Source organism: Clarias gariepinus, chromosome 1, assembly GCF_024256425.1.
Source record: "Clarias gariepinus isolate MV-2021 ecotype Netherlands chromosome 1, CGAR_prim_01v2, whole genome shotgun sequence".
Classification (NCBI taxonomy): domain Eukaryota; kingdom Metazoa; phylum Chordata; class Actinopteri; order Siluriformes; family Clariidae; genus Clarias; species Clarias gariepinus.
This window is the reverse complement of record NC_071100.1, coordinates 23,522,391-23,583,338: the sequence shown is the minus strand read 5'-3', so window position 1 is coordinate 23,583,338 and position 60,948 is coordinate 23,522,391. Positions and strand designations below refer to the sequence as shown.

The following is a 60,948-nucleotide window of genomic DNA, read 5'->3' as shown; positions in this document are numbered from 1 at the left end:
AGTCGCAATCACTTGAGTTCTCTTTGCATTGCACATGTGGAAATTAAACATAGCACTGAGTTCTACTGTATTTTTTTTATTTGATTTCACCGTTTAAGTGCTCTACGATCACGACCATTTTTTTCGACCACATTTCTTTCTCAAGGATGATGCTTTATACCATGATCTTTCAAAATTTTATTAATGCATTTTCAGTAATTAAACCAATTATTAGTAGTTTCAGTAATCTCCTTAATTGTGGATTGCACAAACGTTGGACATTACCATTCTTTCATTATTATTTATTCTAACACCATTCCACACAAAAATTACATAAATATATACCTACCCGTTCACCTGCTTTTGTTGTTTTATATTTCTTCATACATTCTTTAAATATTTTCTATATTGTGTATTTTTGTCGTACAGTTACTTATTTTTTTAACTTTAGTTTTTATATTTTATTTCTTCCTAGTTTTATTTACCCTATATTTTAATGTTCATATTTATTTCCTATTACTATTCATAGTCTTCTATTTTAGGTCACGAGCAGTTCTCTAAGCATTTCACTGCATATCGTACTGTGTATGTGACAAATAAAATTTGAATTTAATTGTTTTGCTTGCTTGATGCAGGCGAATAATTTGGCCCTTGTGGAGTTACATCTTTGTCTTGACCACAGGATATCTGTCTTCTGACATGGTTGTTTAAAAAATGAAATGCTACTCAATGCATCAGTTAGGGTTAAATAACTTGTTGCCAGCTGAACCATATTAATCACTACAGTAATTATTCAATGGAAGTGTCTTAACTATTTGCTTAGGTAAATCCAGGTGGTGACCATTTCTCATGTATTTTCATAAACATTTAAATGCTCATGAAAATCCTTCTTAGGCACAAAGCTGAAACCATGACAACTGAGTCTGAGTTGAAACAAAAAGCTTTTAATGACGCTGTAAACAGACTTCATTCCAGTACAAAAAAATAAAATAAAATCCAACACAGTCTTTAAAAACATCCAACATTAAATACTCTACATTAAATATCATTAGTAGCCCAGTCGGAGAGCTTTTTTTTATTAAACAAATTTATTTCAACCAGCCAGAGTAGTGCAAAAGTTAGCCAAAACACAATCTTAAAAGTACAAACATGCAAATAATAAAAATGGTCTTTAAATGAGTTGGAATGATAATGGTAAACATCAAAGAAAACAATACCCAGTGTCTAAAAAAAAAAGAAAAAAAAAAAAAAACAACTGCCATGACTTTTCATTTACTTTGCCAAACATAAAAAGTGTAAAGTAATGTAATTTTAATGAGTGGGTGTGTATCTGTGCATGCAGTTAAGGGGGTTGAGGGAGATAAAAGTTCTCCTTCACAGAGATATTTATACACTGATGTGTGTGATTGTGTGCGTGTGTGTGTGTAGGTAGTGATAAAGAAAAAGGGAGATATAAAAAGTTTTCATGCTAATTCCTGTAGAAAAGGAGGCCGAGACTATTCATATTGTGCAAGCCCTGTGTATGTGTACGTGTGTGTAGTGTATTTAAAAGAACAAAGAGAATCTACTTGTTTTTAGAATAAGAAGTAAGTGCTAAGCAAATGTGCATGTGCTGTGTGTGTATACAGTGTGTGTGTGTATACAGTGAGAACAGTGCTATCCTTTAAATGCCATCCACAGTAGCCTCATCACTGTGCTTTACAATCCTAATGTAACTACAGAAGCTTGCAGTCACTTATATCGAGCTACAGAATATTACCACTAAAGCTAGAAGACATGTAAAGAGTATGTGTTTAAAGAAAGAAAAAAAAAAAAACAGACAAAAATGTCCTGGATGAAACCATGCTGGATCATCTATGATATAATGATCTATGGCAGTTATTCGTTAACAATCTTTTAGCAGGTTTACAGACCAGGTTACACATTAGATAAGATTAGTGTGAACCAACATTCTCTAATTTTAAGGACTGGTGCAGGTCTAGGATATTGTTCCTACCAAACAGTAACAGACCTAGCATATAAAAATGTGTAGCCTGAGTTTCCAGGTCACGTTTACTGAACAAGCAGAGGCACAGAAATAGAATAAGTCCTCCCATCGGGGAAGGAGGGAGTTTACTACCAGGTCTGTGGTGTAGTCAAGGCCATATGCAATCTGTACACACAGTCTGCTTCCACCAGTGCGCTCATGTGTGCTTACTTCTAATGAAAATGTACCCACTTATGCAGTACATTTTTGTATTAAAGAAAAATACCATGCTGAATCAGTTGCATATTTATCTATAATAATTAACATGTGATCCTCAGTGGCATATATATAACTATTTTAACTTTATTTTTACTACGTTTTATTGACATGTCGGTCTAGGCTTTTTCACCTAGGCTAAAATTTTCCTACATTATCTGTTTAATAGAAGTACCAGTAGGATTTAGCCAGTGCTTCAGTGCCCTGCCTTAACAGCTCATCTTCTAAAGCTATAACTTTCATGCTAATACAGCCACCAAGGCCATCACACTCATTGTCTCATAAATCTTTTACCTCGTTTAGTGTAACGGGTTTGTATGAAGCTACATTGCATTCTGGAACTTTTCCAATGTCCAATATTTGGTCTCACCACTACACCTTTTTGGAATTTTGTCTTTGATGACATTGAGTATCACTGGAAAATCGTGAATGAAAAAAAAAAACATATTCTTACTTACTTTTACTCTCATCACTTACGTTTAAGATTAAAAACATATTTTCTTCCTTTAAACACCCTTATAACTTTGCTAGCAATATTCCTCTGTGACAGCAGAAAGCTGCTACAGTAACTACTCAATAAAATCAATGGCACCAACTAACAAATTAGCACCATAGTTGCTAAATACAATACAATCAGTTTTACATAAAGATAATTAAAGGTGGACGTCACTGGCAGGGTCAGACAAAAGCTGTCAGACAAAAGCTGTGCAATTGTCTAGACATATGGAACACAACATGATTGCTTCATTTCACTTAATGCTCTACGAAGAACATGGATGGGTTAGTTTTTCATTTTTATACAGATTCTGATTAAAACCTTGTCTAAATGCCGAAACAGTTACAAAATAGTGAAATGCTACTAATCTTATCATTCATGAGACTAGTCATGGTAAAATGACTACATTAGACTGGACTACACCACAGGACACATGTCATCTTCAGTGTTACTCATTAGTAGAGGCCTTAAAAAAAAATGTACCTTGTTTGGTCATATGAGGAAAAAATGATGTAGACCACTGCACAACTCTCTGACTGTAGGCAGGAATGAGCAAGAAAATGAGAGACCTCATACTTGCAACAGCTGACCTTAAGCTAAAATCCTCTTTGGAGAACTCTTTTGCTAAGTGCTGTGGCGACGCTTTAAACAAAGAGCTCTGGTAAAGATGTTAACAGGTACTAATCATTTAAGAAGAAGTTTCATTCATCGCTTTTAAGGAGTGCATCATCTTATGATGCTAATCATGTAAAGGCTAGTACAGAGCAGTTAGCATCATGCTAACCAGGCCTTGTTGGCCAGTTGGCTTTTATTCAACAGTATGTTTTGGGCAAAAATGCTTTCAGCCCCAGAAGAGCCCTGTATTCAAATCCTGCTTCAAACAGGCCCTCATCGATTTCCCCGTTACAGAGAAGTGTGTGCTATCTACATAACACAAGTGGCCACTTGCAGGAGTGATAGAAGGTGAAGTAGAGAGCAGAGTAGAGAGCAGGTTTACAAGACAGCTAGCTGAGTACAGTCATAAAGTTTTATCAGCTGTCAACTATAGATGAAGTAGCGGCTACATTTAAATCAAATTTAAATAGAGTAAATGTTATACATATCATTGAAATATATAATTGTTTTATTGCTATTTGGTAAACTGCAATGTACAATATTTTGTTCAATTTCTGCTCTCTACAAAGATGCATTTAACAATGTTCTCTTGAACGAATGCAGTATTATATTGGTAGTGAGGATTATATCTAAATGAGACAAAAGGGGAAGTCGAAGAAGACCTGTTTATATATATTAGAATTCAGGATATGTTCTTGACACCTTTACTTTAAACTGCGGAGCTGTTAAACATGAATTGCCCAAAAAGTCCAATTATATAATAAATGATTGTTCGAGTGCGGATTAAGGCTCTAGAGCAGCCTGCCCAGGATGAGTCCCTCTGTGGAGCGAGCCTCTCCCCTTACAATCTCCAGAAAGCCCAGCTTAGTGAGGAACTCCAGCCTTAGGCGGTCTGTGGGCTGCACCTCACAAAACACTCCCTGTGAACCTACAGAGAGAGAGAGAGAGAGAGAGAGAGAACAGGGACTATTTCTTCATTCTCTTTTCTCAAAACTTTTGTTTATTAGGGTTTTAGCCATCAAGCTGATTTTGAAATGTCACGATTTGGATGTGGGAGTCTTAAAAATATAAATTTTGGAGGAAGTTTTATTTCTGGCTTTCAGAAATCATTATGCAATCCCATCTTAAGTCATTTAGCATCGAGACTTCATAAAAAATGTCAATTATGACTGGTGCTAGACTAGTCATTCAGCGCCTACAGTATTTATTTGTTGTAGTTACCAGTTCATTTCAAGCCTCGTATTAACAAAGGTCTAGAAGATGCTGTATAATAGTAAGATGCTCTAGTTGTTGTCCTGGTGATAAAATTTTAAAGTGCTGGTGAGGTCAAAGGTTCTTGGTTCTGTTTCCTTGGCTAGCTAATTTGCAGTGAAAACACAATAAGCAGTTAAAATTGAGTCCCTAGCTTATGAGCTGTTTCTTACCATTAGCTTTGAGTGCTGTGAGCAGGGCTGTGAGAAGGCTTCTGCTGACACTGCAGTCGACCAGTTCAGGCAGCGCCTCAAGGCGGAGCTGAGACGGGAAGTGGTAGAGCAGGGAGTCAGGGTAATCCTGCTCTTCATGCAAACTCAGCAGCGCCTCCTGTGGTTACAGGGAGAAGTGAGAATATTGAATGTTTTGTATACGTATCGGTATGTCTGTATGTGACGAGTGACATTTTATAATAGAGAGTGTTTATCCATATTCTCTGGAATAAGTGTTCAATTAATTAATATATTAACTTAAAGAAAAAATGATTAAGCTATTATCGTATATGATGTTCATCTCCCTGGTTTGAACTCTAACCTTCTGGGCAGTGTGTCCATTAGCAACATGTGTACGTGTGGGGTATTTGTCTCTCATAGCGGGCAGCCAGCTTGCCTGGCACCTCTTGACAAATGACCTTACATCCAGAATTCCAGCAACACACCCACACACACCCAGCTCATCCTCCAGAACGAAGCTATACTCTGGGCACAGGGCCAAAGATGCACCCAAATACCTGAGCACGCAAACAAACAAACACATTCAGAAATATATATTTTTAAGTTCCTTAAGGTAACAATGTTAGGAATTATTTTTAGAACAGTATAATGAAAGAGAAATGTCTGTGAAGTTTGCATGTTTATTAATATTACCTGTCACCCATGAAATCTGGATGAAGCACAGTTACATCCTGAGCACCTCTGGTTTTCTGATAAAGTTGACGCACCATGCGGTATAGCTCCATCTAACAGTACACAGGATTAGAGCACACATACAGGTACAAATACAAATAACACAAATACAAATAACAACTGCAAGAGCAGTGCGCAGTTAACACTTTCCCTGTTTTTCAGTCTTTGTTGTTCTTGTAAAGATTATTACTATAGCAAATTTACGACAGAACTGTGTATCACCGTGCAGCGAGTCATGCTGTCGATCGGCCTTGACCTTACTCTGCGCATCTCACCTTGTCTTTGTGCTGGAAGGGCCGTATGTTGTACAGGCGAGAGGTGGGAAACAGAGGAGGGGGGTGGCTGAACAACTCACTGCTAGTGCCTACAGGAAGAAGCATCTTCAGCACACACCAGATAGAAAGAGAAAAAGAAGGAAATGATCACAACTATATTGCAGGAACCGCACTCATGCTCTGCTAAATGGTCATTTTCATTAGTACCTGCACTTCCCCTGACAGCCCTCCTTTAAACACCCAGGGCTCCGCCTCCATGCCAAGAAGCTCCGCCCCTGATGAGGCACCACACCCTGTTGAGCAGATGCCACTCAGTCTCACAGCACATGCAATCACAGGCAAGTGCTATATGAGAATGAGGATAAAAAGAGATACTCACAATGAAAACAGTTCTTCCAGGAGCCCAGTGAAGAACTTTCACTTATCACCCGACCCTCTGAAAGTGGTGAAAAAAAGAAATGAGGAAGATGCACGTATCAGAACAATTCAAATTATTTCTAGTAGAAAGCAACACTCCCATATACTCTCTCTCTCTCTCTGTGTCTCTTACCCAGCCAGCTGATAAAGGCTTTGGCTACAAGCAGTGTGTTTCTCAAGTCCCAGACATATGGATAAAGGTCATAGAGTACAGCTCTGTTCACACTGTTCACCACGCTGCCATGCAGAACCGCAATCTCATCACATGCAACCAGAAACTGGCCTGCTCGCACCCGCCACTCCTCCATCTAAGCAAAAAATAAGATTAATAGAAGTTAAGATGGAAAGATCTGGATCTATTACTCTATTATTTTATAAAAATTAAAAATTAAATTAATTAAATAATAAAGAGAGAGCAGCGGGAAAAGGATCAATTTAGATAACTTTTTCCGATAAAGGTATTGAAACATGGCGTATTAGCCAATACTGAATCAATATCTAATTTAATACTGTATTTTTTTTTTACTTACGTAAGCACTTTGCGGTTAAAGACTTTCAAAAAATGCATATACTGAAAAATAACAAAATAATACAAACAGTATCATAAAGTACAAAATATAAATATAATAATCTATCCTAACCAAGTAGGTGAGGTTTTCTAATTGCATAACAATAAACATGTAGGCACTTCTGTTATGTTGTCTTTTATCTAATTGTGTGTGTGTGTGTGTGTGTGTGTGTGCGCGCGCTCTTAGGGATCTGTCATTCAAATACTCATTTTCAGCAACTGATATATCCTTGCCAGAGTAGCTGGGCATACTGACAATATCCCTGAGACATATGATGACTTTAAATATAACAGAATGTTTAAAAGGCATGCACATGTCAAAACAATTTCCACACATATCTCTCTCATCCGTCATCTGTCCATCCTTCCCACACAGACCATTCTGGATCACCTTCTGTGGCTGCATCTTCTTGCTGCTGCCGTTGACACTGACATAATGGCAGTGGCTTTTGAGCCAGGTAAGTGCCTGCAGCAGGCTCTGGGCAGGTGGACCATGCTCATGTGGAAGGTAGTGCAGTCCCACCAGCAGTCGCACTTGGGCCTCGCTGAGTGGAGATTTCCCAGCACATGGGCACCTTCCTGAGGCCTTTTCCCAGCCTTGGTCTTCAGGGACCCGTTCCTCGAAATCAGTCTCAGCTGAGACCTTGACCACTGAGGTGGGAGAAGGAAGCAAAGCCCCAGCAGCAGATGGAGATTTAGACTTGGCTCCATGCAGATTGTCTAAGCTTTCCGGAGATTTAGGTTTGGAGGGGAGTGCAGACGGTTTGTGCTCTGTAGGCCTGTTCTGGCGTCCTGAAAAGAAGATTTGAAGAAATCAGAGTTGCTTAAATGTCTAATTTAATACAAATTTTCCAGGAATACTTTCCTGGCTGCAGAATACATACTTGGTTGGCATATGGCAGATCACTTTTATGACACATTGCTTAAAACATGTTTTTTCTGACATTTTTATACAAAACATGCATAATTCTATGTAACACACCTATTATGTACTGCATGACTTTTGTGCATTTATGCACGATTGCATAAATACTATAATACTATTGACCTGGTATTATTAAAAATGGCATTGAATATGTATGTGAATTATGTGTGTTTTGTTTATATAAGCAGGGGTCCCTGAAAAATCAATCATATGTAAGAATAAGTATCAGTGATATGTAACACAAACTTGAGCTGTGTTTTCGTCTTTAGTGGATGAGTGGTGTGTGTAGAATACCAGGCTGTAGAGGTTGGTTCAACTCAGTCATCCAGTCTTTCAGAGCAGCAGAAAGCGCTCGCTCAGGACAGTACTGATGCCCTTTACCTACACACACACATACACACAGCTAAGTTTATTATTATACTATTCATTTAATCCTTGTATATTTTAGTTAGCATAGCATTGATCTTGGTTTCTTTGTTCCTTGTCTGGATCGCTTCACCAACTTTATGAAAAACGCCCCTGCAGTGACTCAGTATTACATGATGAAGGAAACACTAAGGGGAACAAAACATTTTTATCACCCACTACGTTCTTTGTCTGTATGGCATTTACAGTACTGTGCAAAAATCTTGAGTCAACCCTCATTTCTTCACATTTTGCTTGCAAAGAGGCACATTTGCATTTTTAATGTCATCTTTAGTAACAGTTCTCCAGGGTTCGTGAAGGACTTTTTTTTTTTAGTCCAGTCCTTTTCACCAAATGTTTTTTGTTTGTTAAGCCACACAGTGATCTATGAATCATTTAAGCATAAAACCCTTCTGACTTAGTGAGAAATGATGATCAGGCCATATATTAGTATAGTGGTGATGCTGAATGGTGAGTGGTTGGAACAGATGAGAGAGAAAATGAGGTTGCTGCTGAGTTTGTCCCATAAACTAACTATTTGTAAAAAGTGTATCTTTAGGCACTTTGTAGGCTACCACAGCAAAACATTTATTCCCATTTCTTTAATTTCTTTAATCTACATTATTTAACTTCATTTAAAATGAAGTAATAATGGAACTCAAAACTGTTGCACAGGTGTAGTTTTAAGAGTTGTTTAGGCAGGAATGCGTGTGTATACAGCTCAAAACCTCCATCAGTTGTTAAAGATAGCGGCTATTTAGAAAAAATGCCCAGTGATTTCTGAGCTTCAGGAAATCTCCCGGCGCTCTGCGCATAACACCGGGCCAACTCATGTCGGAAATAATTTATAAACGGTTTCTAAACGTGGGCTATTTTTTTTTTTTTTACTTATAGTATTTGTTAATTTAATTTAAATGAGGTTTGGGCTCAGGACTTCAGAATCGTGATTCTACTCTTTAATTTACTCCATAGTTTTAATCAGCGCTCAGCCGCATGCATTAAGTTTTCCAGAGCGCACCGGCAGAAGTAGACTAATGATTATGAACGCGTCGGGAAAACAGCAAGCAGACTTAAAAAAAAAACGTTTGCGTTCATTTTTTGACGCGCTCAAGTTCACCAAAAACAATACAGAGCAGCACAGCTTACAACACTTACAAAATCACAACACTTACAAAATCGCAACGTTTTCGTTATTGTGAGTGCGCTTAAATAAAAGTTAAGTCTTATAAAGGCATGTAGTCTTATATAGTTTTATTATATAGTTTTTGCACATTAATCTGACAGCAGTTTTTTCAGCCTGTCACGGTGTGCGCCCAAATCAATATCGCTCCTCGCTCACTAGTTAGGCGGCCTCCCCTTCAGACATGCGAAGCAGCGGGACCGCAGAATTACACATGACTGGTGAGCTATCGTTACTATGGTTGCCCGGGCTTGCACCCCGCGCTATAAAATACTCGGGGTTTGTTGGGCTACAGTGGATTTTACTACGCGCTGTGTATGCAGCGCGCATGCAACAACGCGGAAGTGCGGCATGCAAGCAGGGCAAATGGAACGCGCCCCGGTGACTTCAAAGGAGCGAGAGGTGGGAGGGGGCCATCCGCGGAGAGCAGAGTCAGCGCGAGCAGACGGATGGCCATTGCACTCACACCGCGTAGTAAAATCCACTGTAACCCAACAAACCCCAATCATCACCAGCCGTGCCTTATTCCGTCATGTCATGTGGGCATTATAAGCTTTGTATTGAAAACTTCTAACTAAAAAGTGGCAGCTGGCACGCCTAAAAATAGACGCAGGTTATTTTTTTTATAGTCTAAATAAAAACCCTCCGATTTAATTTCCTATAGTCTAACCAGCGCTCAACCGCACGCATAGTTTTCCCGAGCGCGAGGAATTTTTTTGTGCTAAATAATGTTTATGCAGTATAAGAATTCCTATTAATCCTGGGTTGTTCTTTTAGTGTCACTATAGTGCTTTACAATGCCAGACAACATTCAAATACAAATGATTCACCCTCCCCAGGTGTGAATCGGCTGTTCTCACCTATACATTCAGAGGAACTGAAATGCACTTCTCCACACTTTAAAAACCACTTGAATCTGAGGCTCTTCTGGAGACTTTCAGTGATTTCAATTTGTGTAATTTTAATCTCCTGGATTCTAGATTCTAAAGTTGACATTGTTACCTTTTTTAATCATTGGAATGGAAGAACTTGTTATTTTCCTTATGATAGCATAAATTGCATTGTTTTTAATCAGTCTATACACAATAATATTATTTGGTATTTATTTTTTTATTTTTTTATTTTTTAAACGGGTATGGGGGCTATCTTGGTTCATTAATCTCCGTGCCTGGTTTAGGTTTAGTATTCAGTGCGCATCTGTTATATTACAACTATCATAACACTCAAATACCTTTTATTGGGGGTTAAGTGACTGATGTGCCTAACATTTTTCAGCTGAGCCTTTGTTTCACTGAATAATCAACCACCGCGACACCCCCCTCTCTCTCTCACACACACACACACAGAGCCGACCAAATCATTAGCACGTCCCTTCCCCAAACAGCACAGACATTTACTTACACCTGAACTGAGTTGTTTGAGTAACATGGGTCGAACCCGTTACAAATCATAACAGTCTACTGCATTTCATTCTTATAATAACGCAAAAACACAAGCGGGGCGGAATGACCGACATCAGCTGACGCAGTAGAACGTCCTAACACTGTTTTAATTTTATGGTAATTTATTTCAGTTAATAAATCTACTATAAATTTAAAGAACACAAGAAATAAGATGACACAAATCCATACACGCTTTTTTTCTAATTACAAGTGATAGAAGGCTCACTGTGTTAACATTTATTGTGCTTAAATTTTATCCTAATAAGATTTGATTTAATTTAAATTCTAGAACAGTGGCAGCTGGAACACCTAAAACAGATGCAGGATAATTTTTTTATAATCTAAATAAAATGCTGTTTTAAACGTGGGCTATTGTTATTTACATGCAATATTTGTTAATTTAATTTAAATGGGGTTTGGTCTCCGGAATGTTGAGCATCAGGATCCTCTTCTTTACTTTCCTACGTAGAATCAGCGCTTAATCGCACGCATTAAGTTTTGTAAATTCGTTTAATGTTTAATAGTAAATAATGACCCCCGTTGCGCTGTACCACCGCTCGGAAAACCTTATGAAATACAAGTTTAGGACAATTATGATGATCTGCCACGGCGTGCGCGTGTGATGGGTGTACGCCCAAATCTACTATAACTACTCCCTCACGCCGTAGGCTCCCTGAATAGGCGACAAAGGGACGGGGCTGCCTATTTGTGCCGGCTGGCGATAATTAACGTTAATATGATCTCGGGCTTGCTCCGCATTATAAAAGCAAGGCGCGGAGGTTTGTCTGAGGTCTGGGAAGTACGTGATGTAATGGAGAATATGAAAGAAGCATGTCAGTGGGGAGATGTGACGCGCCCCGGGGACTTTAAACAAGGACATTAGAATTCCGCCCTTTGATCTCCGCGCTGAGGACAGCGCGAGAAAGAGCTGCGCGAGCTCCCGCGGCATCTACACTCCCGCACCGTGCCCGCCCTCGCAGCCCCGCTGCCGAAGAGGAAAAGTGTGGTTAGGTTTTTGCGTCAGCGAGAACTCGCGCCGGCCATCGACAGCGGGAGAAGCGCCGTCACGAGGGAGCGTGCAGGAGCGCTGCCTCCGCGTGCTCAGTTCTGCCCCTCGCACCAACACTTATCGTCAGATGTGTGCCAGCATGCCAGTGTGGCACAGCCCCCGGAACTGCACATGCACAACCTTTATCCCATTCTTTCCATTCTCCCTCCTTCAACACTTTCCTTCCCCATTTTGCCTAAATAAATTACCCTTTTCCCGTAAGACCTCTCCTCGTGTCCGTGCTTTATGGTGCCGCCCGTGCAACATGGGTCGAATCCGTTACAGATCATAACAGTCTACTGCATTTCATTCTTATAATAACGCACAAACACAAGCGGGGCTGAATGACCAACATCAGCTGACGCAGTAGAACGTCCTGACAATGTTATAATTTTTATGGTCATTTATTTTAGTTAATAAATCTACTATAAATTTAAAGAACACAAGATATAAGACGACACAAAACCCTACACGCGTCTTTTCTAATTACACGTGATAAAATTTAAAGGCTCACTGTGTTAACATTTATTTTGTTTAAATTTGATCCTAATAAGATTTAATTTAATTTAAATTCTACATTTGTATCGTCATTTTAGTTCTGTGATTATAAATTTGTTTAACTACAATGTTTTACTTGATTTTATCCGCTACTACGTGCAGTTCTAAAACTCCGTGTCTCATTAATCCAGCAGAGAATGAACTAAGGCATGAGGCGTCAGCCTGTAGTTATATAGCGCCACTCAACGGTAAAAGCCAGCAAACGCACAAAGCCAAACGGTACCGCCGAGCACGGCGACGGTAGGACCTACAGTCCGATTGATTAACCACTGTATGTGCATTAGAAACATATTAGAAACAGGTCACTTAAGTCCAGTGCAGTTTAATCATAATCAAATTTAACAAGCATATTAATGACTAATTTTTCTGAAAGTACAGCTGCGAAAGCAGTCATTTTCTATAAAGTCCCATATATTAATTTGATAATAAAAATTGAATAATATATCTATTGAGAATCAGAGATAGTGTGTAGAAATCCATCAATATAGGATGAATAAATAGGCCTTTAAGTGCTTAAAATGTCCAACCCTTTTTCTCTCATCTCATTTTTATCTCGTCTTTAATTGAGCATTGATAAACTAACCACACGCATGTCTCACCATCCCTCTAGGACTTATTTAGATGTCATAGTCCACATATGCCTTAAAGACTTAAGGATATTGGGCTTCCACAAAATCTACAGTACAAACATTCTCTCTTTTCTTACCATTATATTCCTTCCATTCTTAGTTTTTACTTTCCATCTCCTCTCCTGTCCTCTGCTCTCCTCTCCTCTCCTCTTCTAATGTCTCCTATACACATCTTTCCCCTCACCTTCTCTCTTCTCCTTTCCTGCTTTGTGCCATGTCCCAAGGGTATGCAGAGGGATGTAGTTTGCTTCGAATTCACAGTTCGGATTCAGCAGCAGACCCCTGAGATGAGCTTGGAGGCCAGGGGGACGACCCTTAAAAGGCCCCAGGAAGACACGACGTGAATCGTAATCGTTGGCGTGCAGATTGTCCCACACCAGAGGAGGGCGCTGTAACACTGACTGCACCTCCTTCAGTGAATCAGCACCCAGCTCTCGAGAGATCACCTTGCTTCCTGTTTGATGAATGACATAAATATATTGATCAGGATTATCCGAGAGAGAAAGTGGTAAGAGAAAATGTAATGAAAGTGGAATAGTACTGTAGTACTGCATTGACTACGGACACATTTAAGTGAACACAACATGGAAGAAAATATGACGTAATACATAAAAAAAGCAGACGTACACCGTATTGCCAAAAGTATTCACTCACCTGCCGTCACCTGCATATGGACTTAATATGGAGTACGGAGGAATGGAGTAACATCGGATTCTAGAGTTTAATATGATGTTGGCCCACCCTTTGCAGCTATAACAACATGAGAAGGCCTGGGATCGGCCCCTCACGTCCAGTGAAAGGGAACTCTTAATGCTTTGGCATACCAAGACATTTTGGACACTTTCATGCTCCCAGATTTGTGGGAACAGTTTGGGGATGAGCCCTTCCTGTTCCAACATAACCTTGCACCAGTGCCCAAAATAAGGTCCATAAAGACATGGATAAGCAAGTTCAGTGTGGAAGAACTTGACTGGCCCGCACTCCCTGGTCCTGACCTCAACCCGAAAAAACACCTTTGGGATGAATTAGAGCGGGGACTGCGAGTCAGGCCTTCTCGTCCAACATCAGTGTCTGACTTTACAAATGCGCTTCTGGAAGAATGGTCAAAAATTCCCATTAAGACACTCCTAAATCTTGTGGAACGCCTTCCCCGAAGAGTTGAAGCTGTTATAACTGCAAAGGGGGCCAACATCATCTTAAACCGTGTGGATTAAGAATTGGAATTTACTTAAATTCATATGCCTGTGAAGGCAGTCGAGTGAATACTTTTGGCAATACAGTATAGTGTACAGTATGTGTTTTTAACACCCGTAATATCAGTTTAAGGTTATATCATCATTATTATACAATCATTTTATTATGATTAGGAAAATGGTCTAGGTGCATTTTTCTAATTTGGATAAAGTAGGTTGTTTAGGTTTGAGGATTGATTAAAGGGATATATCAGCATGCTCACCAGTCCAGATGACTGAAATGCCAGGCAACAGATCTTCACCTACTGTTAGTAGGTATGGAGACTTGGACACACTGGGAGAGCAGAGTGAGCCGCAGTACTCTGAGCAGAGAGAAAGAGAGAGAGAGAGAGAGATTGAATCTGGAAAGATCTACCTGTATAGTACTTGTTTTTTCAGTAAACTATATACAACAGTACACAGACCCAGGTACTTAAACAATGATTTCTAATTATACATATTATTACTGAGCAAATGCTGATGTACTGATAATAAACATGGAAGGTGGCCTACCGGTGGGGCAGAACAGGAAGACAGACGGCTCCCCCAGGAAACGGAAGATCTCATTGGTCACAGACACCTGAGCATGAGCGAATGAGGAGAAAGCTTCAGTATCGGCCTGACACATGGAGTGATCGATGTCGTCAAAGAGAATGGCAAAAGCCTGGCAGCCCAGTTCTGCCACCTAGTAGTGAGGACACACACAGAAAAAACAAGAATAAGTAGAGCAGCCTTTGGTATCACTTATGGGACTTGAACTAAATGAAAGATATTTTAATCCCAATACTCCACTGCTAAGTTACATGATAAAGTAGGGCTGTGTGGGTGTGTGTAGGAGTGTATTTACAGTATGTGTGCAGTTAAAAAAGTGGAAGCTAATAATAATTGCCCTTGTCCTGCAGTCATTTCATTAGATTTATATGCAGGCGTGTCACTGTCTATCTAAACGCATGTATTTGCAAACCTGTCGAAGTTTACGCTTGAGCAGTGTGAGGTCAGAGGCACTAGAGAAGACGATGTCCTGACCAGGGGAGAGAGCGTATACAAACTTCAGCCCTCGCGACTCCGCTTCATGCACCAGTTCTTTCAGTTGAGCTGCGCAGGCAGTAAGAGAGAGAGAAAGAGAGAGACAGACAGAGAGAAAGATTATTTATTATATAATATAAAAATTATTTAAAAGACAGAAGCTAAGAGAAAATAAATAATTGCTAGATTTGTCGTATACCTTCCTCCTCAGTGGAGTATACCTCTCTCCACAGCAAACGATGTTTCAGATCATCTTTAGGACCATAGAGATATGTGTTCAAACCCCATCTTTGCATCCTGTGTACATAACAGAAAAAGGCTGTGGTGAACAAATGACATTAAACAAAATATTAGTATTATGTTTGAAAGATGCCTGGTTACTTTAATGTGTGGAGCAATCGGGGTTTTTTTTTACATTCTTGTACCTTACTACAGCAACCTTACTCTAATGCTTAAAGTTAAAGTAGGGTTTTTATTTATTTATTTTTCATCATAGCCTATTGCTGGTGATTGCAGCAGGCACAGTGTAGCTTGGTGTGTTTGGAATTCATTAGCAATGCATGCCTTATGAAAGTTGAGTTTGTGTCAGTGTAACTGCTGTCATGGTGTGAACTTGTGTGTTTTCGCGCCTTGCTTACTCAGAAGGCTCCTTACAGAGGCGGCATCCCCTTCAGCAGGTGCGTGATGGGGCGAGGCTGCTAGTTTGACATGGCTGGGTTAGGGAGATGAACGAATGGATCTTGGGCTCCTGCCATGTTATAAAAGCAAGTCGAGGAGCTTTTCGAAAGTGACAATGGGAGAAAATTAATGGTTGCAGTTAATGCTCAGAACCTAAAGTTATGCAGCGAACCTTAAAGGCAAGAGCGGCATGCAGGCAGAGCAATGCCACATGCCCCAAGGACTTCAAAGGCAAGTAAATTGAATGCGGCTGTTTGATCACGGCACAGGTAAGAGCGGCCAAAGAACTGGACATGCTGCCGCAGCACTTTCATCTGCGCTAAGAGTCAGCTCACGCAATCCAGCTGCCAAGCATTAAAAAAAGGCTGCTGTGCTCGCTGTTAAGGCCCCCATACTCAGTCAGGGTAAGCTGCCCGGACGTTAGAAGTCACAAGGCTGGAGGCTGATACATTTCTCACTAAGGACCCTGTTTCCAGCCAGGAAAGCTGCCCAATTGACAGACGTTACAGAGATTCCTGCATGAGGCCACGCCAATGAATGGCTGGGTGGGGCTGACTGACCATGTCTGTGATAGCTGCGTCAAAGATTGGCTGGGCTGCCGGCCATGTCTGTGAAAGCTGCCACTTTCCAGCCGGAAAAGCCACGCAGGTGTCAGATGTCATGGCGATTGCCACCTGAGTCCATGCTAATAGATGACCAGCTGACCATGTCTTTGAAAGCTGCGTCGAAGTGCTGGCTGGACCAACTGCCTACATGGACGCACTCTGCCACACCGTTGCTGCCCACACTCGCCAGCTGAGTGCCCCTCTGCCAGCTGGGCATTGCCTGGATAAGCACGTGCACATCCTCACTACTTTCCTCCCCTGCTTTCCTTCCTCACTCCTTCATCCCTTCCCTTTTGCAAATTTTTCCTAATAAAACTACCCTTTTCCCGTAAGACCCTGCCTCATGTCTGTGTCTGTGGTGCTGCCTGAGTTAAAGATCTTACACTGCTCTAAAGTTCTTAAGCCTTAAGACATTTACTTAGATTAACACTGCAATAAGTCATTTCATTGCTTCTTCTTTTAGTTCTTGATTAATAAAACATATTCATTCTAAAACTTTCAGTTATTCTCATTTTTAACATGGACCATACTAGTACAGTTCTACATAATGTTTGCTTGATGACCCTTTTATTCAAGCACTTACTATGTGACATAAGCTGGTTAAAGTACATTAAAGAAATGGGTGCGAATGTTTTACTGTGACAGGCTGCAAAATGCCTAAGGGGACAATTTTTAAATTGGTTGTTTCCATAACCATAACTGCAGCAGAAACCCTCTCAGCATCACCAGTATACTAATCACCGGCCTGATCATCTGTCATCATCTGCACCTGTTTCTCACTGGGTCATGTCTGTAAGTTAGATGTTTTTTAGGCTTTAATAATTTATAGGTCACTATGTGGCTTAATAAACAAAACCATTCCTCCACACTGTCAGATTCAGCACTGGACTGAAAATGAGCCATAAACTTGCCAGAGAAGAAAGTCAAAAAGTCCTTCAGGAAACCTAGAGAACTGTTCCTAGAGACTGGTTTAAAAATACAAAAAAGTCAAATATGAAGAAACGGGGGTATTCAAGACTTTTGCACAGTACTGTAAATATTGATTCTATGAAAAATATTTTTTGCAATATTACCATTAAGTGGGTCTGGATCGTTTTTCTTTATATCTGGCTTCAAAGCTCAGAATTTTCGTGCTCAGCCCCAAAAGATTTATGCAAGTCTGTTTCCTCTCCTTAAAAGATAATCCATGCAGAATTGACCTTGCAGGCAGAAGAGACCTTTAAATGAAAAACTCCTCCTTCATAAATATAGAACTTCCCCAGATAGACTCCTTGAGCTGAGCGTGCATTAAGGACGGTGCACTTAAAGAACATAAAGCGGATATGGCACAAACAGCATGCTAGGCAATGGGAGACTTACTTCACTATCAATAATGGAGCAGATGGATTCTAAATCATTATCCCTGTTATTACCACTACAATATTTCTGCAGGTATAATATCTCAGTGAATATTTTACCTGTGATTCTATGCTTGCCCTTTTTTCCGTCTAAAGGACCATATGACCAACTATGCGCACTATTTCATTGAGGCTGATCTAGTCGAGGCAAAGAGACGCTTTGCAGGTCAATACAAGTTCAGATTTCATATTTATAGCTCTTGAATGATATTTAATCCGTTTAATGGGTCCACTCAGAGTCAGTTTTAAAGATTTTTTTCAGTTTCTCTGGATACTGATATGGCTCTGAATGAGTAATCAATAGACAAATACCCGTGGATCAGAAAGTTTGGTCTGCGGATAAAATCGTTCATTCATTCAGCTTTAGTACAGTATACTGGTCAGAGGAACACTGGGTGTGACCACTGGGACCAGGAACACTGGGTGGGATGCCAGGTTATCCCAGATCACTATGTACACACACATAGTCAAACACTCATGTACACCTAGGGCAATTCAGACTGGCCAATTGACCAACTGGCATGCTTTTGGGAGGTCAGAGGAAACTGGAGCACCTGGAGAAAACCCATGAGGACACAGGGAGAAGTAGGAATATATGCTTATCATATCATGAATTAAGTGAATAGACTAGATATCACCCTATGTCACATAGGGTATTATGAGTGGCCCTTGTGTGAGTATTGGCCGTCGTAAGTGAGTGCTGGGTAGCTTTGTAATATACAGTGTATGTGTATTTGTGTGTGTGAGTGTGTGTGTGTGTCTGTGTAAGACTATAATAAGAAGCAAAAAACCAGATGCCCTACATATACTGAAGTTGAACTTCAATATGCTGAGTCGCTCTGAAATATTAAAGCACACCACCTGAGAGTTGCTCCTGTGCCAGATAGGTGAAGGCTGCAGCTTTGCGCTAGTGCATAAAACACATACCTCTGGGTCAGTTTTAAAAACAAAGCCTTTCCTGACTCTCTTTCGTTCCCCACCATTTGGATGTCATCGGTTCTGTCACTCTCAGCTTCAAGTCCCTTCAAGAACTCTCAAGTCCCAGCTGGATAAGCATTCTCACCTTCCCACTTCAATATCCTTCTGTCTCCCTTGCTCATTTACTATTAATCCTTTCTCCTAGTACTGAACCTGGACCAGTGCCTTAACTCCCTTTCTAACTCTTTCTCTCTGTTTTTTTTTTCTGTGTGGGTAGAATGTTCTCTCTTCTCCTCTCTTCCTGTCCAGATGGTGTCCTGTTCATTTTGTGTGCTTCAGTCACAAACTACAAAGATACACTGTTAAAAACACACATTCTGTTACAAACAGACAACAATCTGATACAGAAAAAGTGGACAGACAGAGAAATATAGAAATGTACATAAGGAATTCACGGACACTTTTCTCATTTGCAGAGCTGCTTGTAGCAAAGAGGAGACAATGGGCTTTAATATAAAATGGTTTTTTATATGGGACATTAAGTGCATTCATACTGTATACTGAGTTGGAACATGATCCATGAATGCATGGTTTCTAAACCAAAGAGAAATTTGAAATTCTTTTACATTTAGGCAGCTGGCAGACACCCTTATCCAGAGCAACTTACATTTTTATCATTTTTGCTTAAGGGGTCAACAGGGTTGTGGTGGGATTTGAACCTTGGACCTTCTGAATCATAGTCCAATGCCAAACTGACACCCAGGCAACATTGTTATGATACATAATATGTATCAGTAGCTAGATGCCAGGGGGGTTCAGGTCAAACTGGGACTTTTGATTGTGCAGAATATCATAACAGTTATGGGAGTAAAAAATTATCTTTATTTCTCTATATACAGTGCCTAGCAAAAGTATTCATATCCCTTAAACTTTTTCAAATTACATCACAACCACAAACATTTTATTAGGATTTCATGTGATTGGCCAACACAAAGTGGTACAAAATTGTGAAGTGGAACAAAAATTACAAAATTTTAAATGTTTTCAACATTTTATACAAATAAAAATCTCTGTGTGGCATGTATTTGTATTCAATTCCCTTTACTCTAATACCCCTAATTAGTACACAGAGTCCACCTGTGTGTAATTTAATCCCAGTATAAATACAGCAGAGATTTGCTACAGAACATAAGTGAAAAAACAGCATTATGAACACAAGTAACACACCAGACAGGTCAAGAATAAAGTTGTGGAGAAGTTTAAAGCAGGGTTAAGTAAAAAAATATGTGTATATATATCCCAAGCTTTGAACACCTCACAGAGCACTTTTCAATCCATCATTTAAAAATGGAAAGAGTATGACACAAGTGCAAACCCACAAAAACATGGATGTCAGAGATGCACAACTCAGGTGGGAGAATCTGTCCACAGGACGACTATTAGCGGTGTACTCCACAAATCTTACCTTTATGGTAGAGTGGCAAGAAGAAAGCTACTGTTGAAAGAAAACTATAAGAAGCTATAAGCTTTGCAGTTTGCGACAAGCCATGTGGGGGACATAGCAAACATGTGGAAATTAGTGCTCTGGTCAGATTAGACCAAAATTGAATTTCTTGGCCTAAATGCAAAATATTGTGTGGAAGGAAACTAACACTGTGCATCATGTTGTGAGGATTCTTTTCTTTGGCAGGGACAGGGAAGCTGGTCAAAGTTGCTGGGAAGATAGATGAAGCCAAATACAGGGCAAATTTATAAGAAAACCTGTTAGACACTACAAAAGAGGTTAACCTTGCTGCAGGAAAACAATCCTAAATAAACAACCAGAGCTACAGTGGAATGGTTTAGATCAAAGCATATTCACGTGTTAGATTGACCCAGTCAAAGTCCAGACATAAACCCAATTGAGAAACTGTGGTATGACTTGAAAATTGCTCTTCACAAAGAACAATGGGTAAAAATTTCACTGTCTAAATGTGCAAAGCTGGTAGAAACACACCCCAAAAAAGATTTACAGATTTAATTGTAGCTAAAAATGGTTCTACAAAGTACTGACTCAGGAGGGCTGAATACAAATGCATGTCACACTTTTCAGATAAGTTATATATCTGCAATAATTTATTATTTGCTTTCCACTTCACAATTATGTCATAATGATAGGATTTTTTTTTTTTTACCTTTGTTTAACCAGGCAAGACAGATTAAGAACAGATTTCTTATTTACAACTGTGGCCTGGCAAAGGCTGAGCCTTTTGGGGGAAATAGGGGAAATGTAATACAGTAATGTAATTAGAGTTATACATAATGTAAGTAATGTAAGTTTACATAATGTAATTAGAGTTATACACTCTACACAGACACGTCTATTCTGCACATTAGCTCTAACTTGTTATTTTCTCACCCTCTCAATCTCTCTTTCAGCTATAAAATTCATTCTCACTTCCTCCATCTCTCTCTCCCTCTTTCTCTATCTCTTTCCATTTCACTCAAGTCGCTTCAGTGCCCATCTAACGCCTAACATCACCACAGTAATCATCACTTTATCGATTCCCACCTCACCCAGGGAAAGTGGAATCAGCCTGCGTCACTCGATTCTCTAAGGGATGATGGTAAAGGCACTGGGTCATGTGAAACTGCAACTCAGTGGCACCATGCCAGCAGTAGTCAGTGCCCAGTCGTTTTCACTGGAAAGGCCATTCACCAACAAACTGTGTCTCAGTCACAGCTTATGCAAGAAAAAGGACTGAATACAGATCTGAAAATGTTCATTAGCCATTAACCATTAGCTTTATCTGGCCTGGTGTGTCGTCTGTGTGTGAGCGGCATACTCACCACTGAAACAGCACTTTTCTTTGCTCCATGGACCAGGGCCGCCCATAGAAACCTGCCAGAGGGACAGATATACATGCATAAACACATTCACATAAACAGTACTAGGAAGAATTCCATACATGCTCACTCTAAATGCTAAAATGCATGTGCAGTGATTTCAGAACCCCCATTAGGGTGACATTAGTGGGACGTGTCAGTCTAATCCCTCTAGCCCTTAAAAGTATTACGGGTTTATTATGTTTACATTTAATTTGCAATATCAGTATTTCACTGCTTTAGGTCCTAATAGGTCGTATAGGCCTTAAGTTAGATGTTTTGTTGTTTATGATTAAATAATTGATAACTCACTGTCTGGTTTAACAAAGAAAAATAAACATTTCTCTGAAACTGCTTAGGTACAGGGACAAAGTAACGTTAAAGTACTTGGATTACTTATTTGATGTAACGAGTAATCTAATGCGTTAGGTCCGCCATTTAAGTACTCAGTTATTTAGTTACTTTTTCAAAAATTTAATCCATTATTTAGACAATTTATGTAATCCCATCTCACCTATGCAGTTTGACTATGAGAGGACCGACGCGCGGAAAGATATAAACCTAATCACAGTGCCAAAATTCGCGGTGAATCATGATGAACTGTACTTACGGCCACCGCGTAGGTGAGATAGGGGTCTTTGTAGTTAACAGATTATGGGTCAAACTTCACTGAGTGATGATGGTAGAATAATTATAAAGGTCTTGACTAAAACAACATGCATGAGGAATCACGAAGGAGTTTTCATTTTCTGCAATGAAAAAGTACTCTAACTAGTTACTTTAATCAGAAAGTAACGCTGTAATGTAACTGATTACTTTTTAATGACAGTAATTTTGTAATGTAATTAGTTACTTTAAATAGGAACGTCCCCCAACACTGCTCAAGACCATATTTAAAATACAAGAAGGTCTGGCTCCTTAAAGGCAAAATATAAAGAAATGAGTGGTGAGTCTTAAACAGTACCACATGTCCAAGGATTTTTTTTTTAAATATGGTATTACAAATCCAAAATGTGCAATAATATTGGAGCTGAGTAAATGTCCTATTAAAATGAAAGACATAGATATAAAGCTTCAGTTTGACAATATATCTGTATTTTTAATTTTTGCAGAATAAAAATGATGGTCCAGTAACATTTTTATATCCTGACAAAAGACATAATAATTTTCATACAAATTTAATAAAATTCATAGCATATTAAAACTATGGCACATTTACAGCGTTTGGCAGACACCCACATCCAAAGCCACTTACATTTTTATCTCATTATACTGTACATATGAGCATTTGAGGGCCTTGCTCAAGGGCCCAATAGGGGCAACGTAGAGTTGGGATTGGAACCTGGGACCTTCCAATGCCCTAACCACTGAGCTACACCTGACTCTGCAGGCTCTATAGGCGATTAGATGTTAATTCATCTGATACAATTGAAACAGGCTGATAGTTTGAATCTTTGTCATTATGAGTATTCAATCATAATGTTTATGTGTTGCAAGTTTAATACTTTATGTATGTTCAGTATCTGCTGATCGGATCTTATTTAGCCATTAGTGAATTGTATCGGGTTTCGGTGTGGTGGTGGTGATGGTGCTGCAGGACAGAAGTGGGTCAATAGATAGAGCAGACAAACACACACACACACACACACACACACACACACACACTGTATATTGTATACACCCACAGACTGACATTTACCCTGCTGGGTGAACGATTAAACCAGCCAATAAAATAACATGGACATACAGACACAAGATACAGACAATTAAACTGTGTGTGTGCATGTGTGTGTGTGTGTGTGTGTTCTGACTTGGTATAGGAAACAAAGAAATATTTCACAGCTTTGACCTTGTGGTGGTCCCCACAGGGAAACTTTTGTAAAAATATATAAATAATAGTAATAGTAATAATAATAATTATTAATATAATATATTATTAATAATAATTAACAGTCCAAAGGACTTGTAACCCCTTATCTGTTCATTTGCATCCTGTCTCAATTTGGATAAAAAAAAGCATCTCCTGAATAATCTAATGTAAATGCTTTATTTGTAGAGGTAAAGATATGCTGCAATAATACATATTTCACTGGAAGGTGTTAACAAGGATATTTAGACAAGTGTGTGTGTGTGTGTGTGTGTGTGTGTGTGTGTGTGTGTGTGTGTGTCACTGCATGAACAGCCTCTCTCTCTGAACATGCCCATTTCTACTGTACTGCGCTGAGGCTGCATGAAATACATCAGCTGGTCTGAACTACTATAAGAGAAATGGATAAGAGGAAGCAGACTGAAGCTGGTGTGGAGTGACGCATGCGCAGTGCTCTGTCTCTCTATTGTCTGAACGTTACATTTAAACCCAGCCGACCAGCCTGTGCAGCAGAAGTGCTGATGGTTACACAGACACACGGACGCGCTGCTTACCTTCCACAACCCCGCACAAAAACTCCTCCTTCCCCTCCATCTCTCGCTGGGATCAGATGCTCGGAAAGGAGAGTGTAATCAGCAGACAGCGCCGCTCTCACACCGCCTCATCTCTCCATCCTCCCGCTCCGCTCACACACACTCACACTCACACTGCACTCACACACACTCACACAGGACGCTCGGTTTAAGCTCTCGGTGCCGCGCAGGTTTACTAGACCACTGTGGTGTGAGTAAACACTGGGTGATGAGACGGTGATGCTCGGCGCTTTCTCTCGCTCTAACTGTTGTGTCACTCGCCAGTGATTCGTTCATCTTTATGAATCTTTTGAATGAACCAATCGAACCGATTCGACCCGGGAAATATGATTTGGTTCATTTTATAAGCTTCAGTTTATAACTTTCTCTCCGACCATATAGGGAAAAGGAGGATGAAGCCAGGGGCGTCGTTTGGAGCTTTAGCCTAAAGATGGAGGTGCTTACAGAGCTGAACTTTACTTCAATAGACTTCTCTATAGCGGTGGAAAGATGAAGCCTCGTTTAGGTGTCGATGCTTCCCAGCCAATAGTTTCACCCAAAGATTCACTCCATGAAGCTTCATTTACAAGCTCATTGTACTGCCATCTAGTGGACAAAAATCTAGTTGCAGCAACTAGATCCTAACATTAAAAGCAGCACTATACATATGGGCAAGTCATATTTTTTACATCATATTTTATACAGGTAATTTTTTAAACGATATATTCACCTGAGAACATATGTAGGAAGTGTGGAGGCCAACGGTGGTTACAATTGTATTTATTCTCATTTTATAACTCTGCCTCCGGTCAACATCTCTGCGCACATTCACACACTCCAGACAATCTGGGTACACCAGTTACCCTAATCTGCAAGTCATTGGACTATGGGAAACCGTAAACCTAGCAAGCAGGAGGAGAACATGAAAACTCCATGCACACAGACCCTGAGGAGGGAATCAAACCTGGAACATGGAGGTGCAAGGCGACCTTACTAACCACTAAGCCACCATGCCTCCTGGTAGAAACACTTTAGCGCTGTCATATTCTTTGAGTGTCTAATGTGTATTACTCTCTTCAAGTGATTCCATAGCATCTCTATTGGGTTGAGGTCTGGGCTCTGACCATATGGACCAAGATCAAGACTAAAGGGAGGATGCTTTAACACTTGTGCAGATGCTTGGCCATGGACATGAATAAGTGTCCGGCTTCTTCTTCATGATATATATGTGTAATTAATAGGTTTAAAAATCCATGGTGCAAAGGAAATCTTTGTGCACATAACTACCAGCTCTGAATCTAATAAATCTATATGGTCTAGCAATTTTCTACAGTAGGTGCCATTTTTGGAAGAAATTCCTTCAGAATTTTGCTGATAGTTCTTCTCTTTCTTGATCCATTCGAGAATAAAATCTGTGTAGCAAGTGTCATGCTTGTAGGACCACACCATCTGCTAATTGGTTGCATAATTTGTGATGTCGTTGGTGACATCACACTCAGGGAAAGAGGGTTTTAGAGACCAATGTAACAATAGCACTGCACTGATAAAACCATAATAAGAAACAGTAATAGAGTGTCAACTAGTCGGACAATAAAGGAACAAAAACAGCAGTAACAGTAAATTTAACAATATACATATAAGAAATAGAGAGATCAGATTCAGAGGTTAGCCACTCATATTGCAGCAGATAAACTGTGCCATCTTGGTATAAGCAGGAATGGTGCCATTTGTGTCTGTGCATGTGTTTGATTGCTAACTAAAGTAGTTGTTCATACTTTTCCACCACCAGGGCCAACAAGAGTCATAAGGAGACAAAGACTGGGGTGAACTGAAAGAATTGTAAAGACTAAAGGTGAGCAGCGCACAAATCATTAGTAAAGATATGTAGCATACAAATATTTGAGAGTGTGTGTGTGTGTGTGTGTGTGTGTTTGAGAGAGAGAGATAGAAAGCATGAGAAAGAGAGAGAAGAGAGAGACAAGTAGCCCCAGGCAACCTTGAATCTTTTCAATACCTAGAATTTTTTTTGAGGGAAAAAGTCAGAACTCAAAAAATGTTTTAATGGTGGCCCTTATCCTCTTGCATAAAATTCAAACATGAAAGTTGTATTTAAAATACTACTACTACTACTACTTCGACTACTACTAATAATAATAATAATAATAATAATAAATATGATGTGTACCATGCCTTTCAGTCTGTGCTTATAATTGAGCTAATTTCATTAGACTTTACAAAATAGCTAATTAAAAAAACTAAATTTAAAAATAATTTAATGAACTTCAGAAACTCAAATCGTCCTAGCAACATACTTGGCTTCTTATTTATTTTGCTTTATTTATTAAATGTTTAGCAGTTCAGGGTTGAGGGTTTGATTCCTCCCTGATTCCTGTGCATAGAGTTTTCATGTTCTCCCTGTGCTTAATGGGTTTCCTCTTGGTACTCTGGTTTCCTTCCACATTCCAAAGACATGCAAATTATTTTAACTGGTGTTCCCAAATTCCCTGTAGTGTGTGCCCTGTTATGGGTTGGGACCCTGTCCTGGGTGTACTCTGCCTTTTTCCCAAAGTCTCCTGGTACAGGCTCCAGGCCCCTTGCGACCCTGTGCAGGATGAAGCAGTATAGACAATCAGTCTAAGATCTTTCCACATTCATAGAATTAAACACATAAAATGCATTTAAGGCTTTAAAAGAGGATTACAAAATCACCTAATAAGATAGAGACACATATTCTCATGACTTGATCCATTGGTATGGCCCTGGAAGATTAATTTATCCACATCCTTGCAAAGTAAAACTCACATGATCCCCATTGTTCAAACTAAAGTAAAACTAAAGTAGCTACTGTAATGTGAACTGTTTGATTGCCACTTTACATATTCTTTCTGTCATTGTTTGCTTGGGTTCTTTAAAAGAGCACACACTAAGTGCTCACACTTGCAGCTCTGTATCAGCCGTGTTTCTCCCTCAGTGATTATTATGATCCCTGGTCATGTGACTAAGTGTGTATATTATAAAAGCCTCCAGGTTGTTTTTCATGTAATTTAATTTATCTTGGGTGGATTTATGTTATGCACATTGCTTTAACTAAATAAACATCTTAAGCATTGATGAAACTGTTTAACAATGTTAAATATTATACATTTAATGTGATTCATTGTAAATGTGAACATTTAAAGGTAAAATATAAGCTAAATAAGTCTTTAAGTAATGATTTTCCTGTTGTGGAAGATATCTTGTTTATTATTATTATTATTAATAATAATAATAATAATAATAATGGAATATGTAATCTATGGAGAATTAAGAGTAAGGAGCATATACATTTCACAATTAGCTGTATATTTATAATTAGGTAGGCTGTTCCATTGTTGCATCATATAATCTAATGCTGTTTACAAGCTGTTGTTAGTCTTTTGGCTAACCCTTACAGGGTTGCCACAGCGGACCATCCAATCCACACAAAAACTTGGCACAGGTTTTACACCGGATGCCCTTCCTGATGCAACCCTTGCATTTTTATCCAGGCTTGAAACCAGCACTGCATCCAGTAGCTGGTGTTTGGGTATTGGCTGGGAGTTGAACTCAGGCCTTAGGCAAAAAAACATTACTAAAGAGCCACCTATGCCCTTAAAGCTATTTGTAAATTTTTGTAAGATGTTCATACTGAACCTTCGTATAAATCTTTAGTGGTATAAAGCTCACTCTAGCTGAAACACCAGTGAATCAGAAGTAGAAGTAAAGTTTAAAAGCCTAAGGCAAAGAAAAAAATTAACTAAAGCGATTCTTATAAAGAATTTTTTTAACTCTTCTTTTGAAAGATATATATTTTTATGGTTAATTAAACATGGTGATAAAGCACTCCGAATGTTCACTCTTTTTTCCTGTGTGCTGGTGAGCTCTGTGCCCCGTTGCTTGGTTACAGAGACACAAAGGAGTGCGTGTTAACAACTAAGTAACTGACAAACCCAACAGCAGCAGGTTATCTGTTTCTGTTGCTCTGTTGCTCCAGTATAGCTGCTCTGTGCTGGGATCGAACTCCTGATCTTGTTAGTGCTGCACACTATGGCACCGAAGAAGAAGAAGAAAGCTGAAGCGTCAGGAGGCGCAGGGAAGGAGGCAGACAAAGAAGCAGAAGCTGAGAGACAAGCACAGTTACACAAAGAGTAAGAGAAAAAATCTCACAGTCTGTGTGTGTGTGTGTGTGTGTGTGTGTGTGTGTGTATCTAATATCTGTTTTGGTTTTTGATTTTCAGGTATGAAATTCTGAATGAAATATTCAGAAATCTCAAAAGGAAGGCAGACCAACTGTATCCTTACTGCACACACACACACACACACACACACAAATTACCTCATACACAACTGAAAAAACCACACACATACACAAACATAGCCATACACAAACAGGCAACATATAACCACACACACATACATACACACAGGATTACAAACACAACCACATACACACAATCACACACAACTACTCTCACAACCTTACACACACTATTAAATAATGCTTCTTGATGTTACGGCAATTTAACTCAAGTCGACTCCAGACGAAAAGATAATGAGATTCTTCAGAATGAGACCAACCAGATACGCATCGAAAGTGTAAGCACACACACACACACACACACACACACTCACACACACAATGCAATGCATTTTGGCTTCAGGCACATGCAGTATTGAGTGTGTAAGCAATAAACTTATTACTTGATGTCAAAACCATGTAACACCTTTTTCTATTTGTTCCCAAAAAGAAAAACTAAATTCATTGTAAATTAATTTTTTTACTTATTTTGTGCAATAAATTCACATTATTTCAAGGGAAAAAAGTCTACATCATTTTTAGTAATGCATAAAAGATATGAAACGAGATAAAAATAAGGGGAAAAAATCTGGATAAGCATGGTGCTACACAAAACAAAACAGATCTGCCATGTGTCCAACAGTATGCAAACAGTGCAAGACAGTACAATTAATACAAAAAAACAACAGAACAGACTAATAGGCCCAGTACAGGACAATACAGTGCTGACCAGTATCCAGTTTTAATGAATAAATGAACATGAACCGAACATGTTTTTAGCAGCAATAGTGCAGGTGTGCAAAGACTTTGTACATATAGGTTGTACCTACCGGTGCGGGCTGACTGGTGTATGTGCCCCTAGGGTGTATTGAATATGAGCAATATGGTAAAATAAAGTTGTGTGGAATTGGAGAGGCCCAAAATAGGCTTTGCTTAAAACCATAAAGTTTTAAAGAGACCTGTGTATATAAAATGTTATTATTGTTGGTTTAAAAAAAAAAGAGAGCAGTCAGATGAAAGCGTGCACATGTTCAGTAAAGGCAAAAAAGGCAAATGTCTGTACATTATCATTTCTAAGAAATATAAAAACAAAAAATAAAAAACACTATGACATGTTTGTGTTCTATTTAACATCCACACCTGGATCCACTCAACCCTGATTAAAAACATGATGCTTAAAAACAGACCATTTCACCCAAAGTTGCTAACTAGTATTACTAGATGTAGAGTTCATAAACTTTCATGTGTTTTTCTGTAAATACTAATAAACTGTTTCAGTCTATTTAAATTGATCTTTGTATTTTCTTGTGTACTGCTTGAAGTTTCAGAAGTGCACATATAAACCCCCTTTTCTCTCTCTCTCTCTCTCTCTCTCTCTCTCTGTTTTTGTCATCTTTGCAGCAAGAGTACGTGTCATACATGTCAAAGCAGGCACAGAAGCGTGAGGATGCACTTGCTGTTCTGAGCAAGCAGAGGGAGCAGAAGCTGGGAGAGCTCAGTAAAGAGAGAGAGGAGATGGTGGAGAAACACAAAGAGCAGGTCAACGGTGTGTATATGAGTACACACGGAGTGTGGAGATCATATTGAACAGTATGTGCATCTGTGAGTGTGTAAAGATGTGTAAAGAGGAAGATCATATGAGAGTCGTCAGATTCTAAATGAATCCGATGAAGTCTGTTAGTTTTTAAGTTTTTAATGGACTAATTCTATTTATCATCATTCCAACAGTTATATTTTATTTGTGTTATTTTATTTTGTATTTGCACTGATCCCCTTTTTTAACTACTCTGCATGCCTTAAATTGTGGCATAGGGATAAAAACATTTTTTTTATAGTATGATATGCACTAACATCATAACTGTTTTTTGTGTGAATGTATTTTAAGAACTGAATAAGGAGATTTTGGAGAAGGGGGCTGAGTTGGAACAGCTGAATTTTGAAATAGCTGAACACGAGAATGTTCAGGTATCCATAAAAAAAACTTTTGGTGTGTTCTGTTTAAGAGTTTATATGCAATTTCTAGCTCTTTTTTTTTTAACTTTATTAGATTTTATGAGGCACTGTCATAAAATTAGCATCTCCAGGGTCGCCTTGCATCTCCAGGGTCCGGGTTCGATTCCTGGTCAGGCTCGATTCTAGTCTGTGTGCATGGAGTTTGTATGTTCTCTCCGTGCTTGGTGGGTTTCCTCCAGGTACTCCAGTTTCCTCCCACAGTCCAAAGACATGCAGATTAGGCTTATTGGCGTTCCCAAATTGCCTGTAGAGTGAAATGAGTGTGTGTATGTGTGTGCCCTGAGATGGATTGGCACCCCGAAACATGCCCTAAGTCTCCTGGGATAGGCTCCAACTAACCCCCCCCCCTTTCCAACCCTGAATACAGGATAAAGTGGTATAGACAATGAGTCAGAGAGTGTTGTGTGAGATTTTATTAACGTTCTGTTGTCTATGTGTAAATGTTCCAACATGTCATAAAGTGCTGAATGAGTGCAGTACGCTAATAAATAAACAGATTTTTACTATAAAATGGTGTGACTAAAATTCTAATAAAATATATTTTCTTTGTAAGAAATTAAGTGTGTGTGTCTGTGTGTGTGTTTGTATACTGTAGCGTCTTCAGCAGCAGCAGTTGGGCAGTATAGCTGAGCTGGAGCAGGAACTAGCATCTGCACGCTGTCGTCACTCTGAGACACTTCAAGCTCTCAAAGCAAGCAGTCTTAGAGAGAAGGAGCGCTACCAGGTTGAGGCTAAACACAAGGTGCGGGAACTCACCTTCAAAGTTAACAAGGTAAGTGTAAGGCTCTACACTTTCATTTGCGCAACCCAATACACTGAACTCTGAATTCACTTGAATTCATATCTCTTTCTCTCTCTCACTGTATCTCTCCTTCTCTTACTGTCTCTCTTGCTCAGGAAGTGTCTGTCTGTCTGCTTTCTTACCTGCAACAGGTGTCTGAAGAGAACCATCGCCTGCATCAGGAACTGCAGCAGATGATTCAGAGAGTTCGAGCTCTCCGCAGCCGCCAGGAGCTTCTGGAGACGCAGCGCAGACAACTGCTCCTGGAAAAAGAGTATGCACGGGAGCTGCAGCATCTGCGCGCCTCCACAAGATAAGAAGATGTCAGCACAAGCGCAGGTCCTGGGATACTAGATAATAAACCACGCTTTGATTAGTTTTATGTTTACTGATAGAACTTGTAAATGTTGATTATTGATTATTCTTGAGGTCTTAATTAAATCTATGAACTTGTTCTGCAATGAGAAATTATACAACATGTTGGTACAATCTGACAGTCTGACAAAGCGCAATCAGATAATTATGATTTATACAAATCTTATTACACATTTAATAGTACTCTAAATTTCTTTTGATTGTGTAAAGCTTTGCAACAATGACCATTGGTAGAGGCATTATTATATACTGTAAATATGATGTTATTGAATTGAATTAGTAGTTACATCTCAAATGTCAGGGTACTCAAATTTACTGATAAAATCTTGTTTAAAAAGAGCTTTAGTGAGTAAATGGTTTGGTTTCTCACATTAGTTTGGTTGATTAGGGGAATAAGAGAAAAATGTTCCCAGATGCAAAGGATAAAGCAATTTTATTTTATTTTTATTACTTTTATGTTCTGGAAAGTGTTCACAGCGCTTCACTTTTTCCACATTTTGTTATGTTACAACCTCATTCTAAAATCGATTAAATTCATTAATTTACTCAAAATTCTAAAACCAACATCCCATAATGACAATGTAAATGATGTTCGTTTAAAATTTTTGCAAACTTTAAAAAAAAAAAAAAAAAACTAAAAAATTACACGTACATAAGAGTCTTTGCCATGACACTCAATTGAGCTCAGGAAGGAAAATTGAGGAAAATTTCTGCAGCATTGGAGATCCCAATGAGCACAATGGCCTCCATCATCTATAAATAGAAGAATTTTGGAACCACCAGGACTTTTCCTAGAACATATCACCCAGCCAAACTAAGCGATCAAGGAAAAAGGGCCTGGACAAATTGAGCGATCGGAGAGATGGGCCTTAGTAACGAAGGTGACCAAGAACCTGATGGTCACTCTGAAAGATCTCCAGCATTTCTCTGTGGAGAACCTTTCAGAAGAACAACCATCCTTGCAGCACTTCAGGCCTGTATGGTAGAGTGACCAGACGGTAGCCACTCCTTAGTAAAAGGCAAATGACAGCCTGTCTGAAGTTTGTCAAAAGGCACCTGAAGGACTTTTAGACCATAAGAAACAAACATTTTTACCTTTTTTTTTTGGTACCTATGGCACCAAAGTCTTTTTGGGTATTGTAAAGTTTTTAAAGTTGCAGTAGTAGTAGAAGAGGCGAGTTGCTCTGTCTGTCCACTATGCTTCAGTAAGCTTTTCTGGCCAGGAGAGACTCAGTCAAAAACACACATCCGTTGTCTGTCAGAAAGGTCTCTGTTTATTAACAGCTAAAGGTGGGGTTTATATATGTTTGACCAAACGCCTGTGCCATAGACATATGTTACTACAAAGAACATGAACCATTGTAAATGTCCTGGTGAGATCCTGAAGAATCAAAGGAGAGGAAGATAGAGAGGTGTCCGTCCAGAGACAGATCACAAGATGTTGGCTCGAGTTAGAGGGGGAAGGAGACAGAGGGAGATAGAGAGAGAGGGAGAGAGAGACACATAAAGAGAGAATGGGAAGGTGAGCGTGGGAGCGTTCACACCTTTAAGAACAGACGCAAGAAGAGACCGGAAGATAGCAGCAGGAAAGATTTAACATGTTAATATCAGATCTATAAGGAAGAGAGCAAGAGAGTAGAAACAACTCCTTTATACAGTACAGGCCAAAAGTTTGGACACACTTTCTTATCTATCTGTCAATGTGTTTTCTTTATTTTCATGACTATTTACATTGGTACTGTAGATTCTCACTGAAGGCATCAAAACTATGAATGAACATTGAATGAGTGCATGTGTGTCCAAACTTTTGGTCTGTACTGTATATATAAAATCATTCTAACAGGTATGGTGCTACAAGATTTTTTTTTCCTGGAAGGTCCTCGTCTTACCACAGAGAAATGCTGGAGCTCTTTTAGAGTGACCATCAGGTTCTTGGTCACCTCCCTGACTAAGGCCCAACTTCCCGATCGTTCATCTTGTCTGGGCGCCCAAGAGTCCTGGTTGTTCCAAACTTGTTCCATTTACGAATTATAGAGTCAACTGTGCTCATTTGGTACTTTCAACACTGCAAAAAACATAAAATTCTGTACACATTCCCAGATCTGTGCCTTGATACAATCCTGTCTCTGAGGTCTGCAGACAATTCCTTGGACATCATGGCTTGGTTTGTGCTCTGATATGTGGGGGTATATATAAGGTGGGACCTTATATAGACAGATGTGACTTTCCAAATTATATCCAATCAACTGAATTTACCACAGGTGAACTCCAATCGAGTAGTAGAATCTCAAGGATTATCATTGGAAACAGGATTCAACTGAGGTCGATTTTGAGTGTCATGGCAAAGGCTTATGGTACATGTGATTTTTTTCTTTTTTTTATTTGTAATAAGTTTGCAAACTTCTTTCACATTGTCATCATGGGCTATTGTTTGTAGAATTTTGAGGAAAACAAGTTAATAAATTTTGGAATAAGCCTGTAACATAACAAAATGTGAATACTTTCTGGATGCACTATAATAACAGCACAAATAACCATAAAAAGCAGGAATACATACATACAATCCAAATTCCAGTAAGAAGATAACCCATCATCTCTTCTCTGTAATATATGGAATCTAATTCCCACTATTGGCTGCATTAACAAAGGGAACAGGGCACAAAGCTGATAAAGATTGATATTCAGGAAGGAAGGATATTATGTGATGTGACCATCTGCTCACTTGCAACAGAATAAAACAATAGCTTATTTTTTTAAATTAAATTCTACTTGATCTTTTAAGTTACATTAATTAATTACATATATTTTTTTATATGGGGGTGTTCAAGTTAATCCAGCAGTTTTAACAAAAATAAAGAGTAAAAACTAATCTGAATAAAATGATACTGTAACAGTGTGTAAATTGAGCATAAGAGTAGTGAGGTTGAGCTCCCTGGAGCCTGGGTCTGGTCAGGAGAGCTGCTCCCTGGATCCTGGGTTTGGGAAGGAGAAGCGCTCCCTGGAGCCTGGGTCTGGTGAGGAGATGCGATTCCTGGAGCCTGAGTCTGGTGAGGAGGAGCACTTCCTGTAGCATGGGTCTAGTGAGGGGGAGCGATCCCTGGAGCCTGAGTCTGGTCAGGAGGAGCATTCCCAGAAGGCCGGTGTGGTTTAAAACTATTATATGATAATGCAGATTGGGGTCTCTGTATATAAATGTAATTCATGCAATATTTATTAAGAATTAAGGGTATTATGATTTCGACTTTTCAACTATGAACTTAATCAGTGTCTTTAAACAGCAATTAAAGTATTTTAAAAATGAATTATACCTGTCTTTAAAAGAGATGTGTACAATGATATGTAGATAATGAATTTTAAAGAAGAAATTGTCATGTCCTACAACCATTTTATTCAAAGTGAACAAAATTGCGAATAACTTCAAAAGTATCGTACCTGTGAGAATCACCTGTAAGAAGGATATGTAGACAATGTAGTTGGGAGAAAATGTCATGTCCTCATATCTAACATGCAGCTATTTTTTATCAAAGTAGAAAAAAGTGGGTCTAGCTTTTTATAACTGACATAGGCTGTATAAATTGCACATTCCTCTACATTGGTAGAGTAACTATACAAACTTACGAGTTAGCATAGTATCCTTCAAAGCAGTGAATTTGCGCTCCCATTGCACCCAACTCTTCATTCCTCTGAAAATCCTCTTTTTCATGTTGATAGTCTCCCACTGTGCTATACATCATTAACAGAGATTACACAAATGAAAACGCAATGTGACATATGGATGAAGAAGTTTAAAGAAGAATAAATCAGCATTGATGACAAACCATGCAGTAGAAGACTATCCAACTGTGTCAAAAAATAAGAAAGTTATTCAGATATGTTCCATGTTTTGTAACTACAAACTCATCATTTGACATTTTCTTTGTATTATGATGTAAACTTTTAATTTTAAATTAAAATTTTATTTGTCATGTACTTAACCATACAGAGTATGATATGCAGTAAAATGCTTAAATGACTGTGACCTAAAAAAAAGGCAAGATAGATAGATAGATAGATAGATAGATAGATAGATAGATAGATAGATAGATAGATAGATAGATAGATAGATTTTTCTGAAACAAGAGAAGAGAAACATTGCATTAAGAAAATTGAAAATTTTAGAAATTTGAAAAACTATAAATTTATAGATTCTTCAGTTACAATAAAATATATTTTAAATAAAAATACATAAAAGGTATAATGTATAAATGTGCAAAATATAAATTCTACAGAAAGTGCAATATAATAGGGGAAAGAATATGTAAATATATTCCTGGGATGAATGCATATAACGATTTAATTATACTTTATGTGCTGTGTGTTGGTATGGTTCTCTAAAGGGGGGGGGCAGGCTCGAAATAATGACGTAATGACGCAGGCAGCGCCAACCAATCACGGTAGAGTAGGTAGTGACGATTTAAGATCTGCGACCTAATCCCACTCTGCATGCAACGGAGTGTTGTTTTGTTGGACTTTTTGGAAAAGCAAGCCCAATAATGTCCGGAAACTGGTCTGACTATGAGACCAGAGAGCTGCTGACTCTTCGCGGCGAGAAAGACGTCCTGAGACAGATTCGTGGGACAGTAAGGGACTCGGCGTTGTACACAAACATGACGAGTGTGCTGCAGAAGCGCGGGGTGCAGAAACGCAAACCCCAAATCATCAGCAAACTGAAAAAACTGCGGAGACACTATAATAGTATGAAGACCCAGTACACCGACAGCGAAGAGGCGAGTCTGTACTGGCCGTACTTCCAGCTGTGTGATGCGATCTGGGGAAACAGCCGCTCGGAGCCGGAGACTGAGGACAAGACGGAGACGATTAAAGTGGAGCCGGAGGACGGAGCTGTTTCTGGATCCGAATCGACGAGCAACCCGGTCGTGGAGGAGGAAGAGGAGCTTGAGGAGGAAGAGGAACAGGAAGAAGAAGAGGGAGAAAGTCCACCAGGTCAGTGCAGTTATCAGGTTAATACAGATCAGGTAATTTATTTTCCAACCCTATCCACTCCAGCACTGAGATAGCTGATCTGAACACATTGTGGTCTGTTCACATTCCACAGGATCACCTTACACCCCTCTGCCAAAAAAGCGACAAAGAAAGAAGTCCAATCATCAGCAGACCTTTGAAGATCTGCGCAAGTTTTTGGTCAATATGGATCGAGATTTTAATGAGATAGAGACAGTCCGGCTCAAGGAGCAGAGGGAATATGAGAACAGGGTTCGCACAGAGGTGAGGGAGTACGAGAGGCAGGAACGGGCCACGCACATGGCAACGTGGAAGGAGATGCAGGAGGCTCAGAACAGCTTCTTTAAAGACATTCTGAGCCAGATGTCTCATTTTACTCCGTCGCCTGCACCAGCACTGCAGCAGCAGCTTCTCTGCACACTGCTGAGACAGGATCATGGACAGACTGAGGTAATGTTTAGCAGTTTATCCACTGGTCAATAACCTGTAGATTGTCTGTTCACATTTTAAAACTCTGAGTTAAGCTGCTTTTTTATCTTTTATTGCTTTAGTGAATGGTTTGAATGTATTTGGCTTTGTTTCTAAATTCTGATTGTAAAATTAATTTTTGTCATCTTTGCAAAAAATTTAATTCCTCCAGAAATACTGAGTTATAACATTATGTTTGGTATAAGGAAATACACAAACGATGTTTAAGAATTCTTCTAAACAAAAACTTAATTTGCCTGTATATTATATTGTCTTTTGCTTTGTCCTCAGACTCAGCTGAGGAAAACACAGACAGATGTGCAGCAGAGAATACATGACCGACTGAAGAAGATTCAAGAGATCAAACACTCAGCAGAGCTCTTTAAAGTGAGTACAAGCAATATGAGTTATACCTGCTACATAACTTGTTTATTGTGTTTTGAAAAATAAACAAACTGCATTGAAACATTAGGTCCGTATTCAGTGTTATATGATGAAATTTAAAATGTGAAAAATTCCTCCTTTAGAGAAACATAGAAAAAGAGAAAGCAGACAGTGTTGAAGTCTTCACTGCTCTGATTCACTCCATTGAGAGAAGTCAGGCTGAGCTGCTGGAGGTGATGGAGGAGAAGCAGAAAGCAGCAGAGAGGCAGGCTGAAGGACTCATTAAAGAGCTGGAGCAGGAAATCACTGTGCTTAAGAGGAGAGACACTGAGCTGGAGCAGCTCTCACACACTGAGGATCATCTCCACCTCCTCCAGGTCAGTGTTCCTCTCTCTGCTCACTGGCAATGCAGAACATCACAGAACAACACTCACCATGCTGAGGGATTTCTCCTCTCTCCTGCTCTACTGTAGATTTCCTCCTCCATGTGCAGCCCTCCACACACCAAGAACTGGACTGAGATCAGCATTAACACTGATCTGACTGTGGACACTGTGAGGACAGCTCTGTCTCAGCTTCAGCAGACTCTCAATGACAAGCTCATTAAATCACTGAAGAAAACAGGTGAGAATATTTTGCATAATCGTAATTGCAATATTTGTAATCCTTAGTTTTAATTTTGTCAAAAATTACATTACAATTTGCCAAATAATGAAAGTGATGTTTTTGTTGTATTTAGTTTCCACAGAACTGAAGAGGATTCAGCAGTATGCAGGTACAGTGAGGTTTATGATTTTCAATTATATTCTAATGTACATACCAGCATTACACCACTGCATCATTAGATTCATTTTTTATTTGTAGATCTCTAAATAAAAGTCTTAAAGTATCCCTCATTATCCTTCTCAGTGTAATTTCATATTTCTGCCTTTAAAAAGACTGATCTTTGAATATTTCACTGTAAATTCTATATATTTTATTGAAATGCTTTTCCTCTCTCCACTAGTAGCTCGTCATTGTTAAGATTTAATGTTATACATTTTAAGATGCTTTTCTGCTCATCACAGTAGTACAGAGTTGAGTTACTGTAGCCTTACTAAAGCCTGTAAACAGTCTCCATCGACCCTTTTCATTTCCATTAACAGAACTGCTGCTTATTTTTATTGCACCATTCTAAGTTAATGTCCAAGATAAACAGTTTTTGAAGTACTCAAATCAGCCTATATGGTCAGAATCATTGAGATCACATTTCCCCCATATTTCGGTGGTTGATATGCCAGCAGCTTTGGGTAATATTCATGTTTCTGCATGATGTTTCTGCATTGCACTGCTGGCACATTATTGGCATGAATAAGTAGAGATGTGGAAAATTCTTTTGTGTATCACCACATTCACTCCAATCTATTTTAAATAATTTTATTACATTTATAATAGAGATGCATGGTCGATAAGCTAATTACGGGAATTGACTGGTTTTCATCAGTCTTGGACCAATTCTGTACATGAGCTTTCAATTGGTGCAACAACAACATGTTTCTATGGTGTTATATTATCAAAAATTTTAAATAGCCACAAATCAGCCTTTTTCCTTTAAACTTTGCAAGCGTATTAGTCTCCTGATTCGATAATATTGAAATATATATTAATAAAATCCCTATAAATAAGTATGTGTGCATGTGCTCCTAATAAAGAGTTTACGGGAACACCTGCTTCCTCTGTTATTTCATTAATGTGCAAAGGTGAAATTATTATATTTTCAATGTAGAAATGTATTCATATTATTTATACATGCTTAAATTAATTCAATTTAATGACTCAATGGACACTGTATTGACAGGTTTGTGGACTTTTTTGAGGGGGGGGGCGGGGCATCCTGTTATGGGTTAACTTTGATAATAACCTCAACCCTTCTGGGAAGGTTTTCCACCATTGGATTAACGGCTGTGCAGAGTTTTGCTTATTCAGCCAAAAGTGCATTAGTGAGGTCTGGCGATGACAACCTGGGGTGTTAAATCTGTGTTTGTAGAGCTGTCCTTGTTCACAGGTGCATTGTAAAGCTGGATCGTGTTTGGGCTTCTTTATTGCTTTAAATGAAATAATAAATTAAATAAATTTAAATGGAAATAATGATTCTACAGCAAACAAAGACATTATAACCAATCATGGATGGTACAGTACAATTGTCAGATGTTCACAAGCTTTTGGTCACATAACGTATCAAACATCTCACTGTGTCAAAATGCTGTTGGTTCATTTAATGTAAACTGTTATCCTTTACATATTTCCAATGTAAACCCAGAGGAGCAGGGCTCCCAAATTGCACGGTGGTAAAGTGCTCGCCCTATCATCCAAATATTGCTAGTTCATTTCCCAGGTGATGCTGTAGCCTCTTTTACTTTTATAGAGAGACTGAGGAAAGAACAGAACCCACAAACGTCATTAAGACGTCCTGCACTTCACCTTTTAGAATGTAGAATATGAACAAACCCCACAAAAAAAGTGGGCTTCATGTCGAATATATCTATTTTATCCATTATTTTTAAGATGATCCACTGGGTTATTTAAAATGTACTATTTAAAGTGTACAAATGTTGTTGTTGGTTTTTTTTTCTCTCCTTTCTCAGTGGATGTGACTCTGGATCCTGATACAGCTCATCCCAATCTTGTCCTGTCTGCTGATGGAAAACAAGTGACACATGGAGACATTTGGCAGAATCTCTCTGATACACCAGAGAGGTTTAATTTTTGTGTCTGTGTTTTGGGAAAGCAGAGTTTCTCCTCCAAGAGATTTTATTATGAGGTGCAGGTTAGAGGGAAAACAGCGTGGGATTTTGGAGTCGCCGCAGGGTCCATTAACAGGAAGGGAGACATAACACTGACTCCTCGTGATGGATTCTGGACTCTGGCATTGAGGAATGAGAAGGAGTATAAAGCTTATGCTGATCCAGATGTCCACCTCACACTAAGAGAAAAGGTGGAGAAGGTGGGGGTGTTTGTGGATTATGAAGAGGGTTCTGTCTCTTTTTATGATGTAAAGGGTAGATCTCATATCTACTCTTTCATTGGTCAGACTTTCACTGAGAAACTCTATCCATACTTCAGTCCTCATTTAAAGGAAGGTGGTAAAAACACAGCACCACTGATCATCTCTCCTGTATTCAAAACTGAATGACTTTTTTTAACTCAAGTAAAATAATGTTAAAAAAAAAAAAGAATTTTAATCCATTAAACCGCAAGAGCAAATGTTTTAACAAAAAAAAAAAAAAAACACTTTTTTCGGATATTCTGAGGTGAAAGTACTGAATGAAATACTTCTACTATAAATTTTAACAAAAAAACTTTTCAATTTAAATCTTGATCAAACATTTTATTTATGTTAAAAAAAAAACAAACATTTTTTTTAATGTAACAGACATTGTGGGGTTTTTATGAGTCACACTCATTTTAGGCTTGAGAAACTGTGACTACAAGTTTTGATCATTACCATGCTGAGAAAGAGCAGTGTTAACCCCTAGTGTTGACCCACAATTACACTCATGACTATAACCCTTCAGATACTTTATTAATGAAGGGATTTTTGACTTTGTTTTAAATTCATGTATCAGTTCATCATAAAGGGAAAAAAAGAGAAAAACACTTGTTCTTTTAATCTTCATTTTCAAATCTCACATTTTCAAATATTAAGTACGTTTATCAGCCCTTTGGCGCCCCCTACTGGCTCCGGTGCTCCCCTTATATTAACGTGACTAAGCACAGCATTTAGACCTTCAATTTACTATTACTGTGGCTCCTGGCGAGTGGGAGTAATCATTACTTTCTTGTAGTCTGGACTAGCGTTCTCTCTCGCTTTAGTAGGCAATACAGGCTTTACCCCATCTCTTCCATTGTTTTTTATTTTTATTTCCTGCCTTCCAGAGTGATGTCACGCGGCGTAATAATCACGTGACCTATGAATCTAGGAGCCTATTTAAAAAATCACCCTTTGCACGAATAAACGAAAAATAAAAACAACATTTATTAATAGCATATTGTGTTAATAATAGTGTGTTATAAATATATATAATAGTTATATTCATTAAATTATCCATCCACACGTTCGCTCAATACTACACATAAGATATATTTTGATAAATAAGGGCTGGTCCCTGTCCTAATGTAAGGTGTTACAAAGTGAAGGAAACAAGGAAGTAACGTCTCACAGACTAAGTGAAAGAGAAACTAAGGTGTTTTTTTTTTTTTTTTTTTTTTTTACAGAAGAATATAAATAAAGCACTTTTAATGACTTAAAGAGGACTGTAAACAAAGATTCTGCTTCTGCAAAAAGTAAGGAGAAAAACAAAGTTAAGTTATTTGTAATGTTTTAGAGTTAGGGAAGTTTGTGATAGAGAGAGAGTCTCTAACAACTGAAAAAACGAAACGGGATATTTTTTCTTGAATTAAAATACAAAGTTATTATTTAAAAATGAAACATCTATTTAGTGCTTGGTGCTGACTGATGTGCCTTGTAAGCTGCGTTGAATGAAGAGAATCAGACATTTACAGCCCTGTGACAAGTACAAACTCAACCTTTTGTGTTTACAATAACACGTTTTTACAATAACAGCCAATACATACTCCTAAATGTGTGTAATAAATAATTACTTAATGTAAAGGTTTACCAGTTGAAGGAAAAAGAAAATGGCTAAAATTTCATCACCACAAGTAAGAAAAGGCAGAAGGAAAAGCATGGACAGACCTGGTGATGATTGTAAGTAACACATTCACATATTAACTTTGGTTTATTGTTTACCCATTTAATCCAGTAATTAAGTAACCAGTGATCATTGCAGTTAGTGTTAAAGACACACCATGCTCTGGTGTCAAGGTGTATTGTAATTTGTCAAAGAAAGCACACTCACACACATACATTATATATACTTTTATATAATGTATGTTTATAGGTAAATTGTATATAGAGAGAGAGTGAAAGAGAGAGAGTTTAGGGATATATACAAGTCTGCACCTACATATGTGGATAATAAGAAGTACAGATTAATAAAGTTGTAAAATGTATTACATGGAAAAGGTACAAGTGGATTAGGTGGTTTAATGGTGTAGTATAGAGTTTAAGTGTAGTGGTTGTGGGGAAAGAAGCTGGACCTGAACCTGCTGGTTCAAGTGCGAATGTTCCAGTTACTTTCACTTGGATGTAAGGAAGGCAAAATTGTGATTTGGTAGGAGAATGGAAAGTGTTATAAAACTATTTCCAAACAATTTGGACTTTAACATTCTGCAGTGAGAAAGATTATTCGAAAGTGGAAAGCATTCAAGACTGTTTTCAAGACAGTCAGCCTTCTCAAGAGTGGATATCCGAGCACATTCATCGCAATTCACTGCAAGGTTAGACCATGCATGTTGAAATGTTAAAGTCCTTGACAGTAAAATTAGAAAAAAAACTGAACAATTATGTTTTGTTTAAAAGGGTTGTCTAAAAAGAACATGGAAGCATGACTGAAGTTCAGACAACTGCATCTAAACAAACCACAAGACTTCTGGAACAATAGTCCAACAGCCAAAACTTGGTTGAAATTCTCATGCAACAAGAATGGCTGTAAAAAATGGGAATTAAAGTTCTGAAATGAACTAATCAAAGTCCACACCTCAACCCAATTGAAAGGCTGTGCCAGAACCTTAAGAGAGCTATGCATATGGAAAAGCCCAAAATCCTCAATAAACTGAATCAATGTTGTGAAGAAAAATGAACATGTGAATATGTGAAAGACTGATGAGTTTATATAGGAAATGATTATTTTAAAGTACAGTGAAACCTTAGATTGCGAGTAACGCGGTTTACGAGTGTTCCGCAAGACAAGCAAAGATTTTTAATAAAGTTTGTTTTGTAAAACGAACATTGTCTTGGTTTACGAGCACCGAGTATCATGTATCACGCATGCGCTTCTTGTTTTGATGCCAAACGTCAGGTAATCACAACTGAGCCAACGGTTTTTCTTCCTCTTGAGGTGCGGAATTGTAGGTAATCGTCTCCCCTGCTGGGTCTTAGTGCTCGTCTTTTACTAGTATAATCAACATCTGTGCACGCGTGTACTGTTTATTATAACACTGTGACTACGTGTGTGTGTGAAACATATTTTATTTTGTGTTTGTAAGTGCGTGTGTACAGTGTGCGTGTAGTATTTCTTATAACACAAGTGTGCGCGCATGTAAAGCAAAGAAAATTCCATTAGAGTTAAAAAATCCATTTTCTCTCCCCCTCTCTATTTCAGCCGATGTGAGCTTATGGGTGTGCATAATTTGACACCGTGCCTAGGGGTCAGTTTCTGTGAGGAGCAGTTTATGTGTGTGTGTGTGTGTGTGTGACACACAAACACACAGACACACACACACACACACACTCTCTCTCTCTCTCACGTGCACGTTTAGAGGGGTGCTTCACACGGACACAAACACACACAGAGAGAAACTCTGCTCTGTCAAGATTCTTTTCAAAGGTAAAGTGCAGGTTAATTAGTTTGTTTGTTTTACGTTACAGCAGTGATTCCGTTAGTATGCGCTCACACGGGTGTCATTAGCGATGTTCTGTAATAATTCTTCAGACAAAATAATCTTTCCGTTAATGTGTGTTTATGTAAAATTCAAATAAGAAAGGTTTACTGTGTAATAAAGTCTTATTAGAAGATTAAAAATCCATTTTCTCCATCAGCCTCTCTTATGTGTGTGCGTGCGCATTTAATTTGACAATATGCCAGTTCACACACTCGTTCTCGGGACGGGAGAAGCTTCACACACACACACACACACACACACAGCGTGAAACACTTAAACTGAAACACTTATCTGTCTGGATTTTTTTTTACTTTTTTTGAAAGGTAAAGTGCAGGTTAATTTGTTTTATTTTTACTTTATATTTTGTCTTAATTATTTTTAGAAATTTTTTGGGGGGCTGTGTAACAAATAATTTCAATTTCAATTATTTTTTATGGGAAAATTAAATTTGGTTTACGAGTGTTTTGGAATACGAGTCCGCTTCCGGAACGAATTATGCTCGTAATCCAAGGTTTCACTGTATTGCTTCTAAAAATGAATGTAAAAACTAGATTTAAAAAAATACATGTTCTTCTTAGTTTTTTTATGCAAAAACATAGAATTACAATGACTTTTACACATGACTGTATATGCACTTCAGTTTTGAACTTAGACTTCCAACATAAAAAAAATCCACCATATAATCTAATACATTTTCCAAAATTTATGTTTTTTTCATAATCTATGAAACCTAGTTTCTCATGACTCCAGCAGTCTCCTGTCCGAAGACCAGCTGCTGTGTTCGATTTGCCTGGATGTGTTCACTGATCCAGTCACCACTCCATGTGGACACAATTTCTGCAAGAGCTGCCTTACACAGTGCTGGGAGACGAGTCAACACTCACTGTCCATTATGTAAAGAGAAATTCACCAAGAAACCTGAACTGAAGATTAATACAACATTGAGAGAGGTTACAGATCACTTCAAGAAGAAAAGTATTCCTGACAAGCCTGAGGTTCTTTGTGATGCCTGCACTGGAGTAAAGCTGAAGGCCCTGAAATCCTGTATGGCTTGCCGTGCGTCTTTCTGTACATCCCATATAGAGTTTCATAGTTATGTTCCAAGCTTTAAGAAACACAAACTAATAAACCCTGTGGAGAACCTGGAGGACTACATATGCCAGAAACATGAGAGACCTCTGGAGCTGTTCTGTAGAGACGATCAGACGTGTGTGTGTCAGTTCTGCATTGAGACGAACCACAAGAATCACAACGCTGTTACTATAGAGGAGGAGAGCAGAGAGAGGAAGGTGAGGAACACTGATTAACATGAACATTCTAATGAACAATGAACACTAATTTATCTGATAGTAGTTCAGATGTAAAGAGCTGCAAAATACCTGTTTAAATTCTGAAAATGTGTTTAAGGTTGATTAATGTTAAGCCTTTAATCCTCTCAGTTACAACTTTGGACTGTACAAGGTTCTACAAACTAACACAAAGTGCAGTGCAGGCTGACACAGAGAGAGAGAGAAAATGGATCTTTAACCTCTCTAATGAGACCTGCTTTTGCTTTACACACGCACGCTCGGCCAATCAGCTCTCTCTAGACCTCCGGCTGCGAGAGGTTACAGCATCACACGGGACTCGAACCAGCGATCTCCGGATGATAGGGCGCTTTACGGAGATAGCACTTTACCACTGCGCCACTCAGAGGCATAAGTTTATTGTGTCTTTAAACAAAAAGAAAACTCCAGATGATTTTATTCTGAGCTTAAGAAGCTTCTGATAGGTTAATTGATTCAATTTAAGTTAATTGGTGGCACACCTGTGGATGCATATAAAGGCACACCTTAAACACTGAGCCTTTTTCTTTGACATTATGGAAAAATCATGAGAAATCAACCAAGACATCAGGAAAAGAATTGTGGACCTTCATAAGTATGGATCATCCTTAGGTGCAATTTCCAGATGCCTGAAGGTCCCAAGTTCATCAATTTAGACAATAATATGCAAGCATAAAAACATGGGAATGTACAACCCTCATACCGGTCAGGAAGGAGACTGATTCTGACTCTCTGAGAGGAACGTTTTTTGTGGCGAAATATGTGAATCAACCCCAGTACAACAGCAAAAGACCTTGTGAAGATGCTGGCTGAAACTGGTAAGACAGTGTCATTATCCACAGTAAAACGAGTCCTGTACCACCATGAGCTGAAAGGCAGGAGTGCTTCTGGGAGGAGAAAGACATTACTTCAGAACAACCATAAAAAACAAACAGACTACAGTTTGCAACTGTACATAGGGACAAAAATCTTAATTGCTGGAGACGTGATTTGACGAAACAAAAATTGAACAGTTTAGCCATGATGATAAAGAGTATATTTGGAGGAAAGAGGGCGAAGCTTTGAAGCCTGAGAACGCCATCCCAACTGTAAAGTATGAGGGTGGTAGAATAATACTGTGGGGCTGCTTTGCTGCAGGAGGGACTGGTGCACTTCACAAAATAGATGGCATCATGAGAAAAGTAAGTAAGTTTGGACAATGACCCCAAACATTCTGTACCTCCAAATTAGTTACAAGGTGGCTTAAGGACAACAAAGTCAAGGTATTGAAATGGTCATCACAAAGCCCTGATCTCAATCCCATAGAAAATTTGTGTGGGGCACTGAGAAGTCGGTGCGATCAAGAAGGCCTACAAACCTGACCCAGTTACACCAGTTCTGTATACTAAGGAACTGTATGTAAATTTTTGACTGATTTTGACTGTTTATTCTGATTTAATGTTTCACAGTAAAGAAAAAATGTTTGTGTTCTTTCCTGAAGTGTATGTAAATCTGGTTTTAACTGTATAATCTGGCACATAACTACTCAGAACTTTCCTTATACACAACATTTTGATTTCATTTATGGCGCAGGTTTAACTTCAGGCAAATAACTAAGTACTGCAAATTTTAGTTTTGCGTGATGCTATGACAAAATCTTGCTGAACTGACATACAGACAGAAACATTTCCCATTTGTGTATGTTACATAAGGATATCATTGAAATAGTGAGTTCTGACCAATGTACAAACAATACCTGTCTTTTATTTATATACTGTAGATTAAACAATTAAAGATTTACAATGAATTTGTTAAAAAACAAAAAACAAAAAAAGAAAATAAATACCTATCGCAATGTCTTCTGCTCTGTCCTCAGACTCAGCTGGGCAAAACACAGACAGATGTGCAGAAGATGATTCAGCCCAGACTGAAGAAGATTGAAGAGATCAGACAGTCAGTAGAGCTCGGCAAAGTGTGTGCAACATGGCATGAGTTTTTATAAGCTGCAATCAGTAGTTTAAAAAAAATAAAAAAACTATATAGACTGTCATTAAACATTAGTTCATTATTTTGTCTTATCTGATAAAGTATGAATGTGTTTACTTTAGAGAAACATAGAGAAAGAGAAAGCAGACAGTGTTGAAGTCTTCACTGCTCTGATTCGCTCCATTGAGAGAAGTCAGGCTGAGCTGCTGGAGGTGATGGAGGAGAAGCAGAAAGCAGCAGAGAGGCAGGCTGAAGGACTCATTAAAGAGCTGGAGCAGGAAATCACTGTGCTAAAGAGGAGAGACACTGAGCTGGAGCAGCTCTCACACACTGAGGATCATCTCCACCTCCTACAGGTCAGTGTTCCTCTCTCTGCTCACTGGCAATGCAGAACATCACAGAACAACACTCACCATGCTGAGGGATTTCTCCTCTCTCCTGCTCTACTGTAGATTTCCTCCTCCATGTGCAGCCCTCCACACACCAAGAACTGGACTGAGATCAGCATTAACACTGATCTGACTGTGGACACTGTGAGGACAGCTCTGTCTCAGCTTCAGCAGACTCTCAATGAGAAATTCACTAAAACACTTAATGACAAGTTAAAGGAAACAGGTAAGAAATGTATATATTTACAATATATGCACAGGATGCCAGCAAAATGAGATATCTCCATTTTGGCTGTTCTGAGAAATATTAAATGGGGAGAGAGAGAGAGAGAGAGGGAAAGAAAAAAAAAGTATTACAATCTGTTAGAAAATGTTTTATGCATGTCTTTTGAGTCATAAAGGTGTTTAAGAACCAATATTTCAATATCATAATATATTTTAAAGATTTTGCAAAACACTAAAAGTTAATTTGTCATAATTTTGCCCCAATGAGGGCATTACTATAGTAAAGGGGTGGACCATATAATGTCCGATAGGGTGTCAAGAAACTGCATATACATCTTTATATGCAGATGATGTGGTCCCATCAGGTCATATTAGAGTTCACAAATCCTGACTGTATAATGTAGCGTAGCATACATAACTAGGCGTATGATAACCAACGGCTTCAAATATCCACAAAACCAGTGGCAGTTATAGTTTAAAGCTTCTAAGATAAGAATATTTTGTTGGAGGCAACCATATGTGCCTTCTGACAATAATTTGGCAAAATGAATGTAAGTTCATAAATGGCTTTTGTTTTGTTCTGCTGTGAAACTGTTCACATGTTATAGTCATAAGTATACAATAGTTTGCATTATGTAATCTGTTAATCTTTTAGATTCATCTGAATCAGAGACTACATTAAGTCTAATAAATGTCATGTTTTGTTGTATTTAGTTTCCACAGAACTGAAGAGGATTCAGCAGTATGGAGGTAAAGTAAGGTTTCTGATTTCCTTTTATATTAAAATATAAATAAAAGGAACTCTTTAACTGTCGGGAATTTTGATGGTGGGCCAACTGACCTTGCAGTCAATATACAGTGGAACATCGTATACCAAAACGCTTGTAAATTAAAGCAAATTTTCCCATAAGAAATAATGAAAACTTAAAAAAGCCAAAAAAAAAAATAAATACATAAAAATAATTAATACAAACTATAAAGTAAAAATAAAACAAATTAACCTGCATTTTACCTTTTAAAAAAAAAGTTAAAATAAATCCAGACAGATAAGTGTTTCAGTTTACGCGCGCAGGCACTGTGTGTGTATTTATGTATGTGTGTGAAGCTAAAGTAAGAGGAGACTCTTACTTTCAGCCCCTCAGCCTGTCCTGTATGTGCAATATGTCTGTGCACACGCTTAATTTGTGTGTGTGAAGCAGAGAGACACACACACACACACTAAAAGCGAGAGAGAGAGAGAGAGAGAGAGAGTGAACCGGCTTGATGTCAAATTACGTGCGCACATACATAATGACAGCCACGAGTAAATGAATTTTTAACCTCTAATGATACTTTCCTTTGCTTTACACGCACGCACACACGTGTGTTATAAGAAACAGTACATTCGCACTGTACGCACGCACTTTCAAACACTAAATAAAATATGAACTTGAATAAAATTAAAAATAAAATAAAATTGCTCGTTTTTCAAGTCAAAATTTATTTAAAATCTTTGCTCGTCTTGCGGAACACTCGCAAACTGTGTTACTTGCAATCCGAGGTTTTACTGTAAAGTTTACAAGTTTACAAAAAAAATCTGGGGCCAACAAACAACCTATTAAAAGGAGCTTCTATGTGACAGGGAAGCTGAAGAGTGCCAGTGTGAGGATGACAGGGTCAAGGGACAGCAGGAGCAGTAGCAGAATGAGAAATTAAGCAGAAATTAATCATGGAGTAATTTCGTGATTAAGTGCGACTTAAAGGGAGTTCTTGAAGGGAGTTTGTGTGCCATGCCATGATCCCAGTGATGATGATAATTCAATTTAAGGAGACCTATTATAAAAATTTTACTCTATATTAAATTTTAGATATTCAGATGGGTCTTCAATGTGTGTGTTTGTGCGTGTTCAAGCAACCAAAAAAATGCAAAAAACATTTATTTTTGTCGTTTTTCCATATATGTACTAAACAGGGACTTAAACCAATGAGATATTCCCCCTAACGTGACCCCATACAATAAGATGCCCTTATTTAACTTGTTGTGAACAAGCTATTCTATTCTACGAGATATCATGCCTTGGGAGACTGTCATGCTTTAAAGAAATTTGGGCTCTTAACTCCAGTAACTGGAAAATCTTAATGCTAATGCATACAAACACATATTACACAATTTATTGTTTCAAGTTTATGGCAACACACAATCTCCTCTCTCTGTATGATACACAGTGTATAAAAAGATTTAAGTTACTCATATACATATATGTACATACTCATTCATAAAATTGCCCACCCTTTCTCCCACATCTTACCTTCCACTGAGAAGCTGTGTTTGACCATGCCCCCACCACAATAAACTAATAACAGCATTATCAATGGAAAAATATTGTTTTTCATTTTTCTAAATATCAACATTTTGTTGAGCTCTGATAACTGCACACAGTTCACACATCTTCCTTTTTAGCAGAATTATTTTTCATAATTTTGCTACTTTATCCCTGCTATAAATGTTAATTGATTATCCAGTGGAATATGATACATCATACTCACATCACACACTGTGTGTCTCTCTTAGTGGATGTGACTCTGGATCCTGACACAGCTCACCCCAAACTCATAATTTCTTCTGATGGAAAACAAGTGACACATGGAGACAAACGACAGGATCTCCCTGATACACCAGAGAGGTTTAATACATGTGTTATGGTTCTGGGAAAGCAGAGTTTCTCCTCAGGGAGATTTTATTATGAGGTGCAGGTTAGAGGAAAAACTGCATGGGATCTTGGAGTCGCCAGAGAGTCCATTAATAGGAAGAGGGACATTACACTAAGCCCTGGAGATGGATTCTGGACTGTGTGGCTGAGGAATGGAAAAGAATATGAGGCTCTTACCAGACCTGCTGTTCCCCTCACACTGAGAGAGAAGGTGGAGAAGGTGGGGGTGTTTGTGGATTATGAGGAGGGTCTGGTCTCCTTTTATGATGTAGAGTCTGAATCTCATATCTACTCTTTCACTGGTCAGTCTTTCACTGAGAAACTCTATCCATACTTCAGTCCTTGTACAAATGATGGAGGTGAAAATTCAGCACCACTGGTTATCTCTCCTGTATGTAAGACTGAATGACTTTTCATCACACATTAAATCAAATGCTTAAAAGGGTATTTTATAACTTTTTCTTTCACCTGAACCACACAACAAAGCTGTCATTGAACCACACAACAACAATGTAATACAATCAATAATACACAAACATTAATAATTAAGTACTTAATATACATAGAAATTAATTGTATCATCTATTTTGTCAGCCTTATAATAAAAGGAAATTTGTACTGGAGTTTTCAATCCAAATTCTACTTTAGGTTTTAAATCATGTTTATAGTCACAATCTCACGCTTCATTTAAGTGTCGAGATATCCCATCCAATACATTCACCTAAAGATTCATTTCATAAAACTTTATTTAAGAGCTCATTGTACTGACTAGTGGACAAATTTTGTGTAGCAAGTTGACCCTAACATTGTAAGTAAGGCAGTTAATATGGACATGTAACTGCAAGTAATATTTTTTTTTTCATAAGCTTATGCAAGTATCTCCATACATATGTACAGTATTTCCATACAGAGTTGCATTAATTTTTCTCCAAGATCTTGTTATGATGGTTGAATAGTCAAACCGCTGCGTAAAGTCTTTTCCAGCAAATCCCAAAGGTTTTCAATAAGGTTAAGGACTGGACGATGTGATGGGCAACTCGTGTGAAAATTATGCCACATGCTCCCTGTTGTATTTTTTTGGAAAAGCAAGTATGGATTGAGATTTGTGACCAAAAAAAAAAAAAAAACATTAAACAAAAATGAAAGAATTATACATAACCAAATAAATTGAAAATGAAAAATAAAATGAAAAAAGACTAAACTTAAAACAAATCTTACAATAAAAATATACAAGAGAATTCCAATTAGTTTTAGTGTTCTCCACTGTCAGTTAATTTTTTTCAGGTTCGCTGCTCACTTCTTTTAATTTTTCTTTTCTTTTTTTTTCCATTATTATTCTCAGGACAGGTTTACATATTACAGGCGCATATATGTAAAAAGGTTTTAAGTACAGTTACTCAGAATATGGATAGTTTGGCTATAATCACTGCTAGGTGCTTAACAGGGAAAGTGTGCATCAGATAACATAACATGAACTAAATTGCTTCAGTGGTGCAAAAGCATTCACTGTCTTAAAAAAATGTAAGCACACATGTTTCTCAGGCATGGTTATGCCTTGTTTTTCTGGGTTGGTACATGTTGAGACATCCCAGTATAATGTCATATAATTTAGTGCACATGAAGTGGGCAGAATAGGGACAGATATACTGTACAGTATGACATATTATGTTGCTAAATGGGAATTACACAAAGAACAAAAACAATATTCCTTTATTGTGAGCAGGCACAGAGCATATGCTAAACTGCCCATAATCTTCACAATGTGGCAGTCACGCTCCACACCATGCTGACCAAAGGAAACACATTGGTGTTTTAAGATTTAAAATTATATAAAATGTTGTATGTACAAAACAACCAACATAGTGAGCTGGAATAAATCAGAAAATAGAAATCAACATACAATATCTACTAATTATGTGAATGTGTGTAAGAATAGATTAGTGTCACAATGACAGAATAGTGTCGTAGTGTAGCATCTATTTTGAAAACCTTATAAATACAAAGTATAGTGAAAGGGTATTCTTGTTAGAGAGATAATATAACTATATTAGATTAATAATATTGAATAATGCAAGGGACTGCCCCTAGAGGGCACTGTGGCTATGTTTGTTTTTTGTTTGTAGTTTTGTTAGAAGACCCAGTTTCCCAGAAGGCACCTCGGTCAGGTGATGACGAAGTTCACCTGAGCCGAGGTGGCTCATTAGAGACGTTATAAAAGGCTGTTAGTTCTGCGAACCTGGGTCGAGCATTAATATTGTCTAGTGGGTATTTCTTTTGTTTAGTTTGAATACAGTTTTGTGTTTAACTGGCTCTGAGGGCTTGTTTTTTGGTGTTGAAAGTGGTTGAGTGTATCCTTGATTTTACCTTAGTTTATGTGAGTATTGTGTATATGATCATTGTTTTCTTGTTTCTAGTTACTCCTGCTTGTTTCTTCCTCGTGTCTCTAGTGTCTTTCCTCAGCCTCCAGTGTCACTACCTAGTCTCTAGTGTTTCTACCCCGTCTCTCGTGTCTTTTCCCGTTCTCTAGTGTACTTCCCTGTCTTTAATCAAAGCTCTATGCCTGTGTATGCTCTACGGGTGTGCGTGAGTCGCTCGTAGGAGCGCGGGGGAGTGCGTGTGCGCGTGAGTCGCTCGTAGGCGCGCGGGGGAGTGCGTGTGCGCGTGAGTCGCTCGTAGGCGCGCGGGGGAGTGCGTGTGCGCGTGAGTCGCTCGTAGGCGCGCGGGGGAGTGCGTGTGCGCGTGAGTCGCTCGTAGGAGCGCGGGGGAGTGCGTGTGCGCGTGAGTCGCTCGTAGGAGCGCGGGTGTGTGCGCGAGTGCCGCTCGTAGGAGCATAAGAGGTTTAATCCCCACGTAAAGAGCTTTGGTTAGATGTTTAAGATATGTCTCAATGCCTTCGTCACAACAGATATTGTCATCTGTCTCACACAGAGCTATGATTGTATGTCTCAGGTATTAGAGCCTGTATGTCAGAGAGCCTGTGTCCCAACACTAAGCTGTGTTAAGTGTTAAAGGTTTTTTGAGCCCGTGTGTTTTGTTTCCACAGCCCCGGGATAGGTCTTGCTTCCAGAGCCAGTGTTGTTTGTTTAGTTTCAGTGTGATAAGTTTGTGTTAAATAAAAAACTCTTTATTTTGACAACTCTCTGCGAATATGCCTGCCATCCTTAAGCCCACGGCGATTACAACAGCCCGATACACCCGAATCGTGACAAATAATATATTAAGTATAAATAGTAGTATAATGTAGTTAATAAATAAAAATGTAAAAAGATAAATAGTAAATGGTACACAAATATAATATATCATGTAAACTACACAATTCCTCTGTTGAGCACCTAGCAGCGATTAGCCTATTATCAAGATTCTGTATCCTGTATAATGGACTTAAAATTTTTTTTTTGTTTTGTTCTATGTATAGATAATAAACCCTCATGAAAAAAATAACTGGTTGATAAATATAAATGTTAAAATACTTTTTATTCAGAAGGACCAGAGATTGCCTGTAAAGTTCTTTTGAGAATGTAGTGGATATTTAAAAACCTGACCAGTGAGAATGCAGTCCTGTACCTCCCGCCATACCTCAGCTGACCAATAAAGATGCAGCACTGTAACTCCCACACCTACAAAACTGAATGAAAAGTTGTGAAAAACGGGACTTTAAAAAATTAACAATAAAACTGGAGAAATGAAAGAGAAAAGGGGAAAATTAGTATTGAAAGAAAAATGGAGAACATTAAAATTAATTGCAATTGTCTACAAGTTTTGTGTTAATGGTCATTTTTTGTCAAAGTTTTATGGTCTTTATGGTTTGTGACCACCCTCATAACCAAAAGCAACCAGTGATACAACCCCCAAGTATCATTTCATAATAATGATGAAATCTCTCATGCATGGGCGTCTCTAAGCCATTTCTTCAGGGGGGCGAACGACTTGAGACTTTGTTTCCTGTTTACTGCACTAAATAGCATCTATGGGAGTCATGTGACAATAGAATGAATGACTCGGAGTAAGAGTCATTGAGAACGAATTGCTTAATTCTGTTTCCTGTACATAACCTACAGGGGTTTTCCGATGATATGCGCGTCCAGTAGAAAATGAACAAATCACTCTCCAAGACTACTCGTTCTTCTGAGTCACGTTAAAGATTCGTTCAAAAAGATTGTGTCCACGGTAAGAGACTCTCTACAAATGGAGAAAGTTCAGCACTGTTGCTACTCTCCCTAAGCGTGGTCGTCCTGTAAAGATGACTGCAAGAGCGCAGCGTAGAATGCTTTATGAGGTAAAGAAGAATCCTAGGGTGTCAGCTAAAGACTTACAGAAATCTCTGGCACATGCTAACATTTTAGTTGACACATCTACAATAAGGAAAACATTAAACAAGAATGGAGTACATAGGAGGACATCACGGAGGGAGCCATTGCGGTCCAAAAAATTATTGCAGCACGTTTGAAGATTGCAAAAGAGCACCTGGATGTTCCACAGCACTACTGCCAAAATATCCTGTTGACAGATGAAACCAAAATTTAGTTGTTTGTAAAATAAATAAATAAAAAAACACAACACTGTGTGTGGAGAAAACCATACACAGTGTTGATGCAACCATAAATCTCTGCATCCATAAGTCTCTTCTTTGGTTTTCCTCTAGACCTCCTGTCTGTCAGTTCCAACCTCAGCATCCTTCTACCGTTATATTCACCATCTCTCCTCTGAACATGTCCAAACCACCTCAATCTGTCCCCTTTGACTTTATCTCCAAAACATCTAACATGGGTTGTCCCTCTGATGAACTCATTCTTGATTCTATTCATCCTTGTCACTCCTAAGCAGAACCTCAACATCTTCAGCTCTGCTACCTCCAGCTCTGCCTCCTGTCTTTTCTTCAGTGCCACTGTCTCTAAGAATATTATTCTTTGGATTAAGTATAAGAAAAATAACCATAATTCTACAGTCTGACATTATCTCAGATCACTGTCTTGTCTCAATTAAAGTGTGTCATAGTAATAATGTACGCACAGCGTTGCGCTACCGTACTAAACGTAATTTACATCAACTAACACACAGAGCTTTATCAGTAATCTCCCAGAGTTATCAACTTTGATTGGATCGCCATCTGACTCCACAGAACTCGATCAGGCGGCTGAACATTTAAAGTCAACATTTTGTTATACCTTAGATAATGTAGCTCCAGTTAAAAGGAAAATAATTAGAGATAAGAAACTCGCTCCCTGGACCACACACATACTTTAACAGACTGCTCGAAAATTAGAACGCAAATGGTGTAAAACTAATTTGTTAGTTTTGTCAAATAACATGGAAGGAGAACATCCTGAATCATAAAAAAGCTCTCAGTGCTGCTAGATCGTTGTCTCTCTCCACTTTTACAGAAAATAACAAAAATAATTCTAGATTTGTATTTAATATCAAGCAACTAGAAACAAGACTACCGCAGAAATCTCCACAAGTGAGGATTTCATAAACTTTTTCAATAACAAAATCGTAACCATTAGACAAACAATTCAGGCTTTGAAACCAGGCAATTTAACTGATACAGATGATGAACTAACCACATTACATCAGAACCTAAAATACTTTACTCCCCTTGAAGAGAATGGACTAATTTCACTCATCTCTTCTGCAAAATCATCAACCTGTAAATTAGATCTTATACCGACACAATTTCTCAAGCAGATAACGGAACCCCTGTTGAGAATAATTAACCTTTCTCTTAGCAGTGGGTATGTTTCAAAATCTTTTAAATTAGCAGTTATTAAACTGCTAATTAAGAAACCTGACCCTGACCCCTGCCCAGTTGTCCAACTACATGCCGATATCAAACCTCCACTTTACCTCTATTCTGGAAAAGGTGGTAGCGCAGCAGCTATGTTCATATCTCCATAGAAATAGCAGGAACTAACTGTGTCAGTCAGGATGTAGGCCCCATCACAGCACAGAGACAGCACTGTTAAAGTAGTAAATGACCTCCTATTGGCCTCTGATCACCTCAGTGCAGCTTTTGACACCATTGATCATAGTATTCTCCTTCACAGATTGGAAAATGTAGTAGGAATTAAGGGAACAGCCCTCTCCTGGCTCAGATCCTATTTGATCGTTATCAGTTTGTTGATATAAATGGTGATTATTCTGCATGTTCTCAAGTGGAGTTTGGTGTTTCACAGGGTTCAGTTTTAGGGCCACTGCTTTTTTCTCTTTACATGCTTCCCCTGGGCAACATAATTTGTAAGCATCGTATTAGTTTCCATTGTTATGCTGACGACACACAGTTATACGTCTCAGCAAAACCAGATGAAAAAAAACAGCTTACTAAAGTTGAGCAATGTGTGCAGGACATAGGAGATTTGATATTAATTAACTTCCTTTTGCTTAATCCTGATAAGACAAAAGTTGTAGTAATAGGACCACAAGCAGCTAGAAGCAAGCTTTTTAATCACACTGTAACTATAAATGGAATCTCTGTTCCATCAAGTGCAACAGTGAAAGACCTCGGTGTGATTATAGTTTCCAATCTTTCATTTGAACATCCTGTATATACTAAAGGATAGCATTTTTTCACCTCAGAAATATTGCTAAGGAATATATTGTCACTAAATGATGCAGAAAAACTAGTTCATGCTTTTATCACCTCTAGTAACGACCTTACTGTCTGGTTGTTCAACTCGGTGCATAAACACGCTTCAGTTAGTCCAGAATGCAGCAGCAAGAGTCCTCACTAGAACCAGAAGATACGAGCACATCATCCCTATCTGATCCACACTGCACTGGCCTGTAATAGCCCGCCATCAGCCACACATTGAAGGGTAATATGTGCAAGCATTCACACATAGATCTACATAAACATGTGCACAGACCCATTCACTGCTCATTTATTATTTAGTATTTTGTTTAGTTAATTGCTTTGGTATTTATTTATTTATATTATTATATTTATATTATATTGTTTAATTTATATTAAACAATAATCATGGAGTCACTTTGTGCTCCATGCACCATTGGGTACTTTCACTACCTCAACCCAGGAAATAACATTTAAAAAAAAAAAAAAAAAAGTACACACCTTGTTCTTACTGTATTTGTACACCGTTTTGTTTACTGGTTTATATTGCTCATTATAATGTCACTTGTCACTTTAATCAACTAAAATAAGCACAATTGCACTATTCCTATTGCACTGTTCCGTTTATCTCCATATCTGCCTTCTGTGTTGTTAACTGTCCCTTTTTGCAGGACAGTAACTAAACTACCTCGCCTCTGTTGTTTTTCTAAGTTTGTGTTATTTAAGGTTTTTTCCCTTCAGTGTTATTTGTATCGAGGATGAGAGAAACGTAATTTTGATTCTCTTTATGTATGCACTGTACATGTAGCAGAATTGACAATAAAGTTGATTTTGACTTTGACTTGATAAGACACCAACACCATTAATTTCATTTAGATATTTATTTATAAGTGCATTATATCTGGGTGGAGTGCACACATCCTAGTTTGTTGTACTGTATATTTTGAGTTAATATTATTTTTCTTTGGGCTGCAAAGGCCCTCAAAGGATGGATCAAAGGATGCAGGCTGCTTGTCAGTACTGCGTATTATGAAAATTACAGCAGGGGGCAGAGCTTTTTCTCACAAAGCCCCAAAGTTATGAAATAGTCTTGCAATTAATGTTCGGGACTCAGACACAGTCTCAGTGTTTAAGTCTAGGCTAAAAACCTATTTATTTAATCAAGCATTGTTGTAAATAGATTTGTCTTGGTTAAAGGAGCAAATCTGGGGGACTCATCGACGTAGAGTATTGTGGTGAACTGGTATGTTTAATTGCTGTCTTCCCCACTCTCATTGATCACTCAGGTTTGTTGATGGTGAGGTGATTGGTTGCTTTACATCTTAGGGAGCCCTAATGTCTGTATTTCCTTCTGGCTCTCCCCTTTTAGTTATGCTGTTATAGTTAGTCCTGCCGGAGACCCTGCTTGCACTCTCCACTAAATATACATTCACTTTATACATTCTTTGACCGTGACCTAACTGCCATCTCTCCTTCTTTTCTGCTCTCTCCTCTTCTTCCTCTTCTCGTCTTTCTCTCCCTCTCTTTCTTTCCCTCTCTCTGTCGAGCTATACATGTCGCTCCTGAGCTCCCAGTTATCCAGACCGCCTCTGCCCCCTGGACCTGTCTGATGCGTCCTGGTGTCCTACTTCTGACTGGAGATCTTGTTGCATGGATGCCCCGTGTGGTCTGCCTGGGAATGCGTTTGTTCCATAGTTCCACTTTTCCACGAGGACGGTCCTGGCCTCGGCTAATGTTGACAGCTGTTCGCTGTGGAGTCATGACTGTAGTTGCACAATAGTTAAGGATTGGAGTTTCCTATAGTCTACCTGAGCCTCTGATAATCTCCTGTTATACTGAATTTCCAGTCTCGCACAGTATGAATGCAGATCAATCCCTGCTATCCGTTTTCACCTAAATGAGGATAGGTTGCCTGTTGAGTCTGGTTCCTTTCAAGGTTTCTTCCTATTGTTAATTTCTGGGAGTTTTTCCTTGCCACTGTCACCCTTGGCTTACTCATCAGGGACTATGTTAACATTTTGATTCATACACATTTACATTTCATACAAAATTAAATAATTCTTTTAATTGTGTAAAACTGCTTTGCAACAATGTCGCAAATGTTGAATGTTGAATTAAATGTCCTTGGATACCCACTACATGGGTAGAGATTATTATTATTATTATTATTAATAGTAAAAAAAAATAAAAACAGTCGGTTTTCTCCTTTTTTTTGGTTTTATAATGAAAAATAAATGAATTAATTACATACAGATTGTTCTTGTTATTTTCATCTGATTAACTCTAAGTACACTCTTTAAAATTAAACTATATAACTATATATCTTTATTTGACTTCTTCAATCATTCATTTTCTTGTTTTGTTTCATTTTCCTTCATTATAAAAAGTTTTTTGATTATAATTGTTAACTTTAACACGTCTCAGAGCTTCTGTCAAATGTTTGTGTGTGTTTTAAGGCTCCAGCTGAAATACCCCAGATAATGTCTTTTTTATAACCTTACGTCCTCGTTTGACCACAAATTATTTCCCTGTCTGTGTAAATAAGCTAGTGTTGATTCCCGCCTCATCACAGAACTGCAGAGCTGAGCAACAAGCCATGGGAGAAAATCTTATATTGTATTGAAATATCACTGTGCCTTAAAGAACATATAATGTATGCAGTGTTGCGGGCAGCCTGGAGCCTATCCCAGGAGACTTAATGTACGAGGTAGGGTACATCCTGGACATGGTGCCAATCGATTGCAGACACACACATACACACTCTCATTCGCACACTACAGGCAATTTAGGAACACCAATTAGACTAATTTTGGGAATATTAGAAAACTAATATTTGGAAACCAGATCAGCCGGTGGAAACCCACCAAGCAAAGGGAGAACATGCAAACTCCATGCACACAGACCTGCGGCAGGAATCAAACCCAGACCCTGGAGGTGCAAGGTGACTGTGCTAACCACTAAGCTACCGTGCTGCCAATGGTGAACTAATTTTTCTAATAATTTCTACAAAATGGAAAAAAAAAAACCTGTATGTAGCAGATGTCATGCTGTACACACCTTGCTGAGCTCTACTGAGTATTTGATCTGTTGTATCTTCTTCAGTCAGTGCTGAATCATCTGCTACACATCTTTATGTGTTTTCCCCAGCTAAGACTAAGGACAGAGCATAAGACAATATTGTAGCGTTTTTAACCGCTAAGAAGGAACTTTGAGAGACAAGTGAGGTATCTTGCTGACCAATGCAAATGGCTGGGAATACTTTATTAAGCACAGCACTGTATAGCATGAGCAACACCTTTACCAAAGAACCACATCCAATTCAGCCTCAGCATAAATCACTAACAGTCAATAGAACACACACCTAACACACACACACACACACACACAACATGGCCGAAGCCACTAACCCAAACACCTTTCCCCGATAGGGTGAACATACAGCAACCCCTCCCGCAAGGCATAATGGTTGCTAGTCGAAACCCCGCCCACGCCACACTGCCCCCACCCGAGCTGTCCCCGGTCACCATGACGAACTCAGTGTTGGAGGCGTGACGGGTGGTCGGCGTTGGCGTTGTGAACGCCAGAGTTTTTTGCGGGGGAAGGAGGGGCGCAACCCCTTTTCCTGAGGTGGACCGGCCTCCACAGAGTTTGATGTTTTGCTGGCATTGGGCTGATAGGGAGCGAGACGGTCCTGGTGGAGCACGAACACTCGCGCCCGCCCGCCAACCGCATCCGGTAGACTGCATCGGAGAGCTGGGCAATTACCGTACAGGGGCCCACCCAGTGAGACATAAGCTTTGGCAAGAGCCCC

At 38.7% G+C, this 60,948-nt stretch overlaps 3 protein-coding genes and 1 pseudogene across 4 annotated transcripts; 3 read left to right on the top strand and 1 right to left on the bottom strand.

The window, feature by feature from the left end:
* Nucleotides 1-939: 939 nt before the first annotated feature.
* Nucleotides 940-24,344, bottom strand: si:dkey-183c6.8 (protein O-GlcNAcase). Its single transcript, XM_053491687.1, has 17 exons — nt 24,078-24,344; nt 21,621-21,672; nt 15,393-15,490; nt 15,132-15,262; nt 14,681-14,852; nt 14,392-14,490; nt 13,120-13,389; nt 7,968-8,054; nt 7,140-7,540; nt 6,314-6,488; nt 6,143-6,199; nt 5,971-6,056; nt 5,764-5,868; nt 5,450-5,541; nt 5,118-5,313; nt 4,757-4,913; nt 940-4,260 (listed from the first exon to the last, which is right to left on the bottom strand). Exons 1-17 carry the CDS (start codon nt 24,115-24,117, stop codon nt 4,124-4,126), a joined length of 2,355 nt encoding a protein of 784 aa, XP_053347662.1. The 5' UTR covers nt 24,118-24,344; the 3' UTR covers nt 940-4,123.
* A 3,726-nt stretch (nt 24,345-28,070) lies between these two features.
* Nucleotides 28,071-32,074, top strand: ccdc166 (coiled-coil domain containing 166). 2 transcript variants are annotated; one of them, XM_053491771.1, is made up of 7 exons: nt 28,071-28,261; nt 28,352-28,405; nt 28,655-28,709; nt 29,812-29,956; nt 30,296-30,375; nt 31,019-31,195; nt 31,357-32,074. In XM_053491771.1, exons 1-7 carry the CDS (start codon nt 28,161-28,163, stop codon nt 31,519-31,521), a joined length of 777 nt encoding a protein of 258 aa, XP_053347746.1. In that variant the 5' UTR covers nt 28,071-28,160; the 3' UTR covers nt 31,522-32,074. The 2 variants fall into 2 exon arrangements, with proteins under 2 accessions (XP_053347746.1, XP_053347739.1); XM_053491764.1 differs by having other exon boundaries at nt 31,321-32,074.
* A 3,966-nt stretch (nt 32,075-36,040) lies between these two features.
* Nucleotides 36,041-40,665, top strand: LOC128518539 (zinc finger protein RFP-like). Its single transcript, XM_053491698.1, has 7 exons — nt 36,041-36,562; nt 36,675-37,030; nt 37,340-37,435; nt 37,576-37,809; nt 37,906-38,056; nt 38,172-38,207; nt 40,057-40,665. Exons 1-7 carry the CDS (start codon nt 36,112-36,114, stop codon nt 40,602-40,604), a joined length of 1,872 nt encoding a protein of 623 aa, XP_053347673.1. The 5' UTR covers nt 36,041-36,111; the 3' UTR covers nt 40,605-40,665.
* Nucleotides 40,666-42,157: 1,492 nt separating this feature from the next.
* On the top strand, nt 42,158-50,978 carry LOC128520784 (zinc-binding protein A33-like; annotated as a pseudogene).
* Nucleotides 50,979-60,948: the final 9,970 nt, after the last annotated feature.

Excerpts from the sequence above, each read along its gene's own strand:
- si:dkey-183c6.8 (XM_053491687.1), bottom strand. The coding sequence starts at position 24,117 with ATGGAGGGGAAGGAGGAGTTTTTGTGCGGGGTTGTGGAAG. Across the intron at positions 14,491-14,680 it reads CTTCCTGTTCTGCCCCACCG|AGTACTGCGGCTCACTCTGC; the intron begins GTAGGCCACCTT and ends CTCTCTGCTCAG. Across the intron at positions 4,261-4,756 it reads CACAGCACTCAAAGCTAATG|GTTCACAGGGAGTGTTTTGT; the intron begins GTAAGAAACAGC and ends CTCTCTCTGTAG.
- ccdc166 (XM_053491764.1), top strand. The coding sequence starts at position 28,161 with ATGGCACCGAAGAAGAAGAAGAAAGCTGAAGCGTCAGGAGGCGCAGGG. Across the intron at positions 28,406-28,654 it reads AAAAGGAAGGCAGACCAACT|ACGAAAAGATAATGAGATTC; the intron begins GTATCCTTACTG and ends AGTCGACTCCAG. Across the intron at positions 28,710-29,811 it reads ACCAGATACGCATCGAAAGT|CAAGAGTACGTGTCATACAT; the intron begins GTAAGCACACAC and ends TCATCTTTGCAG.
- LOC128518539 (XM_053491698.1), top strand. The coding sequence starts at position 36,112 with ATGTCCGGAAACTGGTCTGACTATGAGACCAGAGAGCTGCTGACTCTT. Across the intron at positions 37,436-37,575 it reads ACTCAGCAGAGCTCTTTAAA|AGAAACATAGAAAAAGAGAA; the intron begins GTGAGTACAAGC and ends TTCCTCCTTTAG. Across the intron at positions 37,810-37,905 it reads ATCATCTCCACCTCCTCCAG|ATTTCCTCCTCCATGTGCAG; the intron begins GTCAGTGTTCCT and ends GCTCTACTGTAG.